General features: G+C 41.6%; 2 protein-coding genes and 1 pseudogene across 4 annotated transcripts; 2 read left to right on the top strand and 1 right to left on the bottom strand.

The window, feature by feature from the left end:
- Nucleotides 1-4,160: 4,160 nt before the first annotated feature.
- On the bottom strand, nucleotides 4,161-27,564 carry PLEK (pleckstrin). Its single transcript, XM_079792465.1, has 9 exons — nucleotides 27,474-27,564; nucleotides 17,382-17,537; nucleotides 16,943-17,124; nucleotides 15,269-15,360; nucleotides 14,500-14,684; nucleotides 12,711-12,815; nucleotides 8,198-8,281; nucleotides 7,301-7,370; nucleotides 4,161-5,936 (listed from the first exon to the last, which is right to left on the bottom strand). The coding sequence occupies exons 1-9, from the start codon at nucleotides 27,513-27,515 to the stop codon at nucleotides 5,800-5,802; spliced, it is 1,053 nt and encodes a 350-aa protein (XP_079648591.1). The 5' UTR covers nucleotides 27,516-27,564; the 3' UTR covers nucleotides 4,161-5,799.
- Nucleotides 27,565-40,500: 12,936 nt separating this feature from the next.
- On the top strand, nucleotides 40,501-45,433 carry LOC307111642 (RNA-binding motif protein, X chromosome-like; annotated as a pseudogene). The gene is made up of 2 exons: nucleotides 40,501-40,517; nucleotides 44,782-45,433. The product of its transcript is annotated as an RNA-binding motif protein, X chromosome-like (transcript).
- An 11,938-nt stretch (nucleotides 45,434-57,371) lies between these two features.
- Nucleotides 57,372-69,303, top strand: CNRIP1 (cannabinoid receptor interacting protein 1). 2 transcript variants are annotated; one of them, XM_079792819.1, is made up of 3 exons: nucleotides 57,372-59,005; nucleotides 61,310-61,460; nucleotides 68,326-69,303. In XM_079792819.1, exons 1-3 carry the CDS (start codon nucleotides 58,914-58,916, stop codon nucleotides 68,488-68,490), a joined length of 408 nt encoding a protein of 135 aa, XP_079648945.1. In that variant the 5' UTR covers nucleotides 57,372-58,913; the 3' UTR covers nucleotides 68,491-69,303. The 2 variants fall into 2 exon arrangements, with proteins under 2 accessions (XP_079648945.1, XP_079648944.1); XM_079792818.1 differs by having other exon boundaries at nucleotides 57,373-59,037.
- The last annotated feature ends 2,786 nt before the right edge of the window (nucleotides 69,304-72,089 follow it).

Here is a 72,089-nt window from a genome sequence, read left to right as displayed (position 1 = left end):
ATAAATACATACACAAGTACACGTGTGTATATATAGGCACGCGCGCACACACACACACACACACACACACACACACACACACTCATGAGCTCAGGAAAATGCTTTGGAACATATAGTGTTAGAGAATAAAATCGTCAGGAGCCTCCAAACCAATATCAGCAGGGCAGAGCTGTTTGCATAGATGTATCTCACAATGCAGGTTTCCCTTTAAACAAAGGAAAACCTAGAGCCCTGTGACCTAACAGGAAATGTTGCTGCCGCTGATAGTGCATGAATAGAGGGTGCAGTAAGCAGGGCGTTCCCACAGCAACGAGACACATAACCAGAAGGTGGTAAAACCCAAATGTATCCAGGGCAGAGCCGAGCACTTAAGCATGTGGCTTCAGAAGCCAGTCAGACCTGGGTTTGAAGTTCCTTGGGCTACTGGCTCAGGGCTCTTGGGTAATCTTATTAACCTCATTTTCTTCATTTGCAAAATGGGGGTGAAGCTGCCTCATATGATTGTGATAAAAATTAAGTGAAAAATCTATGTGGTGTGTAACAAAGTTCTTGGCATCTATGATCAGCACATTAAATTCATCTCTTATTATGAAGGGAAAGTGGGGGTTATGAGCCTGAACTCTGGGACTCTAGGGCCAGCCAGACTGGGCTAGAACCCCCAACTCTGACAATTCCTAGCTGTGTGACTTGGACAAGTTACTTCACCTCTCTGTGCCAAAATTTCCTCATCCATAAAATGGGAATAATATAATATGAATCTCCTAAGGTTGCTATAAACATTAACTAAGCTTATATCTGCCAAATACTTAGGATGGCGGCAGCAGACAGAAGTGTTTGCTCTTACAGCTGCAGGGCTCTCCCTAAGCTCATGTCAGTGTATAAAGAGCTTCCTACTTGTGACTATAATTCCTTGGCTCACATTACTCAATCAATAGCTATTTATAGAGCATCTACTATGCACAAGCACTGAACTAGGTGCCAGAAGGGATTGGAGATATTGTAAAAGACACAAATTTTCCTGATCCCAAAGAACACAAACCCTAAAACAGGAAGCATGGTTCATAAGGTCAACCAACAGAGTATGTAACTATTGCTATGTACTCTTCCTAGTATAAATAGATGACAGAGAAATTCAGAGACATAAGATCTGCCATGGAAGTAGAGGGAATGACAAAGAGGGTCGGAGAGCTATGGAATTAAGAATGAGAGAGCCAGCCTGGCCTGTGTGGCTCAGTTGGTTGAGTGTTGTCCTGTGCACCAAAAGGTCACTGGTTGGATTCCTGGTCAGGGCACATGCCTAGGTTGCAGGCTCGATCCCTGGTTGGGGTGCATACAGGAGGCAACCGATTGATGTTTCTCATATCCATGTTTCTCTCTCTCTCCTTCTTCCTTCCTCTCTCTAAAATAAATAAAAACATATTGAGAGAGAGACAGAGAGAGGGAGAGAGAGACAGAGAGAGAGAGAGTTCTAGGCCTTGGGGTGCACAAGCAAGAGAAGGTTCCAGAAGCCTGACGGTCTTCCCAAGGACAAGTGAGATGGATGTATGTCTGGAGTGGATTGTGGGCAAAGGGGAAATCAGTTAGGAAAGGGAGGTGGGGGCCAGTTGGCAAAGAGCCTTAAATGCTAGGCTATTCTTCAATGTCTAAACTGTAGGCAGTGGGGATTCAAGCAGTTTGCTGGTAGTTTTTACCTTTAATGTTGATAAAAAATTACATATATATATATATATATATATATATATATATTAAAGTAGAAGTGCAAACAGAATGGCCCCACTGCACCCTTATGAAATCAGAATTCCTAAAGCAGAGGCTCAGGCATATGTTTAGTGAAAGAATTCCGCAAACCATTCCTTCAGAGACCAAAAGTTGAAACCCACTGACATGGAGCCTGTGGAGATTATGTTCTCATTATGTTCAGTAATTTATAATTGAGTAAATTAATACCTATGGAAAAAAATAACCATACACACACACACACACACACACACACACACACACACACTAATAAAAGAGAAAGATGCAAATAGACGGTATCTTCGTGACACCCACCAGCCAATCAGGAGTGAGTATGCAAATTAACCCAAAATATGGCGGGTTAATTTGCATACACAGGTGCAAGTGCCTGGGGGTGGGATGCTTGCATCATCGTCATGGCGACAACACAGGCATTCCACACTGCCCCAGCCCCTCCCAGTTGGTCCGGGCCTCTGGGCAGCATGAGAAGGTGGAAAGGCAGCTCCAGGCCGGAGCAAAGGCGGTGCCAGCAGCCAGGGGAAGGAAGGCCCATTCTTGCATGAATCTTCGTGCATCGGGCCTCTAGTATATATATAATTTCATTTGCAAAGTATATACATACATATACTTTGCAAATGAAAAAATAATAGTATACAGTTCATTGCTGGCACATAGTAAATGTTCAACAAATATTTGTTAAATTTAGAAAAAGTAAATCTGGATTAACATGAATGGCTTCTTGACAGAGAAGTCAGAAGAAAGAGAACTAGGATCTGTCTGGTGCCCACCCATGCCAGGTAACTTACAGGTAGTATTTCATTTAGTCCTAAGAAGAGCCCTATGAGGGGGCATTATTATTCTCATTTTAGGGGTAAAGAAGTCGATACTCTTAGATGGTGCAAATGCAGTAAGTCACAGACTGGGCATCCAAACACAGGTTCCAGGCTTTAAACCAGGGCATTTCCCACTGCATCAAACAACCTTCCCATAAACACTGTTCCCTTGAATCTTAACTAGGTAGCAAATATTGTATCATAAATACTCTCTACTCATTCTCCTTTTTCTCCTCCGCTAGGGTCTGAATTTTACCTTCCCTCTGCCCTGAAACTGAGCCAAAATCACTGAGAACTATCATTTCAAGTTGTTGGGTGTTTGTTTGTTTGTTTAAGCAAGCTTCTCCTTTCGTTCTCTTTGTCCCACCCTTTCCCCCTCTGATGACTCCTAATCAACTATACTCAGCTGTGAAACTCCTTATTCAGAGAACACAAAATGCAACCTGAAATCTTAAGGAATTCCTTTGGTGGTTTTCTTTGTACCCAAAGGCTGATGTGGGGTGGCAGCAGAAAGGGGCTCATTTATAATAAGCTCCCCCCAAATGCAAAGGAAATGATGCTGGTACTCTGTTTATCACTGGGAAACAGTTCGTCATTTTAATCTAAGCAAGTTCCTCGTCCTGCTTTTGAAAGTCATCCTCTGCTGGAAGACTTTAGTCGCTGTCCGTGTGTATGTGTCTGTGTGTGTCTACAAGAGACACTGAACATCTCTCCTTAAATCAGCACTGTCTTCTCCCTCTGTGTGTAAGATTCTCACCTCCCAATGCCCCTTCTATTTTTCCCCCACAGAGGTGTTAGATTTTTCGGATCGAATGCTTTATTTTTCTGTTAATCACATGATGCACTTTCTTAATAATTATTCTACATTTGATTATATTACAATTTATCCCACTCCCATCTAAGTTGGAATCCTGGGTAAATGCCAAGCAGCCTTTCTTTTTTGGTTTTGAATGTCCTTCAAATGAAAGTGACAGTTTGTATATTCCTTCATCCACATTACTGAGGGAAATGTCTGTCACTCTGGGGCTAGGACCCATGTGGATTTACCTATTATTAGCCTGAAGGCCTGGGCAGACTTCTTAGCCAAAAAGGTTCAGATATAACATCTATACCTAGACTCTAAATATCGACTTTGAAAAGTGACCCCTTCTTTCCACCAGGAAGAATTGCTGTGTGAGGAAGCCATGATAACAATCTGCATTCTCTATAGACCACTGTATCCAAATATGCAGATTGTGTAATGAAAATCCTAGGGCGCCAGTCACCTAGACTCCAGTCTGAATAGTGCCTTCTGGGGTTGAGCAGCTCAACCACACACAGCAGCCCTCCAATAGGAAACTTATTTTTCCCTGATATAAATAGTTTCTGCATCCTTAATAGCTAATGGCCATTTGTGGACTCTTGTTTGCCTGAACATTACAATCAAGGTCTCATAAATTAAAAATTAGTGAGTCAGGCTTATGGTTTATCTTTATTGCCCCCTATTTTTATTATTCCTAGAACAGACTGACTTTGTTTAAAATCATAGAGTCATCGAGATAACTTGAGTGATTATAAATGGTGTTGTCTTCAGTAAATGGAAGTGGGTTGTAGAAAGGAAAGTCGTTAATGGGAGGCAAAACATCAGAATTATCACATTCAAAAGACACTAAACACAGTCATATTTATTTGAAAACATAAAGTGGATTTCATATTAATAAATACTTTTAACACTGAATGTAGAAAAACTACTGTGCTTGTTCTAAGAAAACAGTTTACTACAGAATCAGAGGATAGGTAGACTTTTGCCCGTAGGCCATTGCTAAAACAATCTGGGACCAGGAATAGCCTCATGGATATTGTGTGAAATTGGGGGAGGGAAGAGAGTTGATACAATTAGGAAGAATTTTTTACTCTCCTTTCTTCACTGGGGCCTTAGAATTAAAAATCTGAAATTGGGAAATACATCTTCGCACACATCCCCGGTTTATCTCTCAGTTTTGGATTAGAATCACCAGTTAGTGGACACGAACAAAACTTGGAAACTGGTCCCCGATTTGAATCGAGGTCAGATTAGTCTGGTTGAAAGAGGGTCCTTGAGGCCCCTCGGAGGCCCAGCAGGAGCTGCTACAGCTTATGCTTAAAGCTCAGGCACAACCACAGTGTCATTCACCGGAGAACTGAAAGCACCAAACCATGTTGACGGCCACCTCCACCAGCTCTGTCCCTTCAGTGCTGTCTTTATATAAACCCATCACCCCGTCTGCCTGCCTGTGGTCCAGCCCCTGCACCCTGGAGCTGGGGTTGGGTTGGGGGCACACATTACCAGGTTGCTGTCCAGGCCTTGCACCCATGGAGAGAAACCGTTTAGGGAACCCATATGGTCACTTTTCTTCCTGCAAACACTCAAATGAAACAACCTCAAAGATTTGGAGTTCCCCATCCTAATGGTAATAAATGATAGAGAAATGCTCCCGAAAGGGACAAAGGTAGGCCCTCTCAGATCAGCCTGGAGTGGGAGTGGGAAACGCCTGCTCTGAGCGGCTGTAAGGCACGGAAAAGACCTCGGCTACTCCGAGCCTCCTTGGGTCTTTTTCACAGAAGACATAATAACCTTCTAGGCTCTAGTACGTGAACAAAGGCTTCACCCTGAAAGCCACCGCTGCACTGCTGGCTCTCAGGACGTTTCTGGGTAGAGGGAGGGAGGAAGAAAAGAGATCTTCTTCATTTTGATATATAATCTTGTGGCCAAGGGCAAGGGAAGGAAGTGGAAAAGAACAAATGCGGTTTATGCCTAGTCCTCTTAGTACAGATTGTTGGATTATAAAGGGAGAGTTGTTTCAGGTTCTGAAGGCCAAGACTTAGTCAAGAAGGGACAGCAGCTGGATGCCGGTGGGTATTAGAATCATGGGGCTTTGGGGTTTTAAGCTAGGGGGGACCTCAAGGCTTTCACTTCATTTTCCAGAAGAGGAACCAGGGGCCTGAGAGAGTAAGCTGTGTGCCAACTCCACATAGCTTGCTATACTGCTTGGGGGACACGAAGAGTAGCAGAGACTGCGGTGAGCCATCTGGTGGGGTGCAGGTGGACATTGCCTGGCATGTGGCTAGTTGCATGTAGAACCCCCGCAGATAAAAAGTTCCCATCCCTGGGCCCTTTCTTGTTGCTGTGTCTCCAGAAGTGAAGAGATCCTGGACCGAGCTTATTTGGGGGGTTCCCTCTGGAGGGTGATGAGGAGCTGCAGGTGTGTCCTCACTTCCCAGTCCGGGAGGCCACCTGGATGGCTTTGATCCACTCGGTGCGCTCCTTGGGGGTGGCCGCTTGCAAGAAATAATGAACTTCATCGGCTGTGATGATCTCAAAGAGATTCTCTTCTTCACTTTTCTTGGCTGGTGAAAGAAAACATGAATGACAGTGCCCATGGGCATCAGAAAGGCCACCTAGTTCACCCTCCTTCTGCAAGGAAGGAAATTCCAGTTTTCTGAGTGTTCTAAGAAAATCAAATATGTGGTTTTCAAGCTTACCATCATTGTATGATCATATATATTTATTGTATAACTATATATAGTATTTCTATAGACAGGTACATAGTATGATTGTGTGTGTGTATGTGTGTGTGTATGTGTGTGTGTGTGTGTGTGTGTGTGTGTGTGTTTAAGAAATAAGTTGAAACACTCAAGGAGAAACATTTTCTTTTACAAACTAAATTTCTCACTTTTGCATACAAGTAGTGAGTAACCTCTAACAGTGTCTAATGAATATTTCCTCTACTCATAATATAAATCAAGGGCTGACTCTAATACTTTTTAAAATTTATAAGTAATTAAGTAAGTAAATAAAGAAATAGATAGATTGCCAGGCCCACCACCAGTACCACGAAACTAGCCTGAACTTGTTTTTGTCAAGGGCTAAGTTAGAGTCTTTGCTGAAAGATTGGAGGCAGTAAACTGGCCAATTCTGTGATAAGGCTTAAAATCTCCACCTCAAAACTAAAGCAGAATTCTATGGGATGAAGGGACTAAGCAGGGGTAGTAAAAAAAAAAAAAAATCTAGGCTTTTGCAACTGTAGTGTTTTTCTGTCTATAACATCATAAACCCCAAAACAACCAGATAAAATCAAGGTTTGGATGTCTAAACCACACCTCCACAGTGATACCACCCATCCCCACACCTGAAAAGTCAATCTACACCAACATGCTTATTCCATGCGCCAAATCATAGACTTGTGATCTGGGCCCCCAAGGTCATCTGGTGCAAACCCCTCATTCTCAGAGGAAGAACTAAGACCCAGGTTAGTTAGGTGATTCACCCAAGGCCATGCTGCTAACCGGCTAGCACAGACCTAACTATAACCCAAGTACACCTTCCACACACTGCAAATGTTCTTTGGGTTGTGGGAGATTTCCTGGTGGGTAAAAGGCTCCCATTAAGCAATGTCATGGCTCAGTTACATGCATCAGGAGGTAACAAGTTTCTCCACTTAAGCCAGTTCTAATGTGAAGAATTTTTTCTCAGCATTGCTCAGAGATTTACCCAAGGCATCCACAAAATCTCTCCAACTCCCCAAGACCCACAGAGCCAGGGCAGCAGTTGGGAAAGAATAGCTCTTGGTTTCTGCCAGGTTTTTAAACAGAAATTCATTCATGCGTATGCCTGATTAATTGAATGATTGATAATTGTTGGCTCAGGATGCCCATGAGTGGAAAGGGAACCTAAGTAGATACACCGCTGTCAAACAAAAATTCATTCTTACCATCTGGGTTGCTCTCCACTGAGGTCACCACACAGCCTCGCAAATGAATTGCTCCCAGGGGATCTTCCCCCTAGAGGAGAGAGGAGTCCTTTGTTACGTTTCCAAAATACAGGGTATGGATATACCTTATCCTGTCGGTGCAAAGCCACACACTCATTCTCGTATAGATCAGGGCCCCACAAAATAGATAAGAGCAGAAGAAAATGAAAAGAAACCCCTCCCAAGTCCCCCACCCATCACCTCACCCAGGGAGGCGGGGTGAGGAGATACAAGTCAATCTTAGCTTCATATCTGGAGAAAGTGGGAGGGGAGGTGGAAAGGCTGAATCATCATGTCCCACAAGAGAACTGCATGTTTCCGGAGCTCTTTGGCCTCATGCAACTAACCCTCATGGGAGGGAATCGAAGAGGCTGGGGACCCAACCCAGATGGAGTTGTCTTTACACTTCAGAGTTGGCTCATTTCATTGAGGAAAAGCCCCCTTCTGAATACTCAACAGTCTAAGTGCCTACATTTAAACAATGCTTTCATCCACGTTGGCCTGGAAGAGAAACTAACACTTGTTTGCATATTAAACCAGGAACAAAGTGTTGAACTGGTTGAATCCCTCTGAAAATATTAAATTAGGGAAAATAAAACAAATTCTGTTGAGTTGACTAATAAATGACAATTTAGATATTTTCTTCCATCCCTGAGCTTATGCCTCAAAGCCTAAGATCTCAAATCTTTGCAAATAAGAGGAGGTAGAAAACCGCAGAGACAGGTGGCAGAAAAATACAAGTGGGAGGGCGAAGAGGGGAAGGGGATATCAGCAGAGCAGAAATGGGAGTGGAAAGCCCCCTGAGCAGATGCAGTGGAGGCTTCCAGTCGAACGGGTTTATTGGCCACAGAATCTCACCCCAGCTGGGTCATAGTAGTGCAGATATGCAGGGTCTTCTCTCAGAATGAACTTCCTCACTTTCCAGTTCTTCCTCCGATGCCCCTATATCCAGGATCAACATAAGAAAAGGAATGATGAGTTGTTGGCATCACTCTGTATATATAGCACCTGCAAAATAAATCTTGGCTGAATTGGAAAAAAAAAAAAAAGATGAAATACTAATTCTAGGAGAACCAGGCCCCAACCCAGATCTTTGTCAGAGAGTTAGCACGGTGGCCCATGAACAATTTGGATGTCATTAAACTATAGATTAAATTATTTCTAAGATTGCCTTCCAACTTGATATTATACAAAACAGTACTCTGTATGTGCAATGTACTATGTTAGGTAATGTGGGGGCTATAAAGAGATTTAATTTAAGACATGTCCCTTCTCTTCATAGAGTTTATAGTCCATGTGGGAAAATAAAATATCAAGTATCCAAATCAAATAGTTGGTATAGATAATGGATTTGAAAAAATTAAATGAGAGATGTGTAATTTGGGGTTTGGATGTCAAAGAAAGTCGTATGCCTATCCACGTGGCTGAGAAAAAGATAGGTGAGAAGACAATAGACAACAAAACAGCAGTAAGAGCAGTCAGACTAGAAGGCAAGGGTCATGAGGAACAATCAAGTCAAGGTTGGAAAAGTGGAAAGAGAATTAGTAAAAATAAAAGGTGGGGTTGTTGCTGAGTCAGAAGTAAAAAGATTACAATCACATTTTAGGAAGATCCATGTGGTGACAACATACAGGATGGACTAGCTGGTTAGATTAGAGATAAACCAGGGCAAGATAAGATAATAAGGTAAAAAGAAAGTCATTAAGAAATGATTACAATAATTCAGGCATAAAATTATCAGGGACTAACTAACATCAGGTAGCAGCAAAGGAAATGGGAAGGAATAGCTGCTGTGCCAGACGTGATGAGAAGGAAGAAGAGAACTTGGCCTTTTCCAATAGAATTAAACACTGACACTGTTTGAACTGTGGGTTTTGAGGGCAGAATTTGTGTCTTGTTTGTCTTTGGTCCTCCAATGCCCAGCACTGTGCCTAGCACAGGGGAGTGCTTCATGTCTATTGCCTTGAATTCCCAGTTATTTCAATTAACTTATAGCAGTTTATTAAAATGTCATGGTAAAACTGATTGCATGCTTTCCCACAGAAATTCAAATGACTTAAATAAATCAGAAGCCAAAAAAATATTAGATTAAAAGATATGGAGTTTCTATCTTGCCAATACGAAGAATGTTGTTCTCTAACACTCCACACATTGACAGGCACATAAATGAATTTTCCAATATTTTTTCATTGTATGCATATAGAAAGCAATGAAACATTTACAATTTTAGCAAACAGTGCCTCCTTTATAATTCCAGGTCAGAGGGGCTTAAAGGGGGCTTTCAAGAATGGGTCTAAGTTATTTGGCCAATTATTTGGTCAAGGAGCTCATTTCAAAAGAGTCTTTTACTTGCATGAAGGTTGAAGCCAGGAACTCTCTGAAGTCATATGGGAGAATACAGAATATTTCTATCTGCTACTTCACATTCAGAATGGCTTTTGCAAAGCATCAACTTCTAAAGTTCTTATGAATTTCAGCTCTTTGCCTTAATAGATGTTGCCCATAAGATGTGGACACTAAAGTTTCGGCCCACACCATTTTATCCTGATCTGTGTATGTGGCATATCCTCCTATGAAATAACTGGGTGAATACCAACTTCTCATGAGTCAATAGAAGAGGAAGGTAACAGGAAGATGTGAAATCAGCCAACCCTGGCCACCACCATAATCCCTTTAAGCCCTCACTGGCATCACAATGTGACAAGTTGAAGAGTTTGATGTTCTGTCTGAACATCTTTCATCTAATGAGCATTTCCTGAGGGATTTTAAGGAATGCAATGGGTGCCTAGGGCTTCCAAGAATTGTTGCTGATCTGTCAAAGTAATCTACTTATATTTTATTTAATTCATCCTACAAGTGTTTTTTGCCTATTATAGACCAAGAAGATACAAGAAAAACATACACGTATAACACATTATCCTTCCTCATCAAAGAATCTACATTGGTTGAGAAACCAGATATTTTATCCATTGTCACAACAGAATGAGTTATATTTTAAAATATTATATTGGATATAATCCAATTTCATTTGTCCTCAAATTTGTTACATTCCCCCAAGTAGAATTACTAGTATTTCCTCTGGGATGGGAGAAGTGGGGAGGAGAAGATGGGGAGGAAGGGGCCTGTCCTCCAGTTGGACACTGCTTCTTCACCATTTAAGGTGTGGAGCGCAGGTGTCCTTTTTCAAGATAAGTATTCTATGCAGCTAAATGGTGGCTAACTCCTAGCAGTAGACACAGGGTGGGTTAGTTTTTGTGCCACTTAAAAAGGACATTTTGAAAATTCCCTCAGATGACTCTGATATAAACCAGGGTTATAAACCACTGAACTAAGAGGTTGGAAACATTAAAGGGGGCTGTCAATTCAAATAGAAGAGGTTTTTGTTCTTTTCTCCACCTGCCTCCCAAAAATGAGAAGAAAGAATATTGTAAAAGAACAGAATTCCTGAATGCACATAGATTTCTGTTTTGTTTGTGTTTAAAGGAGGTTTATAAGGATGGTTATTTAAATAGTAGTGTTCTGATAATAGGATAAATTAGCTTTTGGGTAAAAGGCTAGCTCTGTGGTTTTCAGCCTGGCCACACACCAATGGGAGCTATAAAATCCAGAGACTCTAATCTAATTGGCCTGGCATGCAAGCTTAACAGGTCCCTGGAGGATTAGAGTGTGCATCAACTGGGCTGGCTAAGGCTAACCGGTAGCTATCAAAGGCCGAGTAAAGGAAGGCGAAGGAAAACATGGAACACGCCTACTCTGGTCCCCACTGTCTTCAACAGGCACTCAGGCACCCATTTCCGTCAGCCACTTTTTGACCATCCAGGGCCTGCATTGGGGTACTTATGCAGTCCAGCTCAGACTTCGTTCAGCCCTTTTCAATCCTCACGTTCAGTTTTCTCAGGGCTCCTCTCTAGACTAAGGCTTCTCAGGTCAACTAATTCAAGAACAGTCATTAGTGGCCGATAACAATACAGAATTATAGAAGGAATCAACAACATAAGAAAATAATGAAATCCCCTCCTAAGGAACTTTTGTCTTAATGGCCACCTCCCAGCACCTGTAATCAAAGAGCGAGGATTAAACTAAAGAGGAAGCCAGCAATGGGCAAACTGTCCATCTTCCCTACGTAAGGCTGGCTTTGCTCCTATGATTTTCCTTTAATTTAGTCACTGGCCACCCTGTCATAAAAGTCATTACAAGAGTCTGTGAAATCTTTCTAAATCCTTGCTGTACTATTTCTTAGGACCCTGATGTTAAGGTGGTTTACCACACTAATGCCCCACTCCCCCTAGTGAAACTCAGAATCCACATCTATACCTAATTTCAACTAGCTCAAATCCCTTCTTTGTAAAAGTAAATATATACTCAACATTGGTTCTCCCTTCTTTGCCCTGAAAGTTCAGGGTCCCATTGTGAGGTAAGTCAAATCGCTCAGTCCCACAGGGCCTATAGACGGTGCACAAAAATCTCCTTACGGCAACCAGATTCTCCCTGTTACACGCTGAGCAGTGCCTGTAAGACAGCTTACAGCACAACCAGAAGGGCAAAGCCTTGGCTTCATAAACCTTTTGCTTCTGTGACACCATGTGCTGGTATCAGTTGATTTCATCCTGATATTCCCATGTCTTCCTGTTGCTTCTGCCTCTACCAGGTGTTGGCCCTGGTTTTCTCACTTGACCCAGCCCTTAACCCTTGGCATCTCATGCCTTGGCACCTGGTAACTAACTACAGCTCTTCAGCTCACCTAGCCCTTGCCTCCCAGTCTAATGCTAGCCTATACCTGCGGACACTTGGGAACTGCACATGACTTCCCCCCAGGACTGAGTCCATGCCCTCTTGCTGGATTTGACCTTCGTCTGCTGCAGGATTGGCCTCAGGCATGCCCTGGATTTGGTTTCACTATGTCCTACCCACAGGCTGGAATGGCACTTACTTGCTCTCAAGCATATATGATGTTCCTCTCTGGGTGTGGCTTATTCCTGTTTCCTGGTTACTTTGGGGGGAAGTGGGGGAGGAGGGATAAGCAAATGGAAGTATTTTTAATATGAAATATCTGTCTTTTCCATGCCATCTCATAGCCAACTGATTTCTTCCAGCTAATTAAAAGATCAATCATTTTCTTGAAACATCTCTTTTTCCCATGATATTGATAAAAGAGTTTCCTTTTTGTGAGGTGCATCTTCTGCCCTGCCTGCTTCGGTCCTCCTGTCCTAATGCCTCTTTGATCATTTACCAAGCTATTTGTCCATCTCTCAGTCTGCTGGTTTCATTTACTGGTTGACTATCAGCCAAATGAAATAACGTTTGGTGGTTTAGAAAAGAAAAGAACCTGAGAAGAGGGAAAGGCTAAAAGGGAATAGTAGTGGCCACTCACCTGCTTCAGTAAACATCCTTGCTTGATAATGACCCCTCTGAATTCTTCTTTCAGAATTACATCATCATCACTGGAATTCTCTTCACAGAAGAACCCACTGTCTGGCTATTGGGAAAGGAAATAACAAGTTTATTTTACCAGTCTTAGGCATATTGCTATGTGTACCATCTTTATACACACACACACACACACACACACACACACACACTTCACTACTTCCAGCCACTGGGATAGACTCCTTCTCCTCCAGTGGTTCATATACCAACCTGAACTTTAAAGGCTGTCCTAGGATCTCAGAGGGAAGGCGACAGGGCGGGGGGGGGGGGGGGGGGGGGGCGGGGGGGAATCAACCAAAGACCTTGTATGCATATATGCATAACCCATGGACACAGACAATCGAGTGGTCAAGGCCTGGGGCAGAGGGCGGGGACAGGCTGGAGGAAGTCAATGGGGGGGGGGGGGGCGGAAAAGAGGACATATGTAATATTTTCAACAATAAAGATTTATTTTTAAAAATATATAAATAAATAAAATAAACAATAAAAAAATAAAGGCTGTCCTTGGTTATCTCATTTCCCCTCCCCCTTAACCTTGTTTCTAGATGCTCTTCCTCTCTTTCCACTCCTGCAATCTTGCTGATATCCTTTCATTTCCTTGGGTTCCCCATGCTATACATATTTTAAGTCTAGCTCAGCACATTTCTTCCTTCAAGGCCTTCCTTCTCTTCGGACCTCAAAGCCACATCCTAAAAAGCAGAGTTGGCTACTTTATAAGACATTGCACAACAAGATCTCCATTATGATCTCTGCCACTCAGCCCTCTTCTACTTTGAGAAGACCAAGAGCAGGGGCCCAGCCTCAGCCTCTGAAGCCAGCAGGGAACTGGGACTTGCTCAGCCATAAGCAAGCAATGAATCATACAGAGAAAGAGGAGCCACTTTTTAAACCTTCAATGGGGAGGACTTAAGAAGTTCTAGCCCAATACCCTGGACTCAGTAACACATTAAACAGGAAATAAGGCTGGCCTGGACTTTGTGGCTGGATATTTTTAGAATACCACATTTAAATGGCTATAAGCAGCCAAATTAGAGGTCTTAAAAATATGTATACTGACAGCGGAACTTCCCCCAAAGTGAAATGAAACTCTCTCTGGGACATTCCCATCATTTTTGTAAAAGGCTCTTAAGTAGCTTCCTAACTTCTGGGCTCTGACCCCAAATAGAAACAAAACTGCCAAAACTCCCCTAGAAATTCACTGTTGCAGGATTTCTCACGTGGCCCAGGTTTAGGTCCACATTGTGTAATATCATGTGTTTCCTCATCTGTGGTAAGCAAGCCATGGGAACACAAGATGATTGGGGGAGGGAATGCAATACATACATTTTGCATGAAATTGAATATTTTCATGTATATTTGGGAAAAAATACAATCAGCATTATGTGATTTTATAGATCTCCTCTTGAAAGGCAGCTCCATGCAGGCTGCAATTTTTTTTAATTGCTATACCTTCTTTGTTTTTATAAATGAATTATTACTTAGAATAAGAATGGATGTAAAGCTTTAAAAGTCCTTTTAAAGAAAACTGCTCAAGTAAACAATATTTTCCTTTAAACTGATTCACTTGGATGTGGCAGGCATTGAGCTGCAAGACAGCTGTCAAGTCAAAAACAGCTAACAACTCTGGGTAGAGGGCTGGGCCTCTCTTTCACATATGTGGGTGGCCCAGCCTCGAATCTGCCCAGAGCAGTCTCCATTACAGAAAGAGTAGTTAAGTAGCTTCTCTCACTTACAAAGTAGTAGAAGGCATCAGGGTTGTCCAGGAAAGGGTTTTCAGCAGTCCCATCCACTGCATTCTTGGACAGGTCTCCAGCAGGCTGCAGGTACCCTTCGTTGAGCAGTGAGGAGGCGATCATGAGGCCTTCCTGGCGATTCCGAACAGACTTGTTGGAAAGCAGCCAGTCAATGACACAGTTACCTGGATGGGACCATCAGAGGGAAGGTTAACTCTCCTAATCAAAGAACAAACCACTGACCGTCACCTCTGGAAAGCCCCAGAGCACCCACGTGTCTGACTTGTCTCATCTTGCCGGTTATTCCAGGAAGGAAAAACAATATCAGTGGGATAGATACCCGGAAACAAAAGGAACTATGTGAAGGGTTTTGTTTTGTTTTTCTTTTCTTAAATCTACAAGTTCTTTAAGAAGCAATGTATCATTAAAGAAATAGTTCTTTACCCACTCGCACTTAAGTCTTATATATCTTGATTCCTGTCTATTCTTTTATTCAACTCTGAGTCTATTTTAACATAATGCCATTTATTAGGAGAAAAATGACTCTTTGATTGATATAGCTGGCATTTCCAAAACAATATCTTGGACAACAAAGTTCTTTTCTACCCTTCATTTTATGTCCATGCTGGAGAAGTTCAATTCTCATGTTCACCAGTCATCCTCCTATGACCCCAGCCTGCTACACACGCCCCACCCACACATAAGGCTGAGCGGGAACTCCATATTGCCTTCTCCAGCTGCCCCATTTCAGACTTGCAAGACCTTTTACCTGTGAAGCAGTGATTAAAAATCTTCTTGTCTTTCTCCAGGTTCAGCTCTTTTATTCCTTTTTCCGCATCTTTCATGGACAAATACAGAGCCCTGCACAGAGATGAAAACAGACTGATGAGTGGGGAGCATTTCAGAATGGCAAGTTCTCACAGGGACTTTGAGGGGATGGCCAAGAGCACAAGCTTCTCCCCTCCCAGGTGGCCCCTGTGCCTAATCTCCCCACCAGAACACAAATAGTTAAAGGACAGAGCTGATATTTGCATAATTCTGTGTCTGGCATGGCATTCAACAGAATGCAGTAGGGAGGTAATTATTAGTTCTTAAATTCATTAAGCTCTTTGTTGATTTAAGTCCCAATGCCTGAGAGAGAAAGTTAGGTGGCAAGGATTAAGGTTCTCAGGGCCAGTTTTCCAGAAACACGCATCTTCAAGGTCCCTTGATTTTCACATCCCAGTCCTTCAAGTGTCGTTAAGAGACCATCTAGTCTAGACATTGCCTCCAAGAAAGCGAATGTTTTAGCCAAGCTTATCTCTTATTCTAAAATTATGAGACAAGGCAAAATAGTAAGTTCTCATTTTTGTCCTTAAAGTAATAAACTCAAGATAGCCTTATAAGAGAAACTGCCAGCAAGTAACCAGAAAGCCTTTCATGTATCATGTGGTTCCATATAGCAGAAACACCATTCCCACTTAGCTCTGACAGCCATGGCCAGAAATGTCACTTGATGCCCCCAGCCAGCAGCTGCACTAGACCAGGAGCCTGCTCTTGGGTCTTTACCCAAAAGCTTTGCTGGTGAGAGAAGATTCTAAGTCTCCTCAAGCTCATTGTACAAACTTAATTAAACTCCTGTGACATGCCAAGTCCTGTGTTAGGCTGCTGAAACAGTTTGTCTTTGGTCCCTCTCAGGGACAACCACATTGTGTAAACAGAACCCTTCTTAAACATTTTTAGCAGCCAACATGGAATTCTTTCTGGCTTAGCTCCTGTTTCAGGTTATACTCGACATAAATGCAAAACTATCAGGAAGCAATGATTCTTCTAGAAAATAAAGGCTCATGTGATAGCGGGAGATAGGAAACATGCAGGAAGGAAGGAGCCCTGTTCTTGTCAGGGGCTTAATTTTCCTGTGAGCCTCTAACAACCTTTAGATAACAACTATCTCCTGCAATTCCAAGCCAGCCAACGTCATAGGACATTAAACCAGGCCAGGGTTTCTGCCCAGGCTGGGTGTTCACCTTAGCTGGTCCTTGCTGACAGTATGAATGTATACACTTGAACTCAAGACCTTGCATACTTGGATGCAGACCCCCTGCCTTTTCCTCCCTACCTAGAGATCCTGGAGCATTCTTTAAAGACTAGCTTATTATGGCTACTTCATAAATGCAATAAGTTCTCTCTCTGTGTCTCTCTTTATCTCTTTGGATCTCTTTCTCTGCCAAGGTTTTCCAAAATGAGGGAATGTATATTCCAGTAGCTTCCTCTCCTCAGCTGCTAGGCCTTGCAGAAGCCATGATCACTCCTTCAGATCCAGGTAAACATCTTAGTACACCTAGAGCCAGTATCGATGTGAAAGGGTGAGTACAGCCTTCAGAGGTGACCAAAGCAAGCCCTGGAACATCTCCTCAAAGGGGAAAAAAACAAGGGGTAGAAGGAAGCAAACACAGAAAATCACCCTAAGTCAACGGTTTCCGGCAGTCGAATAGATCTCCTGGTGGATTTCCTCGCAAACTTCTGGCCTCCTTCAATGCACTTAATGGCCTTCTTGATGTCTCGAACCCAGCCATCTCTCTCTTCCAGGAAGGCTGCCTGGAAGAAGTTGTCCTGCTGTTTGGTTGTAGTGATCTTAAACACAAACTAAAAATAAAAATACATGCCATAAGGAATCATTCTTTTCGAGGGGCTGAGGTCCCTTAATGAAGCACAGCAGTTGAGCCAACCCTGTCCTGGAAGTACTTGGCCAAGAGAGACCCAAACGCCCAGGGTGGATAGTGGAATGCAGGTGGTGGTGAGGGAGCTAGTCCAGGGGGGAACCAATCATACTGTAGGCTATGCACAGACTCAAAGGTCAGTGTCTGACCAACCATTCATTGCGGCTATTCATGTCAACTCACCATCCTTTTGCCGAAGTCCTGACAGGGACTAGTCAGAGTGCTTCCTTTCAGGGGAATCATTCCTTTGGGACTGTTGTCACTTTTCTTCTTATAGAATTCAATTCCATCTTCTAACAATACAACCCACATGGGTTTCCAGGTGTTGAACATACTCCCCTGTAATGACAACAAAAAGTCATGTAACAATATTTCTTGAAATTGTTCTATAGATGAGGTAGGACTTGGTAAATAGCCTACTGTTGACCAGTGTGGACTCAGGTGACCCACATTGGTGTGACCAGGGTGCTAGGCAAGCAGCCTTCAAGGGAGAAGGGACTGCCATTCTTCTGGAACTTTAAAAAAATATTTTTAAGATAAACTGTATGCATGTCTATAGTCAGCCATAAGCCTCTCATGGGTCATTACCAAGGGTATATGGGATGGATCTCTACTCTTCTTGTGCATTTCAGGCTGGCTTTCTGCTCCCACCCCTGCTCATTGTGTTCAGTTCAACTCAGAGATGGCAAATAGATTCTATCTCAAGTGCCAAGGCAGACTGAATAGTAGCCGATGCCTGAGTCTGGACTCATGGGGAAAGTGACATGACCCAACAGCTGTGTGTTTCTCAGGTGTGGAGGCCATGAAGGTGGCGTGCTAGCTGCAGTTTCTTCCATCCTGTGGTCTAAGATTTTATCTGAATGTGGATGTCAAGAAGAAACTCATACAGCAGCCTTGCATTCAGGATGGCTAAGTTGTATGAAAATCCCTTGCAAAAATGGTCTGTAATGCCAGAGTGTTACTGTCCATGCTTTTAGGAAAATCCTTATTGGAAAAGTTTTCAGTTTGGGCTAATGTCAACTGTCCCTGTAGCAGTACATTAACTGTTCTGACTAAATCAAAGAAGTCTCTCTTTCTTGTCTATATTTTGGGAGAGTTTGGGAAAATAAGGTTCTTTGCCTCTCACCATTGGACCCATGAGGTCACCCTGTCATGACTTCCACAAAATAGAATTATCATCCAGTTCCCAGAAGACCCTGCGGCTTATCTTAAAATGCAAAGAGCCTCTATATCAAGGTCAGTTGCCCAAAAGGAAGTCTATTTATGCAAAAAGGTTAAGTACTTGTGGGACTATCATTTTGCTTGTCCAAGTGTTTCCTTTATTTAGTTACTAAAAAAACTTTTAAAATTAGAACCCACTATCTCTTTGTTGCACAGGCAGAATGACTATCCATACTAACACTAGACTGTTTTTCTTTCTTAAAAAATGGGCAAGGTCAGACACTGCAAACACAGGAAGTAATTTCAGTTAAATGCCTTCCTATTTTGCATCTATCTGAGAGAAACTTATATCCAGAATATAAAGAGTTCCTGCAAACCAATAAGAAAAATAAAATCTACTTTTTAAATGGGAAAAAGACTGGAAGAGGCATTTCACTAAAGAATTTATCCCACCCAGCTCAGTGGTTGAGTGTCAGCCTATGAACCAGGAGATCATGGTTCAATTCCTGGGGAGGGCATTTGCCCGGGTTGCAGGCTTGATCCCTAGTAGGGGGCATGCAGGAGGCATCATTGATGTCTTTATCTCTCTTTCTCTACATCCCCCCCCCCCTTCATCTCTGAAATCAATAATATATATATATATTTTTTTAAAAGAGGTTATCTGGTGGGGGAGGCAATGGGGGAGTAAGGGCACATATGTAATACCTTAATCAATAAAGAAAAAAAATTAAAATATAAATTAAATTTTAAAAAAGAGGTTATCAAAAAAGTATCTGAAAGGTTGTTTAACATCATTATTCACCAGGAAAATGCAGATTAAAAGCACAGTGAGATACCTCTACACACCATTAGAATATCTAACATTTACAAAAATTAAGAAGAGCAAGACTTGGCAAGGATGGTAACTGTAATCCCCATATGTGGTGGGCAGGAGTGCAAAATGGCACATCAAACTGGAAAAGAATGTCCTAATTCTTAGGAGATATATGTTGAAATACTGAGGAGTGAAGTAGCATGATGTCCGAAGCTTATTCTCATGAAATCTGTGTGCATACTTATATAGAAATACAGAGATATGAGAGAGAAAGCAAGTGCGGACATGTGTTAACAATTGATAAATCAAGGTAAATAGTATACAGGTAGTCGTACTCATTTTCTCATTTCTCTGTGGGTTTGACATTTTTCAAAATAATTGGGGAAAAATAATAAATAAATGAACAACACAGGACACTACTATATATTAAAATCTAGGCTATACTTTCAGGGAAACATAGAAACAGGTCTATAAAATACTGAAAATAATAAAAGCGATACAGAGCTAAGAGCAAAATGTTGGACTAAATGACTATGAATACCTTTCAAGTCTAAAATTGTGTATTCTACCTCAGGCCCCTCAAAGATGAGTAACTGCCACAATCACTCAGCAGTTTTGACCTTAGTATTGGGACAAATTGGGAGAGGTCAGCCCGCACTGCATTCCTCCTGTAGGCAATTAAGGTAAAGCTACTCCTAATTCAAATGTAGCCTTAGGGGTCTGTCAGCTCTCAGAGCAGGATGTGTCATTTGGGATTCAGGGCCATTATGCACATTGAGAAGGCTGATCCTCTGTAAAACAAGAGAAACGAGGCCAGCCCCGCAGAGTGGAAACTTTCTTCCAGGCTTGGTATGGGTTAGCTGGGTTAGGATGATGGAATTACGGGGGATCTCTCTTCTAGCCATTGCTACAGCCACCAGCTTCTCACTGCAGTAAACTGACAGCACCTCCTCCCCACTACAACTGTACTTACCCCTTCCTGTTCCCAACCCTCTTGGCACTCACCCAAGAGCAAACCTGGAAGTGTGATCCTGGAATGTCCAGGGCACATTACACCTGGCCAGTACATGTGGAACTGGAACTAGAATCCAGGTCTCTTCATTCTCAATTTTATGCTCTTTCTACTTCCCCTCAGATGCCATCTTTATTTTGGTTCCTATGTACCTTTGAGTAATTCTGAAATCTAAATCAATTTTTTCAGGCTGCTTAGCTAGTTATACATATGATCTCATAAAATCATGATTATAGTTTTATATAATCATAAAATATAATACATTTTAATAATAATAATATATATATAGCATATGTCTGAAGTATTGAGGGGTGAGGTATTGTTTGTATTTTTCTGTAATGCCTTTTTTCATTATAGAAGAAAACCTATTCAATGTACAATGGGTGGGTTTTAGATGCCGAATCAGGTTTATTAAAGTTTCCCAGTGAACAGCTGTTGATCATCATGGGACTGGTATAATTTAGTGCTCAAGAGTCTGCTATTGCATAACGCCAAAAGAAGAAATCTCAAAGGACGAGATATTTGACTGTATATTTTTTAAAAAATGAACTTCTGTACATTAAAAATGCAGCAAAATAAAATATGGATATTTGTAATATATCATATAATTAAAAGTTAACATATGTTTTTAAGAATTCCTTAGAATCATTAAAAATGTATAGAAGCACTCCTTAAATGAGAAAACAATGTAAATAGACCATTCTCAAGAGAAGAAATACTCAGGCTCAATAGACATAAAAATGTACTGCTTCAATAGTATTCAAAGAGACAAAAATAAGATATAATTCTGTTCATTGATAAGATTTTTTTAAAGATTTATAAAATATATTGGTAAAGATTTGGGGAACTGGGCATGAAAAGACAAAAAGGAGCATTATGAGCAGCAGTTTGATGTGGACTATTTTTTTAAAAGCCTAAAAAAATAATAATATTAAATTTTAAAAAGCCTAAAGTGCCCTGGCTGGTTTGGCTCAGTGGATAGAGTATCGGCCTGCGGACTGAAGGATCCCGAGTTCAATTCCACCCAAGGGCACATGCCCAGGTCGTGGGCTCGATCCCCAGTGTGGGGTGTGCAGGAGGAAGCTGATCAATGATTCTCTCTCATCATTGATGTTTCTATCTCTCTTTCCCTCCCCTTTCCTCTCTGAAATCAATAAAGATATATATATAAAGCCTGAAGTCATTGTAGGCCATATAGAAGCATAAGATCTAAAGTGAGGACAGTAATATTCTGACTTTAAGTGGCGCATAACCAGTAGGTGACCACGGCTCTGGAGCTGGGTGGTCCAGGCTCAAATCCCAGTTCTGCCACTGGGTTCTTGAGCAAGTTCTTATACCTCATTTTCTATATCTGGCAAAGGGGGACAATGTTACTATCTATTTTTCAGCCTTATTGGGAGATTAAATAAAACAATTCATGTAGATTGCCAATGGCAGTATCTAGAACATAGTAAGCACTCAATAAGTAGTACCTATGTCCTAGGACTCTGTGCTTATCAGGTGCACCTGGAGAATGACCTTGCGTTTAGGAAACCTCAAGGCTGCAGGTAAACCAGAGCCTGTTCAAAAGAGAGTGACAGGATGGCATCTCTTTTGGGAAATTGTTGAAGAAACTGGGTAGGTTTTAGCCCAAAAAGGAACAAGCAGAACTGACGAGGACTGACTTCAAAGGTGTCAAACATTGTCATAGATCATGGAGGTTTCAGAAAAAAAAACAGTTTACGCATAACTTAAGAGAGAAAGTTAAATTAGTGAGTTCTCTGACACAAGAGGCATTCAAGCATGCTTGGTAACAGAATGGTAAAAGAAATGCGGCCTCATGTGGAAAATTCAGTTAAAAGTTACTTTAATACTTAATACTCCTTTCAACCCTCACATTCTACACATCTATTCCAAACAGGCTGTTATCCTTACTATCCCTGTGGATATTCTCAATTTCAAGATATCCCTTTGGGTCTCTCCTACAGGCCAAAAATAAATAAAGTTTTAAAACATATTTAACATGATCGTCTAAAAATGAATGCCCCATTGGAAAATTTTTCATAAAAGTTACTGTAATATGGACCCCTGATTCCTTGGTTTCTATGATTTAGACAAGTTTCTTTCTCTAAGACATGTTCATTCAACAAATAATGATAGAGCAACTCCTGTGCTTAGACACTGGCCTGGGTGTTGGGGTGGAAAAATGAGTAAGACACAGTCTCTGCTCTTAAATGACTCACCATCTAACAGTGGGGGAGAATGACCTTGAATGACACCTCCAGTTCAATGTGAAGGATGCAGAGTATGAGCAGCGTCACTGAAAAAAGCCACGACTCACTGCTGTGGGTTGGGGCAACTTTATTATGTTGTTTAGAACCCCTCCCAAGTCACTTCCCACGAAGTGAGGACACCTCCTTTGACTTCTCCTTTCCCTCAAACTTCTCTTTTCATATGTTGACGTATAGCTGGAATTCAAGGAAAATTACCTTATGCTCAAAACTACGTGTGTAACTAAAGCAGAACTGTGAGTTGGCATGACCTATTCTCCCACACTCGTGGGCGTGTTGCTTTAAGTTGGTGTTGCATCAAATTACATCCTTATTTCTGCTGCATTGTAAATTGTATCTTCTGGTTTTCCAACCTGATCCATGAAATCACTTGTATAAAATCCCAGATAAATGGTTGTTTTGTGCCTATTTAAATTATCTGAAGGCAAGGAAACCAATCTATTCCACAATATGTTTTTTTAATATATTTTACTAAATTTTTTACAGAGATAAAGGGAGAGGGATAGAGAGTTAGAAGCATCGATGAGAGAGAAACATCGATCAGCTGCCTCCTGCACACCCCCTACTGGGTATGTGCCCACAACCAAGGTACATGCCCTTGACCAGAATCGAACCTGGGACCCTTGAGTCCGCAGGCCAACGCTCTATCCACTGAGCCAAACCAGTTAGGGCCCTAATATGTTTTTTACATTAATAAAATCTTCCAGGTTGGACAATTTCTCAATAAAATCATACTGGGTAAGCAATAGAGAAATGGTACCGAGTGCTTAACAGCATGATTTCTGTCTTAGGAATTTGAGTTCAAATTTGAAGACAGTCCTCATAGGCAAGTTACTTAATATTTCCAAACATTAGTCTCCTCACCTGTAAAATAAAAGTAATATTGTACTACTCCCCACTGTTGTAAAGATTAAATGGGGTGTACTTAAAGGGCTTGGTACTGTGGCTATCTTGTAGCAGGTGCTCAAAAGTGGTTAGCAGATAGGCAAATAGGATTACACAGTTTTGTAGGCAATTCTGTGAAATCATTCTGGCATAAGGTTATCCTGGGTACCAGCCATCACGACAACAGCGCTTTGAAATCTAAACCACTGCAATCCAAGCCCAAGAGGGCTGCCTGTAACACGATTAGGCACAGCTCTCTGTGACCCTGAGGCCACACTGCTGGGTTCCAGTCCAGCTATGCCACTTAATAGCTGTGTGACCTTGGGCAAGCCTCTTTGCTTCTCTGTGCCTTAGTTTCATCGTCTGTCAAGAAGACTAACAGTTGTAGCCACTTTGTAAGGTTGTTATAACTATTAAGTGCATTGATGCTTTAAATCTGTCCCTGCTGCAAGGTAAGCACCACTTCTATTAGTTATTAAGATGATGGGAATCAATGGGTACAAATCACTGGAAACTATTTCATGGTATTGTGTCCAGAAGACAACGTAGCTGTGAGAAAAAAAGTCCTAGACCAACACCCCTGACTCCTATTCTCTCTTTTACCCCCGGCTTTCCTCCTTCAACCACACCTCTCGCAGGGCCTTTTCTTTCCTGTCCAACCCACTTGTCCTTGGGAACCCCAACTCCTGTGCTTTCTCCCAGCCTAAAAGGCCACCCAAGTCTCTAAGCTTACAATCTGGATCAGTTCTGCTACATGCAGTGCCCGTTGGATTGATTGTCAAACAATCAACAACAGTTTGCTCCATAAACGCCTAGGAATGAGGTTGGTTTGGGATGTGACTTGGTAGAGCCCAATTCGTAACCTGCTCCTTTCTCTTTTTTAAAGCTGTGCTTATGCACATGAGCATAACCTGCTCCACATGCCCCACCCCACACATAAGGCGGAGCGGGAATTCTATATCGCTTTCCCCAGCTGCCCCATTTCAGACTTGCAAGGCCTTTTACCTGTGAAGCTTCAGTTTTCTCATCTGTAAGTTGCGGGTAAGGACACTATTGTATAGGGTGGTTAGGATTGAATGAGATCTTGTTCATAGAACAACTGACTGCTACATGGTAGTGAAGGGGATCAAAGTTTTGCCACCCTGAAGCTGCCTTTTTGGGATATTGATTTTGAGATGGTTATTGAGAAATAAAAGACTCAGAAAGAAAGTCAAGCCCTCCCTACTATCCTTTCCAAGAGGTTCAGCTAGAAAAACCTACTCCAGGAAGGGAATCTTAGGATACTGCCTTAACCAAATTTGAATTAAGTATGGTAAATAGGAAGGCTTCAGGCTGGTACCCCTTAGCTTAGATACCCAGTGTCCCATTGTTCGCCTGCCACGTATATTGTGCTCTTCCTCAAGTACCTGTGAATTGCCAATCTCACTTCTGAAATCTAAGACCAGATCTCCCACTCCTTTTCTGCTTTGTCAAAAATGTCATATATACCCAACGTCCACTCACTATCTAAGGAATTTTCATGCTTATGTGAATTCCCATGCACATGCATTAAAATTTGATTTTCTCCTGTTAATCTGTCTCTGTTGATTTGGTTATTAACTTAAAGAGTAAGAGGAAAAAGTATTCATTGTTTTTAGGCCCCATAGTAGCTTCTAAGTATTTTTGTGTTTGTTTGTTTGGTTTTCAGTGACAAGATTCTGAGGTAAGGAAATCCAGGTCTTATATAGAATGAAAAAGTTGCAAAATGACAGAATTATGTATTTTCCTTCCTTTACGTAACCACCATCTCTATTTAAAGATCTTAGCTGACGCAAAGGAGGAAACCTGAATTGTGAAATGTGGCAAGTTTCCTTGCACAAAAGAAAAGCAGAAACATTCTATTGATTACCGATCCCAAGATTTCTGACTTGACAAAATCCTTGCACCAGTTTTCCTAGTGTTGTAGCTTTTTACCCCAAACATCTCTATCTCCAATAAAGTTATTTCATAAAAGAAGAATAAGGAGAAAGATATTTTTATTACCACCTAGGAATCTGAAACTGCATGAGTAAAAAAAAAAAAGTGCCTGGAGGGAGTTTCATACATTATTGCCTGTCATGCTTTAATGTGAAAAACTATAGTCAAGGATTTGCACAGCCTTGCCAGAGAAAGATTTTCTTGGCCCTTGCTTCACTATTAACTTGGCAAACAAGCCAGAAATCAGTACATATCCCATGATATATAATATATATATCAGCACCTTCCCAGGAAATTCTGGCTTCAGCTGTAGTTCTGCAGCCAACAAGAGAATATTTCTGAAGCAAGCATTTCTTAAAAATGACAAATTAGGGAATCTTAATACATTACAACACAGAGTCTTCAAAAGGTCCCAGAGAAAAATGCAAAAATTACTGAAGATGTAAATATCGATATGAAATTTCACTATTTTTCTTTCTTGTTACATTTTCTAGATTGCCTTTTACAGGCCATGATCTGAAAAAATTAAAAATTATGTACTTATTAACTTAAGTCCATAACCCTAACTCTATCATTCCCATTTTCTAATTTAGCAAACTCACTTACTAAATATTTAGTCTTCTTTTTTTTGTAATTTATAGAGTTTAAAATATGAAAATACACACTCAAAACAGTTTTTATTACAAGATGTTTAAGTTATTTTTGAACAAAAAAAAACTGTGCAGAAAATGTTTCCATTTACCCGCTCATCTCAGGATACTAACCAAAGCAATCATGAAAGAAGTAAGTCAACATTAATTATTTTTGGTTCTCACAAAGAGTATTGGTGCCTATTGCAAAGAATCTACATACACCTTTGTGTACATATGTGTGTCTTTTCCAAAGGATGTTTCAAAATATGGCCAGCTAGAGAAAATACAAACTGAGCATTTATGTAGTCTCCCTCATCCACTCATACCTCTCACTACCATAGATGCATTACAAATCCTAGCTTAGATTAAGTTTACTTTAAGAAAATCCTTGTGTACTGGACTGAGCTCAGGGCCACAAATCAGAATCTCAGGTCTCAAAAGAGTGGGTTTCTGGCCCCAACTCTGTCACAGCCATGTGACCTTGGGCAGTCACCAGCTTCCGGGTCTCAATTTCCTCTTCTGTTAATGAGGGAATGAGGCCCGATTATCTAGGGTTCCTTCCAGCTTTAAATTAAAAGAGAATCAGGCAGCAATGTGTCCTGTTTAACCTCCTTGTAAGTAGAACCTTTTGGCTAAAATGTTAAACCAACAAACAACATTCCATTAAAAAGCTGGGCATCTGAAGGAACGTATTGAATTCAGCTCATTTCCGACAGGCTTAGCTCACTTGGAACAGTGTGAGTGTACTTATTTATATGGGTATTGCCCACAGGATGCTAATAAGCCCTGAGTGTGAACTCAACATCCTGGAGAGTGTCACAGTGACATGGCATACGCTCACCAGCAGAAGAAAAACCAACAGTACTAACAAAATTCAAGTTCCTGATGCCACACCAGGGAGACTAAGCATTGTTGAGTGCACTTGTGTCCTTACTTTCCAATCTTTAAAACGGTGCTCTACCTACCACTTTAATGGCACGTTATATACATTCACTAAGAATTGTGAATGATGTCAGGCCAATAAAAAAAGATAGAGTTTTAATGTACCAATTCTAAGAAGAAAGCCCAAGTAATAAACTACAACTGGAGTATTATTATATCAGCTCATCTTTAACCATTTTCTGTTCTCTCTCCTCAAAAAAAAATAAAATAAAAAGGAGGGGAATTGGAATTTAAATAACAACTGAATAGTGTCTCCAAATAACCTCTACAGCAAAAGAGTTTGAGTCATAACAGGCATATGTGGCTCTTGAAAAGAGCCTCAGACCTTTGCCTTCCAGACCCTGGAGCCTGGAGTTCTCAGTCCCACGAGATCAAGCTCTGCTCACACTGGTGCTGGCTAAGTTCACCTTTAAGGACCAGAACGAAGTGGAACCTGTACTGGTTTCCTCCTGAACATTTACCTGCTGCGATGCTCTCCTAGTTCAACCCAATAGGTTCAGCATTCAACATTTCTAAAATGAGTGCACAGAGAGTGCAGACTGGACCCTAGTCCTCCCAACCCTCTCTCCAGTGACACCCTGGTAGGTGGCACTTCTTGCTTACCTTTTTCACCAGGTAGCCCTCCCTGATCCGCTTTGGTTCCATGCTGGATGGACAGACGGCTGGGTCCACTCTCAGACAAGTCCTCTCAGACGCTCAACCTCCTCTGAGAGCGGAGGCACTTGTGGGCTGCTTTTCTATAGTGAGGTCCCTTTCACAATTTCCCGTTGGCTGGCGATCGCATGATCACATCCTCTTCCCCTCACTGGGGTGGAAGATCAGAATAAGGAACTGCAGAGAGAAACAACCCCTTCTGTGCTAATGCTGGAGACTGTTAAACGTACAGCTGTAAATTTGTACTACCATAAGGAAAACCATTCTCCTAAATAGAAGAAAAATGGTCCAAAGAAGAGGAAAAATGAACAAGAAAACCTTCTTAGTAGAAATAGTCCTGGCTTTGAAATGATTCTTGAGATCCTAGAAATGCTTAATAAAAACTCCAAGAAATGTACAACCAACAGGTTAGCATAACAAAGGTAGCTACTATTAAATGAATGCCCACTTCTATGCCAAGTACTCTACCAGCTATTTTTCAGCCAGCCTCATTTATTGTGGTCCTTACAAGAAATCCACAGGGGGAAGATTACTATTGTCTCTATCTGAGACATCAATAAACTCATGCTCAGAAAAGTAAGCGGTTGTCTCAAGGTGACAGAGCAGGAAAGAGATAGAACCAGAAAAGAAGGCAGAGATCTTACCAGGGTACTGCTGCCTCCCATCAGCCTGAGGACCATTTGACACACAGAATGCTAACCCTACAGTGGGCTGGTAAAAAAGCAATCCATATTCAACATGTTTGAGAAATTGTACATTACAGCCTCAGCTTAGTGACTCACCTTTATTTTTTTTTCAATAGATCTTTATTTATTTATATATTTATATACAATTATTTTTTTTTTTGCTTTTTTTCAATTTTTTAAATTAAGGTATTATATGTGTACATATCTTACCATTGCCCCCCCCCACCCCACTCCCATATATGCCCTCACTCCCCAGAGTTTTGCATCCATTGGTTATGTTTATATGCATGCATATAAGTCCTTTGGTTGATCTCTTATCTTCCCCACCTCTCCTTAACCTTCCTGCTGTAATTTGACAGACTGTTTGATGCTTTACTGCCTCTATATCTATCTTTTTGTTCAAGTTTATAATGTTCTTTATTATCCATAAATGAGTGAGATCATGTGGTATTTTTCTTTCATTGACTGGCTTATTTCACTCAGCATAATGTTCTCCAATTCCATTCAGGTTGCTGCAAATGATAAGAATTCCTTCTTTTTTATGGCAGCATAATACTCCATTGTGTAGATGTACCATAGTTTTCTGATCCAGTCATCTGCTGATGGGCACCTAGGCTGTTTCCAGATCTTAGCTATTGTAAATTGTGCTGCCATGAACATAGGGGTGCATATATCCTTTCTGATTGGTGTTCCCAGTTTCTTAGGATATATTCCTAGGAGTGGGATTACTGGGTCAAATGGGAGTTCCATTTTCAGTTTTTTGAGGAAACTTCATACTGTTCTCCACAGTGTGACTCTCCTTTAGATGAACAAATTCAAGTACTACAGCAGACAGTCTTATTGTAGTGGTGTTTAACCTTGTGTTTCCCAAATTTATTTGACCACGGAATTCTTTCTGAGCAATGTCTATTAACATTCTTGTTATAGGTTGAATTGTATCCTCCCTCCAAAGAAGTCCTAACCCCCACTACCTTAGAACGTGATCTTATTTGGAAATAGGATTTGGGGGGATGAAGTTAGTTTAGCTAAAATAAGGTCATACTGGAGGAGGTGAGCCCTTACTCCAACATAGCTAATGATCCTATATAATAAAGAGGGAATATGCAAATTGACCATCACTCCATCACAAAGATGGCTGCACCCACAGCTGAGGCCAAGTTCCCTTAAGGAGCCTTAACGAGCAATCAGCAGGGACCTGAGGCTATGCCCCCTGCCCAGCAGGGTTTGACAAGGGTGGGACTGGCTGGGTCTGGATCTAGCCCAATGGGGGAGGGGCCGGCTGGGTCTGGGTCTCATGTGATTTTGAGGTGCATGTGGGTGGGCGGGGACTTGACTCTGGGTCCCGTGGTGTGCTCCAGACTCTGACAGGAGGAAGGTTTTCATAAACATTTTACTAATTTTCTTTCATCTCTGACATTTCTATTATAGAGAAAGGGCAAATAGCAATATTAAATTATTTCCTCTAATTAATCCCCTTTTAATGTGCATGAATTTCGTGTACCAGGTCACTAGTCTTATTAGAAGAGGAGTGGAACACACAGAGAGTAGACAGCCACAAGACACGAGAGGCAGCAATTAGAGTGATACATCTGCAAGCCCAGGAATGCCGAGGATTACCTACAAGCACCAGAAGCTAGAAGCAAGCAAGCAAGAGTCTCCCCTAGAACAGTCATAGAGAACATGGCCCTGCCAACACCTGGATTTCAGACTTCTAACCCCCAGAACTGTAAGACAATAAACTTCTGCTGCTTTAAGCTACCCAGTTGGTGGTACTCTGTTACAGAAGCCACAGGAAACAAATAGAATTCTGTAAAACTAGTATTCTATGCAACTTTGAGAATGTTTATCTGGCCATGTGAAACTGGGCAGGTTCTTTAATCCTTCTGTGCCTCAGTTTTCTCATTTGTAAGATGGGGATAACCTCTATTCAATGGGGTCATTCTGAAGTTTAAATAAGGTTATATTTGTAAATGTTTAGAAAAGTGTCTGGGACATTTAGTAAGTGGCTGTAAATGTTAGTGATTTCTCATTTTCAAAGAGTCTCCATTATTCTAGGGTTGATCCATTTTTTAAGATATATATACTAGTATATTTTTTATTTCAGAGAGGAAGGAAGAGGGAAAGAGAGATAGAAACATCAAAGATGAGAGAGAATCATTAATTGGCTGCCTCCTTCATGCCCCCTACTGGGGATCAAGCCCACAACCCAGGCATGTGTCCTTGACCAGAATCGAACTGTGACCTGTTTCATAGGTTGACGATCAACCCCTTAGCCACATTTTTATAAAACATGAAAAGAATTACTTAAAGCAGAGATGCACCGAAACATACATTTTCACATATATATTTTAGCTTTAAGGTACCAAACATCAGTTCATAGGATATTTACAAACTAAGGTAATCATCAAACAAATTGACAGGGAAATTATCTTTGCATAAATTGTGGGGCTGATTCTTTTCAATGATAAGTTCAACAAAGATTATAGAAGTAATCATAGGACTAGATTTTTGACTAGTTCCCGCTCCTCATTATATTAGCAGTTTTTGGCTGCAATCAATAGGAACCAACTCTGACTAAAATAGGCAAATAGGAATTTATTTTTTAGAATAAAAAAGAGTGTGGAGTGACTAACTTATTCAAAGAAAAAATACTCAGGTCTTTGTGTGTGTGTTTTAATCTTTATGTTGAAAGTATTACATATGTCCCCTTCTCCCCGCCCCCCCCCCCATAACCCCCTCCAGCCCGCCCCTGCCCATGCCCCAGGCCTTCACCACCCTATTGTCTGTATCCATGGGGTGTGCACATAGGCATACAAAGAAGACTCGGGTCTTTGAAAGGACAGAAATCAGGGCAGCTGTGGGGTTCCAGGAAGAAAGAACTAGTACGTGGTGTCTTTGAGACACAAACTAAAAGAATTTCAGTGGTTTCCAGGCTCTGCAATAATTTCCAGGGACCCCACCTTTAATGGGACTAGACTGCCTCAGTGCTTCCCTCTCAGCCACCTGGACAGTGCCTGATGGAGGTGGGCTCATCCCCCAAAGTAAAATCAGGGCACGTTTAATAGTAGACGAGTGAAAAGCCCCTGCATAGGCAAAACCCCAGAAAATTCAGGGACAGGAAAGTCTGTTCTTGAGGTTTTCTAACAGCCTCCTGACTCACTCTCCTCCTTTCTTCCAACTCTGTATCTAACCAGCAGTCACTGCCCCTCTGTTTTTCACTTTTCATTTTAGGCTCATGTAGATTACGTAAAACTATAGATGGCTCGCCGTCCACTTCTCGTTGCACCAAAATTAGTTGGAAATTATTAGAAAGCTTGGGGGCCTAGGAGTGGAAAAAATAAAAATTAGATGGCGCCTGAGCAAAACAGAAACCAAATAAAAGGATGGTTACCCTGTCTTCATTGAAACAAGTATTTTGCATTGTCTGTATTTTTACAGGCAATGGAAACAGTTCATAGATTTACCAAGTCTCGTTTCATGGCTAAATTTACCTCGTTTTGTTTCGTTAGCCAAGTGACTTCCAAACTGTAACGTATTCTCTTTGCCCAATTATGACCAAAATATCACATTTCTAGGATGCCGACAGTATAAAAGCACCCCCCTGTGTTGTGAACAATTTATTTCAAGAAATATGTTTTGAATGCTTACTATGTGCCAGGCTCTGGACTAGGTAAAATGTCTTGCCACCAAGTAGCTTCTTGTGTTCATCAGCTGAACATTAGCAGGGATGGATTAGAGGCGACACTCCTGCTTCTCCTCAAGCCACAGGTCATCATGCCTGCTTAGCATCACCTAGTGGTCAGTAGAGGGAACTGTCTGAATGAGTGACGTATTTAGGACTTTCACAAGAGTTGAAGCAAATGCTCTTCCCCTCTGTCAGATCCCGTCTCCAGATCAGATAATTAGAACCTCTTTGAATATCTGTGTTTTTTTTTTATTTATGTGTGTCTAGGCTTACTTTTTAAAATCTCTTTCTGTCCTACTTCTAATCCTCCACATTAGATCAGTACTTTGGAAACATTCTTATAGTACATTTTATTGGTATAAGGTAAGACTTTAGAATAAGCAAAAAAGGATTACTGCATGTCGCCAATGGAAAATTATGCTTCATTTACAGCACACATTTACAGGTTATTTGATTCTATGGCATTTGTGTTTTTCCTTATATTTGAATTATTTTACAGCTCCGTAAATTCTGTCTGACGGAGGTTCAACAGACTCTAGTTCACTCTATTCCACCCTATTCCACGCCCCCCCCCAACAGAAAAAAAAAAGGTTTTGCCTATTTGTAAATTGATTTTAACATTCTTTCACTCCATATAAACTTATCTTTGACTTCTCCTTCTCCATTGTATTATATGTGAGTTGTGATTTTATTTTTAGAATATAATAAAAAGCATTCGATAGAAATAAGTGGAAAAAGCAGGACACAAACCAGTTGGAGACTTTATGTGCTAATTTTTAAACAGCACACACAGATCTTTGATTAGGCTGAAAAGGTGTCGAGTCCTGTGATGATCTAGGGAAGTGATGGCGAACCTATGACACGCGTGTCAGCACTGACACGCGTAGCCATTTCTGATGACACGCGGCCGCTGAGGCGGCCGCATGCCGTGGATGAAACATTTGCTGCTCCTGAGGATGAAACATTTGCAAAATAATGTTTTTTCCTCAAAGTGACACACTACCCAAGTTACGCTCAGTTTTTTGGCGAAGTTTGACACACCAAGCTCAAAAGGTTGCCCATCACTGAATTTCTAGGTGTTGTGAACTTGTCAAGTTTTTAGTAAGATCGTGTTTAATAATGGTCCACGAATATTTCACTAGTAACAGGTATAGAGGGCTGGAGATTTTATGCTATCACTTCGGTGTCTAATTAACAGATAAATGGCATTTACGAATGCCAAAGTGTCCCCTGCTTTGGTGTAGCTTTAGCACACCGAAGGCTCCAGAAGACTAAGCACAGCTTTTCAGGGTCCTGTCCCATCAGCACTCGTGCTGGGAGCAGCACCTTCCCGTGGGCTCTGCAACAAGGCACGGCTCCCAGTGCAGACATCAGCGCTCTAGGAGTCAGGCATCCACAGCCTGGATGCCGCCGACCTCAGGAGGCATCACCTGCGATGGTGGCCACATGGGCTGCAGGAGAGAATCATAAGGAGGGCCCACAGGAGAAATCCACAGGAACTGATAGGACCGTGTCCATGAGTCCACGGAGTCATCTCCTGCAGAATCAGCAAAATACAAAGGGAACCAGAAACGGGGGCCAGAGCCCCCACCACAGAAGGCATGTGCAGAGCTCAAGAAACAGCATGTGCAACTGCTGTAGGGAGGCAAGATTTCTCCCCAGACTTGCAGGGCGGGGCCCACACAGGTTCCATATCTACATCGTGGTCACTGGATACCAAGGGTATCTTCACTCTTCAACTTGCTCAGTCCAGTTCTTTCCTAAAACGGGCCTCTGAAGATACAGCTGCTTGGAGTTCCAGTTGTCACCCATCCTTCTTACATTTCCTGCCCACGTCTAGATGAGCTAAGTGCCATCACGTGTAGCTGAGGTCACTGCAGAGAGTTTTAAATAAGCTGTTTGAAAAGCTACTGATATCATCAGCTCAGAGCTGTTATTTCTAAATCAGCACAACGTATTCTCTGCAGCAGCAAACGTCCTTGCTGATTCCCGCCTGACTGCTCAGGACACAGTGGGGGACCAGAGCTGGGGCGGGGCCAGAGCTGGGGGCGGGGCCAGAGCTGGGGGAGGTACCAGGAGCGCGGCGAGATCACAGGCCCTCTAGCAGCCAACCTACCAGAAAAGGTGAAAGGAATTGTTTCCCAAACAGAATTTAAACCAAATGAAATATCAGATCGTAATTTGTTCTGAAAATACTTAAACACTTTAGTGTTTAGAAACATGTGTATATTTCATTCTGATTCAAACAGACTTCTCATTTATTTAAAAGACACCTTAGTCTCATTTACAGGGGAAAAAGTTAAATTTGGGGTTTATTTTAATATTTACCAAATAACTCTTTGAGGGGAAACTGGGCCAGATAACACCTTTCCAACACCTCCATTCTGCAATTCTACGAAATGAATAGGATTCAGTCACATTTGGTTTGTTTGCTTTTTTTAAATAGTTGGGTCTTTTTCAAGGCCTTAGTTTCCAGGATATTAAGAGCAATAACAGCCTTAGCGGGTTTGGCTCAGAGAATGGAGCGTCGGTCTGTGGAACAAAGGGTCCCAGGTTTGATTCTGGTCAAGGGTTCAGGTCAAGGGCAGGTACCTTGGTTGCCAGCTCCTTCCCTGCCCCTCCCTGGTCAGGCACTTGTGAGAGGCAACCAATTGATGTGTTTCTCTCACATGGATATTTCTCTCTGTCTTTCCCTCTCTCTCCCACTCTCTCTGAAAATCAATAGAAAAATATCTTAGGATGAGGATTTAAAAACAACAACAACAACTCTGTCTTAATGCAGAAATAAAACATGGAAAAAATACACATGGATATTTAAAATTCTCAGATGAATATCCTTTAAGCAGTCCTCCATGTAAATCATCTTTTTTTCTTTTCTCTTTATTGATTAAGGTATTACAAATGTACCCTTATCCCCCCCATTGTTCCCCCATTCCCCCCCACTCATGCCCTCACCCTCACCCCATTGTCTGCATCCATCGTTTATGCTTATATGCATGCATACAAGTCCTTTGGTTGATCTCTCCCCCTTACCTCCACCCTCCCCTACCTTCCCTCTGAGGTTTGAGCATCTGATCGATGCTTCTCTGCGTAAATCATCTTTTATCACAGTTGTGAAAGATGAGACAGAGGCCGAAAACCAGGACTACAGGCTTTATTAGAGGAGAAGGACCCTGTCAGGCTGCCTTTCAAAGGAAGAGAGCACACGTGCAGGGGTGAAGACGCCTTTTGAGGGGAGGAATGGGAAGGGATGGGGCTTAAGGTACTCGGCACTCACTGATTGATGGTTTCAAATAAGGCACATGATTAGGCACTTAGGTACTTAGGAATCGGGGGCTTAGGGTATTTGGCAGGTGCTGATTGGTGGTTCAATGTACAGTCCATATAAGGTGCCTTGTTAGGTGCTCAGGAATGTCTATGCTGCAGGTACAGGTTACATCATACTCGGTCCATCAGTTGGGGGAAGGGAGGATCTATCAAGTTGAGCAACACAAAGTTTGAGGTTGTAGTCTTTAGCAAAAACCAAAAGTGTGTATATTCTAGGTTACCAATTAAATCAGGTAGGTAAGTTCTGAAATATTATCAAGTTGTTATTCAATAAATCATGGTGGTGTAATGGATAGCATATGGAAAAAAACAAATTTTAGATTCTATATCTCACACTTTGTATAGAAATTAATTTCAGATGGATAATAAATTTAAATATTAAAAATGATATCAGGAAAGTCCTATCAGAAAAATATTTAAATAATGAGATAAAATTATTTTTATAATTCCAGAATGGAGACGTCATAAAAAAACTAATCGATTAAATTCCATAAAAGTAAAAAATAGTGTATTAGAAAAACACCACAAAGCAAAAAGCTAAATTTCAAATTGAAATAAAATATTTATTACATATTTCAGGCAAAAGGCTTATTTTTAATGCAATAAGAATTTATACAAGAAAATAGAATCACAATAAAAGAAAATGGGTAAAGGACAAGAATTAATAGTTCTCCGGAAAAGGTTTAAATGATTCTTACAGTTATGAAAAAAATGTGTAAACCCATTCATAATAAAGGGAATCATAAAGGAATGATGATATTCTATTCTTTACATATCAGATGGCTCAGACTCCAAACTTATGCACCCTATGTTGACCAAGGTGTAGGTAGGAAATAGGCACATCATTGGTGGGGAGTATAAAGTTAAGCAAACTCTACAGAAAGAAATTTGATTATATTTATCAAAATTACAAAAAGCACATGTTCTTTGATGCAGTGAATCTGCTCCTGAGCAAGAATCCTATGGATAGCCGAAACCGGTTTGGCTCTGTGGATAGAGTGTCGGCCTGCGGACTGAAAGGTCCCAGGTTCGATTCCGATCAAGGGCATGTATCTTGGTTGCGGGCACATCCCCAGTGGGGGGTGTGCAAGAGGCAGCTGGTCGATGTTTCTCTCTCATCGATGTTTCTAACTCTCTATCCCTCTCCCTTTCTGTAAAAAATCAATAAAATATTTTTTAAAAAAATATGGATATACTTACCTGTGTACAAATGGATATACTTACCTGTGTACAAATGATACATATACAAGGACTCCCCTCGCTGTGGTATAAAGGAGCATCTTCGGTCATCTCTAGTTTTTTCTCCTTTATTGGTCATCATAGCAGTTACCAATACTGTCCTTAGGACATACTTACCGTTTTGTCTGTCTCCCCTCAAGAGAGTGCATGTATGTGAGTAAAGGGAGAACAGCAGTTCCACTTGGGGAGATAGACCTGGGTTTGCCTTCTCACAGCACCACTTCCTTGCATAAATGTGGACGACTGCATACCACAAATTGGTTACATGTCTTGCTTACTGGGAGAGCAATGAATTGGCATGCACACCTTGGGTCTACATAACTAGAATCATATAAAGTGACAGATAGAGAACTAGGACAGTACATTCTCTGTTTCAAGATGAATCCCGTATACCTTGACCTCATTCATGAAAACTATGTTTGCACTCCCTGTGTGAAGTTGCTGGATCACCAATAAGAACAAAGATGTTTTGCATGCTGTTTTCCTCAACCTGTTTCTGTCTACAGAGTAAACTTAGTGCAAGACTCAGTCCCATTGGGTCCTACTAATTGGATTTTCAGTCTGAACCTGTAACTACTGCTGATGTCAGGCCAATGCACCCAAAGGACAGGCTGCATCCCCAGCATCTAGATTGGGCCTGGCATTTAGTAGGCTCTCTACAAATAATATTAAATGATAAATGAACGGATGAATGTATATTGTTAAGTGAAAAAGAGCAAGGTGCACAATGGTAGCACTGCATGTTACCATTTGTGTAAAATAATATTGCTTCTATTTGCACAGGCTAACTCTGATAGAATGCACAAGTAATTCGCACCTCAATAGATGAATATATCATTTCTGTATTGGTGGTTATAGAATTTATTTTTAAAGCTAGAACACAGATCTTTCTCGGAAAACCATTATGGGCTGCTCTATTATATATGTAAATACATAAATGATTAATCAAGGTTGAATATAATAATGAGATTTTTTATATCATAATCATGATTTTGAACAGGAAAATTATTAAAGCAAGCATTAATGGGATATCTTCATTATCTATTTGCTTCCAGAAGTACAGTGTTCTAGGTGCTCTAAGGGGCATGCCACACACACACACACACACACACACACACACACACACACAAAGGCCCTGAATAGGAGCAGAAGCTGGGCGTGGTGTGCAGTAGATAATCAGGTGTCAAACAACATAGAATCTCACTGATCCCACCAGAATGGAGAGGTTGGAAAACAATATAGCCTAAAGTGCTTATTCCAGTCCTCTCAGGTCTCACAGTTCTATATTGCCTGAGTTTCACTGTTTGAAAATAGTTGTTATGTACCCTTTGTTCATTTCGCTAGTTGTTTATCACAAAGTGGAAATTCTTGTTGCTGTTAAGCTTTCATGCAAGGAAAAAGTAGAAGTCAATTTTATTCTTCATAACTTATCAAAGAGAAATAGAATATATCCAAGGTCAATTAAAATGGTACTGTGGTCATTTTAAACACACACAAACAACAACAATTCTTACCTTTTAGAGGTTCTGTTAAAATCTTTATGCCCATGGACACAGACAACAATGTAGTGAGGGCGGGGGTGGGGTGGGCGGGAATGAGTGAAGGTTGAAAATGGGGGATATCTATAATAGTGTCAACAATAAAAAATATTTAAGGATCCAGTGACATAATTTCTGGGATGTGTGGCAAAAAAACACAGGTGAGGATGAAATATATGTACATTTTGATGTATATACAAAGATATCTACATATATATAAAAGGCTAATATGCAAAGTGTCCCCTCGGGAGTTCAACTGGGATACCAGGAGTTCAATGGGTCGCTATGACATGTGCTGACCACCAGGGAGTGGCGCAGAACTAAGGAAGGCCCCGGCCAGCAACCAGCAGCGGGAAGGAAGGCCCTGATCGCCGCCAGGGGGACCCTACCTGGGTACGAATTTCACGCACCAGCCCTCTAGTATGTGAATATATATATGCCATGAATTCATAATTATTGAAGTTGGGTGATGAGTACTAAAAAAATTTCTACTAAATTTTTTACTAAATTAAAAAAATAATTTACTAAATTTAATATAATAAAAAATTTTTTATAGTAAAAAATTTTCTGAAATCAATTCTAAGAATCTGTTTTAATGCCCACTTCTGCCGTGTCAACTCAAATGATCTGAGAGCAGATGTTTGAAGGCAGAAAGGGCAGAACATGGAGGCATGTGGCACAGAAAAGACACTGAAGGGAAGGGAAACTGAAAAGCCAACGGCAATCTTCAACTGCTGCATCTTATCAGTTCAGATGACTGCCTCCCCCATCACCCAGATACCAGGACCTGGCGCCACGCCAGGCTGACCTTGGGTTCTGCACTTACCATGTGGCTGAGAGAAACTCTGCCCAACACGTGTAACTGCTGCCGTGACTGCTTGGTCCTTATTTTAGAGAGTGAGATTTCACAAAATCGCAAAAACAATCTGTCATATCACTAACGCCTGCTAAATAGAACCTGGATCACCATGGTAACAGCAAAGGCAGGCAGTGGGGGAGAGATATGTTCTTTGCCAGAGCAATAAAAAAAGCAGGTGAAAAGGAAAAGTCAGAGAAAGCATCCCATCCATCCTTCAGGATCCAGCTCAGACTCTGTCTCCTCTCAATCCCCAGGGCCTCCTCTATCTAGCTATGTTTATAAAAAACCTAGTCTATGCATCCAAGGCAGGAAAAATTCTCTCCATTTTGTAGAAGGGAAAAGTGAGGCTCAGAGAGACTAAGAAACTCTCTAAAATCTAGTAAGTGCCAAAGCTAAGAGTGAAACCCAGGTCCACCTAGTGTCAAGGCCCACGTTCTCTTACCTCTGATCCTGCATTTAGCATTTGCAAGTGCTCATTCAGACATTACCCATGTAAGCCTGCATGTCATCACTTATAAACACATGGACTACATAATACAGGCAAAAGTAAACATAAAAATAATTTTTAAGCATGTAAAGGTCCAGAGTGCTTTTGAGAATGCATATTTCATTCCCCTCTTCCAAATTTCAACCAAATAAGAGCATAAATATCTTTCTGTTATGGAAACCTGAGAAGAGACACATAAGCAAAGAGCTGCTTTAGGGATGGACCAAACAAGCAATATTCTAGGACATCAATCTCTGTATCTAAATATAATTAGGATAAATAAAAATTATACTGTTCAGTTGAGGTGTCTTCATACAACTCTTCAAACAAGCAGTGAAATGTAAATCAACCTTATTCTTGCACAATGGCTATAATAAATCCTGTATTTAAACATTTTAAAATGTGGTAAAGAAAAGGATATGTATTATCTCATATTTGTTTCTAAGTAAAGTGTAGGGGGGTTGTTGTTGGTAATGTTATTTTGGGATATTGTTTATTTAGGAATTTTTATGTTTTGTTGAACACAAATACAACTTCATCTTCAATGCAGCTGCCTTGTCATACTCAAAGACAGAAATGAAGGGGGCTCTGGTCAAGAGGTTGCTGTTGAAATAGAACATCCACCAGTAACTACCACTGCAGCTAATGAATTCTAGCTATATTTTAGTCTTTGCATCATAATTCATTCAAGAATTAAAATCCTAAAAGGACCCATGCCTCTAATGTTATACAAAAATTAACTCAATAGCTCTAAATGTACAAACAAACCTAGAAAAACTTGCAGAAGAAATATAGGGAAAAAGCTCATTGAAACCCTAGGTTAGGCAAAGTTTTTTAGATACAACAGCAAATTCGTAATGCATAAGAAAAACAAATTGATGAGTTGGAATTCTTTAAAATTAACAACTCCTGCTCCTCCAAAGGTATCACTAAGAAAATGAAAGGACAGATTGGAAGAAAATATTTGCAGAACAGATTTCTGTACTGAACTGGAATATATGAAGAACTCTCAAAATTCAGTAATAAAAAACAAACAACCCAATACAAAAATTGTAAAAAAAACACACAAAAAAAAAAAACACTAACAAACAAAAACACTTGCTGGTTGGCTGGACGAGGGCCTCCCAAAGATGCCCACATCCGAATCCCTAGAATATGTGTGAATATATTAGGTAAGGTATCACATGGCAAAAGAGACTTTGCAAATATAATGAAATTAAGGATTTTGAGATGAGGAGATTATCCTGGATTATTCAGTTGGGCCCTATGTAATCACAATGGTTTTCAGAAAAGGGAGACAAGGTCAGAATCAGGAAAAGGTGATGTGATGACAAAAGCAGAGAGAAAGATTGGAAGATGCTGTGCTGCTGGTTTTGAAGGTGGAGCCTTCTTCAAAAGGCACCACACTAAGAGCCAAGAATGCAGGTGGTCTTTAGAACCTAGAAAAGACAAGGAAAGGTTTTTTCCCAAAGCTGTCCAAAGAAATGCCATCCTGCCAATGCCTTATTTTAGAACTTTTGACCTCCAAACTGCAAGATAATGTGTGTGGTAATTTGTTATATATATATATATATTCCCTTCATAATTTTCTTTAAACTGTTTTATGTAATTTAACTGTTATATATATGCATAAAACATAAAGAGTTTAAAGAAAAATTATAAATTGAATATGTGCAACCACCACCCAAGTCAAGAAATAGAACATTTCCAACATTCTATAAAACCTATGTGTCCTTCCCTGTCGTATATTTCTCCTTCCTCCCAGAAATCACCACTATCTGGACTGCATGATAATCACTTTCTGTTTTCCTTTGTAATTTAAATGCACACATAGAAGTGTATCTCTAACCAGTATAGTCATTTTGCTCATTCCTCACATCTTTTTAACTGTGGAAAAGACATGTAACATACAAATTTCCATCTTGATTATTTTTAAGTGTACAGCTCAATAGTATTAAATACATTCACAGCGTTGTGCAACAGCGCTCCAGAACTTTTCATCTTGCAAACTGAAACTTTACACCCATTAAACAACTCCCATATCCCCCTTCACATCCCTTGGTACCCATCATACTTTCTGTTTCTACAAGTAAGTGAAATCATATAGTATTTGTCTTTTTGTGACTAGATTATTTCTCACAGACCATAATGTCCTCAAGTTTTATCTATGTTGTCAAATGTATCAGAATTTTCTCCCTTTTTAAGGCCAAATAATATCCCTTTTAATGAATATACCACATGTTATTTGTCTGTTTGTCAATGAACATTTGGGTTCCTTCCACCTTTTGGCTATTGTGAATAATGCTGTCATGAACATTATTGTATAATTATCTCTTCAAGATGCTGCTTTCAGTTCTTTTATATATATATATATATATATATATATATATATATATATATATATATATATATTCATAAGTAATATTGCCGGACCATATGGTAATTCTATTTTTTTAGGAAGCACCATGCTGTTTTCCATAGTGAGTGCACCATTGTACATTCCCACCAACAGTACACAAGAGTTCCAATTTTTTCACATCCTCACCAACACTTGTTATTTTCTGTGTTGTTGTTTTTCATACCAAACATCATATTGGATGTGAGGTGATGCCTCATTATGATTTGGATTTGCATTTTCCTAATGATTAGTAATATTGAGCATCTTTTCATGTGCTTGTTGGTCATTTATATATTTTCTCTGGAGAAATGTTTATTTGAGTCCTTTGTCAGTTTTTTAATAGTTATTTGGCTTTTTGTTGTTGCGTTGTAGAAATTAGTTATGTATTTTGGATATTAACCCTTACTAGATATAGGATTTACAAACAGTTTCTCCCATTCCATAGGTTGTCTTTTTATACTATTGACTGTGCCCTTTGATGCAGAGAAGTTTTTTATTTTGATGAGTCCAATTTATCTATTTTTACTTTTATAGCCTGTGCTTTTGGTATTACATCCAAGAAATCATTGCCAAACCCAGTGTCATAAAGCTTCCCCCCTATGTTTTCTTCTAAGACTTGTATACGTTTAGGCTTTTCATTTAGGCCTTTGATCCATTTTCAGTTTTTATTGTTGTTGTTGTTGCTGTTTTGCATGTGGATACCAGTATTTATAACACTACTTGTTGCAAAGACTGTCCTTTCCCCCACTGAAGGGTCTTTGCATCTTTGTTGAAATCATTTGACCATCTATGCAAGCGTTTATTTTGGGGCTCTATTCTATTTCATTTGTCTATATGTCTGCCTTTATGCCAACACCAAACGGTTTTGATTATTGTAGCTTAATTTTACTTGTTTTAGAATTATATGAAATTCTATTATTCATATTTTTTTAATCCTCACCTGAAGATAGTTTCCCATTGATTTTCAGAGAGTGGAAGAGAGAGGGAAAGACAGAGAGAAATATCCATGTGAGAGAAACACACCGATTGGTTGCCTTCTGCACACGCCCGGACCAAGGCCCAGGCAGGGAGGAGCCCACAACCAAGGTACATGCCCTTGACCAGAATTGTACATGCTCTGTCCACTGAGCCAAATTGGCCAGGGCTTATTTGTGTTCTTTTTTTAATGTGACTTAAAAACTGGTGTGTGTTTTTTTTTTAACTGATTTCAGAGAGGAAGAGAGAGGGAGAGAGAGAAACATCAATGATGGGAGAGAATCATTGGTTGCCTTCTGCACAACCCCAGTGTGTGCCCTTGACCCTTCAGTCCACAGGCCGACACTCTATCCACTGAGCCAAGCCAGCTAGGGCTATTACTTGTATTCTTGAGGACCTTATTTCTTTTGTTTAGTATTGAGAGATGCATTTATATTATTTCATATAGCTCTAAATAGTTCATTTTCGTTAAAATAGTATTCTGTTGTCTAAAATGTATCCATTCACTTCTTGCACAATAATTCCAGCAGTTCTCTCTTGTCTTCGGAGCCAGCGGCCCTCCCATGTGCTGAGCCGCTAGGAAGGCCTGTTCGTGAGATCTTAGAAGCTTGAAACTGTGGTCACCCCTCGGACTCTCACCAGGGGGAAATCATTGAAGCTGATCGCCCAAGAAAGCTCTTCATTGGTGGCCTCGATACAGAAACAAATGAGAAAACCCTTGAAGCAGTATTTGGCAAATATAGGCAAAGAGTAGAAAAACTCTTGAATAAAGATCGTGAAACCAATAAATTGAGAGGATTTTCTTTTGTCACCTTTGAAAGCAGCCAGAGTCATGAATGGAAAAGTCCTCAGATGGAAACCATGAAGGTAGAACAAGACACTAATCCATCATTTGAAAGTAGTAGAAGTGGGCTACCGCCCCCTTCAAGAAGCAGAGGCCCTCCAAGAGGCCTTAGAGGAGGCAGAGGAGGAAGTGGAGGGACCAGGAGACCTCACTCACGTGGAGGGCACATGGATGATAGTGGCTATTCCCTGAATTTTAATGTGAGTTCTTCCAGGGTACCACTTCCAGTAAAAAGAGGACCACCACAGAGAAGTGGGGGTCCTCCTCCAAAAAGATCTGCTCCTTACCCAAGCTGGTTTAGCTCAATGGATAGAGCATTGACCTGTGGAATAAAGGATCCCAGGTTCGATTCCAGGTCAGGGCACATGCCTGGTTTTGGGCTTGATCCCTGCTGGGGGCTAATTCCAGCAGGTCATAAATGCAAGAAATTCATCAAAAGGTTGGTGAACCTTGAGGCTTCAGCAGGGGTGAAGATACATATTATTGCCTGCTGCCAGACAGCTGAGGGCATTTCCCCAAACCTGAAAAGATACATGTTATTACCTGCTGCTGGCCAAATAGCTGAACAGCCGAAGGCAGTTCCCCTAACCTGATACTTTACTGCTTTCCAAACTTTACCTTTGATATGTATATCTGCTTTGCTCTAGGGCAGTAGTCGGCAAACTCATTAGTCAACAGAGCCAAATATCAACAGTACAACGATTGAAATTTCTTTTGAGAGCCAAATTTTTTAAACTTAAACTTCTTCTAACGCCACTTCTTCAAAATAGACTTGCCCAGGCCGTGGTATTTTGTGGAAGGGCCACACTCAAGGGGCCAAAGAGCCGCATGTGGCTCACGAGCCACAGTTTGCTAACCATGGCTCTAGGGCAAAAATGTGTGAATAAAAAGCCCTGGGTCCAGAGATTCAGGAAGAACTTAGTTACTAAAGCTAAGCTCCATCTGGCTCCCCCATGTCTTCCAAATTTGTATTTCATGTCTAGTCTCTTTATTAATTTACTCACAACCCTTCTCCAGATTCCTGAACCCTTCTAGATGCAGGATAACACTCCGGCAGATTCCCTCAGTGTGGGGCATGCAGGAGGCAGCTGATCCATGATTCTATCTTATCATTGATGTTTCTCTCTCTCCTCTCCCTTCTCTGAAATCAAGAAAAAATATATATATTAAAATAAAAGTAATTTCACGTAAAAAAAAAAAAAAAAGTCTGCTCCATCAGGACCAGATCCCAGCAACAGTGGAATGGGAGCTCCCCATCACGTGGAAGAGATAGTAATGAAAGCCCACCTCGAAGGCAACACCTGCCTTCTGGTACAGATGTTTATTTGTTCCCAAGAGATGATAGATAGTCTTCTAAAGACAGCTATTCACACAGAGATTATCCAAATTCTCATGATACAAGAGATTATGCACCACCACTGAGCAATTATACTTATCGTGATTATGGTCATTCCAGTTCATGTGATGACTATCCATCAAGAGGCTATAGCGATAGAGATGGCTACAGTTTGTGATCATGACTATTCAGATCATTCAAGTGGTGGTTCCTACAGGGATCCATATTACAGTTATGGTAACTCACATAGTGCTCCACCTACAGGAGCGCCCCATCATTTTATGGTGGAAAGCAGTCGCTGTGATGACTACAGCAGTTATGGTGAAGTTGAGACAGTTACTTAAGCAGCCAAAATGATCTCTACTCACATGATCATGATCGGGTTGGCAGACAAGACAGAGGGCTTCCCCCTTCAATGGGAAGGGGGGACCCTTCTCCACCTGATTCCTACAGCATTTCAAGCTACCAAGCACCAAATGATGGTGGCCCTGCAGGAAGCCGATCTGACAGAGGGGGAGGCAGAAGCAGATATTAAAAACAAAACTTTGCAGCAAAATCCCTGTTCAACGAAACAAACAAAAAGCGGAACCTATCTGTCATAACCACCCTAGGGCTACTAAAAGAAAAAATTTGTTACCTTTTAAAAATTTCCTGTTAAGTTCCCCTTCCATAATTTTTATGTCCTTGTGAGGAAAAAAGTAAAACATGTTTAATCTTATGACATTGCTTTCAACAAGCAAATATTAAATGTGTTAAGGCTTGACTTGTGTACTAGTGTTGTAATTTTCCAAGTAAAAGTGTCTCTAAAGGCAAGCATTCTAAGATCTACAAACATCAAGCCACCTAAAATGGAGAGATGAATCCCTCTGCCTATACAAACAAGCTAGCTATTAGAGGGTGGTTGGGGTATGCTACTCATAGGACCTCAGGCAGTCTTCAAACTGAAATCTCAAATGTTCTCAGTATGAAAAACCTGAGATCAGATGCTTATGTAAAGAAAGTGCTATTTGGTCGGCCTGTGGACCCAAGGGTCTTGGGTTCAATTCCGGTCAACGGCATGTACCTCGGTTGTGGGCTCCTCCCTGCCTGGTCCCTGGTCGTGGTGTGTGCAAGAGGCAACCAATCAATGTCTTTCTCTCACATCAATATTTCTCTCTGTCTTTCCCTCTCTCTTCTACTCTCCCTAAAAATCAATGGGAAAATATCCTCGGGTGGGATATTTTTTTAACAACAAGAAAGAAAGAAAGAAAGTGCTATTCACACAGTAAACCCAAAACAAATGGATAGCACTGGCTAGATTTTGCCTTTTTGACATTTCCCTCAGAGTCTACAAGAACCTCCCCTCCTGCCCCGCTTTCCCAATAAGACCATTTAAGTGTGTGTTAAGCAGCTACAAAATACTAAACAAAAAGTTTAGACAAAATCAAATAAATAATTAATATTTGTTCTACTGCTGGTAAATATTTTATTCTTTTCCCACATCTACCAGTATAATACTTTTTTGGAAATGGATTGCTGCTATTTGATCTCATTAGGCTTTTCATTCTTTTTCATATTATGAGGGGCAGAAATAGAATATTGGAATCTAATTATAAATATAAGAAATATTAATCATGCTCTGTTAACCATGATGGTTCTGTTCTGATTAGAAAGCACATTTTCACCTGGCTGGGGGTTGTAGGCCCTGGGACATGGGGGCTAACATCAGAACGCAGTCCAGCCTCCTGTCCCGAGAACTGCCAATTATTATGGAAAGATTTACAGCCTCGTGGCTGAGACAATCTAGTCCTGGAAGCACCTGCTCCTTACAACCCCAGCCCCTATTACCTGTAATCTGATCCTGGGGCACTCACCTTCTGTGATCCCCCTCCCCCCAGCCCACAAGATTTGTAATCTATAATGATTATCCCGATCCCACTTTCCCTTGAATGTAATTCCTACTTTTCCACATAATCTTTGCCCTTCTACCCAATATAAGCAGCTGGCTTATAGTGAGATGCAGAGCAGATTTTTGTGGCTGACCTGCTGCTCTCCCATACTGCAGGCACTAATGGAATAAACGTTCATATATGATTCAACCATGTCTCTGCTGAGTTGGCTCAAGTAGTGACAAGCAGCCCGGACCCCTTGGTTGTCCAGTTACAACCTGAGAATATTTTATAGTCTCTTTTGACATACTTCATCTTTATGATTTCATTGTTAGGGTTGCCAAAGGAAGAATGGATGAGGCCAAAACGGGTAAAGAATTATACATTTATTAGGTCATCTGGAAAACCAGATGGGCTGAGCCCCAAAATGGCACCAGCACCCAGAGACAGGGAGTCAGAGATTCTAGGCAGGCTTTTTCTGGATGGAGAATTCTCTGGGAGGATCTGGAGGGGAAAGATAATGGTCTTATCAAGAGGAATGTGAGCCCTAGCTGGTTTGGCCCAGTGGATACAGTGTCAGCCTGTGGACTGAAGGGTCCCAGGTTCAATTTTGTTCAAGGGCACATGCCCTGGTTTCGGATTCAATCCCCAGTGTGGGGTAGCTTATCAATGATTCTCTCTCATCATTGATGTTTCTATCTTTTTCTCCCTCTCTCTCCCTCTCTGAAATCAACAAAAATATATTTAAAAAGTAAAAAAAGAAAAAAAAGAGGAATGTGGTCTTAGCAAATGGAAACAAGCGAAAGGGAATGTCAGTTGAGAAGTGGTCTAAAGGTCAGTTCCCTGGGGAGGGGGGTATCAATTCAATTATTTGATCATAATTAACATTCCAGCCTTTGTGTTTTATGGAATAGGAACAGAGGTCATACATATCTTCCGTAGTTACTTCCGGGGGAGAGGACATGGAGATCATAGGGGGATGGACTTTGTAGTCAGCTGGAACACTGTATAGATTCCTCATGGTTGGAGCGAGGGGTCACAGCACCATGATGTCCCCAAGAGACTAGCTGGTAAAGGCTCAAAAGCAGTCCTGTTGAGGGACTTAGGAGGTAAAAGCTGGTCCAGAGGCTGCCACAGTGTCACTTATCTGGTTTTGCTGCTTTTCTGGGCCTGGAGCTGAAATACACTAAGACCTAGATGTTAGCTTTAGGAAGGAAAAGATCAGGGGTCCAAGCTGCCTGACTAGTGGTATGAAATGGGGAGGATAGGTTACCCTGGGGGTGAGGTTCTTGTTTTCCCAGTTCGCCCCTTGCTAGGCATCTGGAGCTTTCTGTCCCAGTGAGTTTCTATACCTGTACCTGGCCCATCGTTCTTGCTCTGGGGGGTCTCAAGGTCTTCATCCCTCCCTCAAGGATTTTTGGCACTGAATCCTTTCAGAGAAAAGGGGGCACAGGGTCTCTTAGCTGCTTCCTGCTGAAAGGGGACAATGTTTTCCTTCAGAGCCCAAATCCTTGCTCTCTGTCAGAGGGACAATGAGGCCTGGGCACAAAAGGAGGTTGTGATGGTGTCTAGGGATGGTATTTCCTGAATATAAGTAGGGTTTGTTTTCAGCACCAAATGTCAGGGTGACCTAAGGAGGAATGCACAAAGCCAAAAGGGGTAAAGAATTGTAAATGTATTAGGTCATCTGGAAAACCAGATGGGTTGAGACCCAAAATGGCGTCAACACCCAGGGAAAGGAAGTTAGAGATTTTAAAAGACTCTAAGTGGGCTTTTTCTGGGCGGAGAATTCTCTGAGAGGGTCCAGATCCTGGGAAGGTCTGGAGAGGAAGGATAATGGTCTTAGCAAGAGGAATGTGGTCTTAGCAGGTGGACTGTGGTCTAAGCAAAAGGTAATGTTGGTTGTGAAGTGCTCTAAAGGTCAGTCCCAGGGAAGGGGTATTCATTCAATTATTTGATCAGACCTAACATTCACCTTTTGTTTCTTTAAACATTTCATCCATAGCTACTTTACATTTCCTATCTGCTATTCTAATATCTAAAGTTCTTGGTGGTCTAAGTTGTAGTTTATTAATTATATGGACTCTCATTCTCTTTTTATCTACATGGTTTTAGACTGCAATTTCATTTGCTTCCTGTTCAATTCTGCCTTCTCAGAGGCGCTCAAGGTTCTTTGGGATTTTTATTTTTTCCTTTGGAAGGTTCTCTATTTGCTGTGATATATAAGCAATCTAATAAAAATTGTGTTTTATGTAGGTTCTAGTTGTTTTGTAAGAGGAGACTATGTGGTCTACTGTCATGCCAAAAGCAGAAGTCATTTTTCAGTAGGTTGGTAAGGCATTATGGTCTTGCTTGAGAACAATAATGGAAATTACTCCACTAACCAAACCAGGCTTTTTTTTTTTTTTTTTTTTTTTTTTTTTTTTTTTTTTTTTGGTGGTGGTGGTGGTTGGTTGTTTTTTTAAATAAGATAGACAAGAGCTAGGTTATCCTCAGTTGAGGACAAAAGCTAAACCTGGACCACAAAGAGGATTTGTAGCAATTTGGAAAGAGAAATAGGTAACTGGAAAGAGGAACAAACTCCACTGGATGAGTTTGATTAAGTTTCTGCTGTTTGGTGAGAAATGTGAATAACAAACTGACCATAAATATGTCTGTCCAGTGTAAAAAAAAAAAAAAAAGTGAATTTGGATCTACTTTGGAAGATCAGGGTCCAATCTGCCTGACTAGTGATATGAAATGGGAGGATAGGTTACCCTGGGGGCAAAGTTCTTGTTTTCCCAGTTTGCCCCTTGCTAGGCATCTGGATCTTTCTGTCCCAGTGAGTTTCTATACCTGTACCTGGCCCATCATTCTTGCTCTGGGGGTCTCAAGGTCTTCATCCCTCCCTCAAGGATTTTTGGCACTGAATCCTTTCAGGATGAAATTCTGAATATGGCTCTGAGGTAGGTGAGAGTGAGAGCTAGGATCTATTACCTATATTAGATAATATCTGGAGAATGGAATTTACATGATATTATTTTGGTCTCTTACAGAAATCTTCACTTGGTTAAGATGGAATGTCTCTTAGTTTTTACAGTATACTAATATAAAAATTCATTTGAAGAACAATATGTCTTTTGCAAAACCACATTTTAAGATATTTATTAAATTACTTCGTGTACCTTGAACAAAAACCCACACACACAAAATTTCTCCTTAAATTCAGTGCCAGAAAAAAACTTTGTCTCTTTAGAAAAATATGTTTGCTTATTTTTTATCAGACTAAATAATCCATATATTTCCTGTCTCAACTTTTTTCCCTTCACTCCCCCCAAAAGTCAGATCTAAACTGAGTAAGCTCAGTTGTAACCAGTGCATCCGGGGTGCCTGGTCTCATTTCTGTCTCTGATCCTGTTTATAAAAATAGCTTGATTATCCTTTCATTTCATAGCCTAAAAGTAATACATATTCATTATTCATTCTAGGAAATATAAACAAGAAAAACAAAGGGGAAAAAGGCAAATGTTATTTTTAACCTTTTGCATTCGGATGTCGAGTGTGACTCGACACGGTTAGCATTAGAATAAAGGAATCGAGAAAAAAGCAAGCGAGTGCAAAGGGTTAAAACCATAGTGTACATTCTCTGATTATACCACTCCCACCCCACACCAACTTTATTAGTAGTATTTAGTTGCCAAAGCGCTCTGATTCTGACTTGTGTAAGGGAAGGCATTTTTTCTTTTTCTTATAGGCATTTTAGATTCATTGCCTTATGCCAATGTGGCATATTTGGAGGTGGCAAATTCTGTTACCCTTCACTTACTTAAATAATAAAAGGTAGTGGTTAGAAGGGTAATGGTGAGCTCCTATAATGTAAACAGAATGCTCAGTCCTCAGGATGCACAGGAACCTTGGTGGCCCTCAGCCCCAGCAAAGGAATTGTTAGGGGCAGAAATAGAATATTGGAAACTAATTATAAATTATAAGAAATATTAATCATGCTCTATTAACCATGATGGTTCTGTTCTGATTAGAAAGCACATTTTCACCTGGCTGGGAGTTGTAGGCCCTGGGACATGGGAGCTAACATCAGAATGCAGTCCATCCTCCTGTCCCGAGAACTGCCTATCATTATGGAAAGATTTACAACCTGAGGCCGAAACAATCTAGTCCTGGAGGCACCTGTCCCTATTGCTTGTAATCTGGTCCCAGGGTGCCTGGAGGTGCCCACCCTCCTGCAACCCGCCAGCCCACATGGCATAACCTGTAATGATTATCCCGTGCCTACTTTCTCATGCCTGTAATTCCTACTTCCCCACATAATCTTTGCCCTTCTACCCAATATAAGCAGCTGGCTTATGATGGGATGGGTGCAGAGCAGATTTTTGTGGGTGACCTGCTGCTCTCCCATACTGCCAGCATTATTGGAATAATATATGATTCAACCCTGTCTCCACTGAATTGGCCCAAGCAGTGACAGGTAGCCTGGACCCATTGTTTGTCCGGTTTCATTATTTCATTACATAAATATTAATTTATATTTACACAAATATTAATCCTTATGACATACTCTATTATCAATAAAAAATTATTCATATCCTCTTATAATTTATAAATTACAAGGATATTATTTTAAATTTATTTAAAATGTCCTTTTAAGTCAGGGGTTGGCAAACTTTTTAAGTAAAGATCCAAATAATAAATATTTTAGATTGTAGGCCATACAGTCTCTGTTGCAATTTCTCAACTCTGCTGTTTTACTACAAGAGCAGCCCTAGGCAATATCTCAACAAATGAATATAGCTGTGTTCCAATAAAACTTTATCTATCGACACTGAAATATGAATGATGTAATTTTCACCTGTCATTAAATATAATTATTCTTCCTATGTTTCCAATCATTTAAAAATACAAAACCATTCTTAGTTCATGAAACATACAAAAAATAGGCAGAATCAAATTAGGCCCAAGGGCTATATTTTGTTGACCCAGTTTTAAATATTTGTGGTGCAGTGACCACTAAAAAAAATTCTATTTATTCAAACAAAAACATATCTATGCTTTGGGGCTTCCTTACATGGAAGATTTCTGATCGACCTGACATTTCCTAGGGAGAACCATCCTACCTAATAATAGACAAATGTGCAAATTGAGTGTACCTTCGCTATGCCCGTGATTGGCCAGGAGGTGTGGGGGGGGCGGGACTCGGGGTGGCCGGGGTGGCCGATTGGGCCGGCGGGACGCTGAGCTCCCATCGCCAGCGGCGGCTCGAGCTCAGCATCTGCACCATGGCTGTGCTGCGGCACAGAAGGGGCCTCTGGGACAGCGAACTCACCGCGGACCATCAAAAGCGGGGGAGCTGGGTGCCTGTCCGCTCAGGCACCAGGCCTTTCAGAAGCCTTCGCCACACCGGAGGCTTCTGAAAGGCCTGGTGCACCAGCGGACAGGCACCCAGCTCCCCCGCAATCGAAAGCAAAAGTGTGGGAGCTGGGTGCCTGTCCACTCAGGCACCAGGCCTTTCAGAAGCCTTCGCCACACCGGAGGCTTCTGAAAGGCCTGGTGCACCAGCGGACAGGCACCCAGCTCCCACCGCGATCGAAAGCAAAAGCGTGGGAGCTGGGTGCCTGTCCACTCAGGCACCAGGCCTTTCAGAAGCCTCCGCCACGTTGGAGGCTTCTGAAAGGCCTGGTGCACCAGCAATCAAAAGCAAAAGCGTGGGAGCTGGGTGCCTGTCTGCTCAGGCACCAGGCCTTTCAGAAGCCTCCGCCATGCCGGAGGCTTCTGAAAGGCCTGGTGCACCAGCGGACAGGCACCCAGCTCCCCCGTGACTGAAAGCGAAAGCGTGTAGGGGACCCTACACGTGCATGATTCAATCATGCACTGGGCCTCTAGTCTTATTAATAAATGCTTTTGTACCTGAGGTACCTAGCCTCCAAGTTGGCCCCCAGTGATATCCACCTCCTGTAGTCACCCCTGGTGAAATTCCCTCCCTTATCACAATAGCATATGGTAATGGTGATGGTATGTCACTTCCAAGATCCTATATAATAAAAGCCCAGCAACCAAACGGCGTAATGACCAGAATGACCATTTGACTGGTCACTATGATGCGCACTGACCACCAGGGGGCAGACGCTCAACGCAGGAGCTGCCCCCTAGTGGTCAGCATGCTCCCAAAGTGGGAGTGCCACGGCTGACTGGGATGAATGCCACTCCCACAGTGGGAGCAGCTGCTCAGAGGACAGGTCCACAGCCACTCAGCTAACCGGGATGAGCAGCTGTGCAGCCGCTTGGCTGACTGGGATGAGCGGTGCTCCCACAGCAGGCCGATCCCCGCAGGCCACATCCCCCACCAGTGCACGCATTCCGCGCACCGGGCCTCTAGTAAGGTTATAAAGACTGCAGTTTCTGTCCTGAATCTCTGCCATGTTTTGTGGTGAGGCCTAAAGGGTGAGGAACTGAAGCCTCCAGCCCACAATCAGAAAGGAACGGAGGCTTCCTGGCAACACCCATGTGAGTGAGCTTGGAAGCAGACCCTCCACTCCCATCAAATCTTCAGGACACTGTATCCTTGGCTAACAGCTTGAATGGTTGAAACTTTGCACCAAAATCATCCAACTAAACTCTCCTGAGCTCCTGACTCCCCAGAAATTGTAAGGTAATACATGCACATTGTTTTCAGCTGCTAAGTTATAATTTTTTATGCATCCATAGATAAGGAATACAGCACCCATGTTAGACTGAGTTCCTCACACCAGCCACTCTACATATATTGCAGCTCTCAAGACCCCTCTTCTTTGACTCAAACCCAGTCCTTTGTCTAAGTGCCCCGTCCATGAACCCTGCTGTACTCAGACACAACTCCAGCGTTCGGAATGTCTATGTGTCATTCATGGAACTAGTAAAAAAAAAAAATGAGGGGGGAAATTCCCTGCACATTATTTTCCATAAAACACTGGTCAGATTTTCAGAATCTAGAGCCTTAATAGCATCTTTCCATCTCAAGAAAATAAATAAATAAAAGCCTATTTACTGCTTCCTACCCTGTTAACTCCCCACCTCTCCTCTTGTACAATTTTTAGCATGTTTTCGGACAGTGTGTTGTGCTTTAAGTGACAGTTTCATCCTTGAGAACTGTGCTTTGATTTTCAATCAGTCACTTCATTTCCTTTATAATGCACAATCTATTCCGCTGTTTATGGCTTCTTACTCATCAGTATTACAGGTCCTGTGGTTACTTAAGATGACATTTTGTAAAGCATAAGGCAGGAGGAGAAAGAAAATAATGGAGCCAATTTCATGATCCTGACAAGCTTGGAGCCAGACCAGTTGTCATTAGCAGGAAATTGTCTCATTGTATTTTGTGATTTCAGAGCCTGAGAATTTCATAATGTCCACCAATACTTTAAATACATTTAGAGAAGGATTGAGACTGTATATTCTGTTTCAGTTTGAGGATATTTGAGGCATCTGAGCATGCGGGCACATATGTGCATGATGGATGGAAAGAGAGGTGGGAGTCAGGATGTGAGAAACACCCAGGTGCTCTATCTTCCTTTACTCAATTTGTTTCTTACTTGATTGAAGAACTCTAAATGTAAAATAAACTTCAAGAGATCATTAAAAATTCCTATCCAAAAGTGTACTCCTAGGGGACAGAAGGAATGAAAAAGAGAGTAAAATGTGCTGGGTTTGGATTTTACATATACAAGGGTGGGCAAAAGTGGGTTTACAGTTGTGAATACACAAGAATTTACTCTCATATTATTATTTATTTATTAATTATAGTATTATTTATTTGTATTATTTTCTATCCTTACTTATGATTTATCTTTTAGGTAATAATGGCTAGTCTTTAACTTACTTTTGCCCACTCCTGTATGTATACACACACACACACACACACACACACACACACAAAATGTCCCATATCATAATACTGATAACTTTTTAAAGTCTATAATATGAATTTACCATAGAGACTGGAATAGTGAACATAGAATGTTATTAGCCTAATTCCCAATTTCCAAAAGAATGGTAATAATGGTTGCCTGCTGACAGACAGTGTTTAAGGCCATCAATTTGAGGTAAAAACACTAGACACCTTAAAAAATATAGTAAGTATACTTTCAAGTGAACAGAAATAGCTACAACATATTGAGCTTATATGTGACTACTACTCTTGTGTGTTTTATGTTATCTCATTTGGTTCTATGAGCATTATATATGTTCACATCATCATTGTACTAATGAAAACACTGGATCCTGGAGAGACTACGTAGCTTGTTTTGCTCAAGGTCACCTAGCTTGTACTCAGCAGAACTGGGATATAAATGCAGGTCCGTTAGACTCCATAGCCAGATTTGTTGCATATTTGTATCAATGATGAGAAATTGTCCAGTTACTTTTACATTTATTAATTTCACTTTAAGAAGTTGCATTTTATGGTTCTGAATATGTTTTTAATAATGCATGTTGCCTAGCATTAGTAACACCTCATATTTGAAAAGCAATTTTTTAAAACATTTTTCATTTCTTCATTTAATTCTCATTACATTGAGAAGGAAGCATTTTAATTCCCATTCTACAACAATAAAAATTGAAATACAAACATTTTAAGTGCTTTGCATAAAGAAAACAATTAATACCTGAGCCAGAATTCAAACTGAAGTCATCTCACTCCACGTCCAAAACTTTCATCAATACACAGGTAGAAGTTGGTTTGAGACTGTAGGACTGCTGATCAAAAAGTGAGAAAAAAAGTAAAATTTCCAAAAAAAACTAAAGTAATTCTGAAAAACTAAAGTAATTCTCCTTCCATCCCCATTCACCAGAATAACCATTGTTTGCTGTGTACGTCTAATGCTTTTTCAAATTAATAAAAATATGTACAAATTAATATGGTTTTAAATTTTTAAGTGTTTTAAAATACCATCATACTATAGATACTATTTACAATTAGATTTTTCTCTTTACATTATTCCAGATAAATCATATAGATCTAACTAATTACTTTTCAAGATATGAAGAATTTCCATATGAACATATTTACAACAAGGATAGGAATTCAATTTTGCCGCAACCTGCATGGCTAGGGTTCAGGATCTGAAGAAGGGGCCGACGCACAAATGAAAATGCTATACAAGAAATATGAATTTAGAAGGCATGGGGGCCAGGGGTGTCTCTTTTGTGAAGAGTACACACCGAGATTTTGGCCAGTCTGCTTTTTATTCAGTTTTAGATACACATCTTGCCCTCAGTAAAGCACGGCAAACAGGTAGCAGACAGACCGTCTCAAAGGTCAATAAAGATCAGTAAACATTTACTTTGAGGCTATCAGGTCAGGTAATTGCTTCAAGCCACCACTATCTCAACACAGCCCTGCTAAGTCCAAGGTCCATCGGCCTTCTGCATTCCTTGGTGCACTCTTATGACAGTATTGGGAAAGCGGTGGCTTCCCACACAATTTAACAAATATTTATGGAGCACTACCATGGCATGGACTGGGGACATGGCAATGAACAAAACAGACAAAAATGCTTGCCCTTGGACTTTCACAGTTTACCACAGTGTAGTAACAGTTGTCAATAACAGTTTTAGCATACATGTTTGCCAATATAACATATAACTTATTATTTTAAGAAGTTACATAAATTCTATAGTATGGGCATATGAAAACTTATTCAGCCATTTATTTTTGACATTCAGTTTATTTTTTTTGTTTTGATTTTTGTAATCAATGTTGCAATAAATAACCATATTACACATATCCAGGGTGATGATGCCTTTATTTCTTCTGAAGGATATGTTTTAAAAAGTAGGATTGTTGACTCAAGGGATATATATGTGTAATTTTAAACTTTCAGTAAATTCCTCAGATTACTTCTAATAAAAGGTTATAGCAGTTATACTTTTCTCCAATGTATAACAGTACTGATTTCGCTACATCTTGCCAACACTGAAGTTTAAGTATTTGCAATGTTTGCCCACTCTGTGTTTCCTCCCAGACCTCACCCTATGTGTGTCTTCATTTGGCTGGTCCTCCTAATTGGAATCCTTTATAATAAAACTAATTACAAATATAGTGAAAAAAACTGCCAAGCTGATAGGCCAAAATAGTTTTGATATTACTTGTTTAATTTGCATTCTTCCGGCTCTTCTCCTAGGAATGGCTGAGCATCCTTACCTATGTCTACTGCTCTTTGGGTTTCACATGAATAATGAGTGCTAATATTAGAGCCGGGTACTGAAATGTGCGTCTCTCGTTTGTTCTTTATCACAACTCTATCAGAGAGATAGCATCTGCTTCCCTGGCCCACTTTACAGATGTGAAAACTGCTTCCCAGAAATTATGAAGCCCCAGGTCACACAACAGGTGAAGTGGTGGAGTGTGGGTTTTTAACAAGTCTGACTGTAGTGCTTCTGGGTGGAACAACTACACAAACTGCTGCCGCTGCCAGGGACACTTTCAACCCATTCCATCCAGTCTGACTCCCTCCCTTCAAGTGGGAACAAGCTGATTAAATTAGCAGATACTTGAAGGTTCCCCGTGCAGAAGACACTATGATAGACATTATTTGGTGATCTGAAGAGGCAAAGTCTTATTGAGAAACCAAAAAACATTACATAAGCAACTATGGTGTGATCGGCAAATCTATCCAGTGCCAGGGAAGCAATCATACAAAACTCTGCAGCTCTACACAGTATAATACTATTCAGAAGAGTGTAGGGAATATTGCAAGCAACTCCGGAAGGAGAGTTAAAACTGATCTATTTTTGTAGAATAATGTAGGAAAGAAATCACTTTCGAGATGACGCTACTTCTAAAGAAAAGTGGTACCAGCCAGGGGGGAACAAATACTACCAAACAGACCCGTTCCTACCCACTAGTCCTCACTAGCCGCTTCTCCATCACCCAGGTGTGCTCACCGGCGCTGGTACTATCCACCTGGGTGGTGCTGAAGCGAAGCTCGCTCTCCGCTCTCTGAACCCATTCTCAATCGAGCCCTCACACCCCAGGTCTCTGCTTGCTTCCAAATTCAGGATCTGTCAACGGACTCCTGCCTTGAAGTCTCTGTAATCATACTTAATATGCAAATGTGCCCGGCCAAGTGCTCTGCCAATAATCTTTGATGGAGGATCCCTCCTGGACATAGTCCACCAACGATGCCTTCCAGATATGCCAGTTGCCTTTTACGGGGTTAATAGCTCACCCATCAAGAACTATAAATATATGTGCGTGATTCATTACCGTGTCATTCTTGAGACAAGGATATGCCTAATTAAAGCATACACCGCCAGAAGGTGTACCTCCTTAAGTATTGCTTTTTTTCTTTCTCTCCGTCTTTCCCCTTTTCTCGCGCACCTTCCGAATCCAGTGTAGCTTGCAGTCCGCAGGAGAAGGAACTGCGCCTTTCCTCGGCCATTTCCCCTACGCTTCGGAAAGACTCCTGTTTCCTGACATTTAAATCACTGGCTAGCGGTTCCCTGCCCTGCTCGCTTCCAGTCTCCCTGTCGCCTCTCAGCCTCCCCCTGCCTGCCTGGGACCCTATCCGCGAGCAATGGTGTCCACATCCCTCTGCTGACCGAGGAGGCATCCACCTTCGGAGGTCTCGCTTCTGGATGTCGTGTCGCTGAACCCCTTCCTCCCAATCCTCTCCGTCGACCAAACCGCGCCGCTCTAGGAGGAGCCTAAACATCCTCCTCTCCCCTGGCTGCAGGGGATTGTGGTGCGTAAACAGGATTAACTCTCTCGCCCCCGGCCACGCCGATCTACCCGGAGCCTGCAGGCTGGAGCGAGCCCACGGGTGCCCGGAGGGCGCAGCACGGGGAGCGGGGGGAATGGGGAGGCCCGGGGCCTCGCAGCGGTCCCTGCGGTGCGCTTCCCCGCCTAGTGGGGCGGGAGGCCACAGCCTCAGGAGCTGCTCCGGAGCCCGTGCGGACTGCAGCGACGGCGTGAGCTACTAACGGCAGCCTTCCCTCCGCCTCCTCCTCCCCTGCTCGCGCTTCCTCTCCGCCCACCGCTCTCCAGCCGCTGGGTCACAGCCCGCGCTCTCCTCCGCCCCCCGCCCCGGAGCCGCCGCGCCCGCCCTGCCGACCTGTGCCCAGCCATGGGGGACCTGCCCGGCCTGGTGCGCCTCTCCATCGCGCTGCGCATCCAGCCCAATGACGGCCCGGTCTTCTTCAAGGTGGACGGGCAGCGCTTCGGCCAGAACCGCACCATCAAGCTGCTCACCGGCTCCTCCTACAAGGTGGAGGTGAAGATTAAGCCCAGCACGCTGCAGGTCGAGTGAGTGCGGGAGCGCGCCAAGGATGCCCGGCCCCCTCGGGGTACGCGCGGAGGACAGAGGCCCCGGGACGCCTGCCTGAGCCTCCCGGGCCCCTCCTGGCTCGCGCCGCACCCAGGGGGACCCGGAGGTGGGGGGCAGAAGTCCTTGTTCCCTTGGTCCCCTCCTCTGCCTTATTCTGGCTTCCCTCCACCCATCGCGGGGTGGGATGTTTAAAACAGCGACAGGAAGCCAGGGGTTCAGGGTTGGTTTTGTTCGTTTGTTTGTTTGTTTACCTGCAAAATTCTCATCCCTTCTGTCCAGCCTCCGCGCGGACCCCGGGGCGGCCGGGGCGGTGCCGATGGGTGCAGTTCGCCGCGGAGTTCACCTTCCGCAATCCCGGTCCTCCTCTCCCGGGTCCTGGCGTCCCGCCCCGGCCTGCCCACGAGCTATAGGCGGAGGAATGGAGCGTAAAGGCGGCGGGAGGGTGGTTATTGTAGCTCCCAGAGGACGCTCCCCACTCCTCCATCTGCCCTTCCGCGGCTGTGGACGCCGGGCTGGAGGAGCAGCCACAGTCAGAGCGCAGCCTCCCCTGCTTGGCCTAATGTGCCGGTTTCCCGTGCCGGGTGTTTTTCTTTTTCTCCTGAGTTTTCTGTTCAGCCTGGTGATGGCGCCTGGGATTAACAACAAAAAAATGTGGGGTTTTTGTGGGGTTTTTTTTTTTTCATTTACTCGTGGCAGGATTATCTCTTCCCTGCTACCCCAGCTGATGCACCTAGTAGACCCCTGGCTGGGAAGTCAGTGTGGGAGGGTTCATAGATTATGGGGAAGCATCCAGGGGTGGGGTCCTTTACCTTTCAGCCTCCACCTAAACCTGATGTGAAGTCTAGTGGGGAAGGAGGAAATAGCCAGCATTTATATCATCTACCATATACTGAGTTGGAGGGGGGGGGGTGTATGTGCTAGAATCCACCAGAGACCTTTTCAGCGTAAGTGTGCATCTGCAGTCATTAATTCACTGAACTTGTATTGGCCTTCAGGTGGCAGGCCCTAATTCAAGGACCTAAGACCTTGGTTTTTTCCGGTGCTCCTGGTCCACCTATTTGTCAGCAGCTCTCCCCCCCCCCCCCCCCCAAAAAAAAAAAATAGCTTCATGGATCCATTGTCCTCACATTTCCTAGTGTGATCAGTGCATCTCCATGAGATCCAGACATTTTCTTTCCCCTCTTTCCAAGGAACCTCTTCTCTCAAGTTATCTGTTCTCTACGCCATTTTCTTGAGGGTAGTTCTCTACTTTTCAAGCTAATCTACAAGTGAATCTGTGTTAATGACAAAACGATTTTTTTCTAGATAAAACTTAATTTTATCAAGGGGATTTCGATGTCCTAACCCAGGGGTTCTTGAACTTGAGTGTACATCAGAATCACCTAGAGGTCTTGTTAAAACACAGAAGGCTGAGTCCCACCCTAGAGTGGGGCTTAAGAATTTGCTTTTTAATAGGTTGTCAAGGGATCTGGTATTGGTAGTTCAGGACTATTTGAGGGCCATTACCCTAACAAAGGAATGGTGCCAGTGAGAATGTCTGGTGTTGTAGCTGGCTTGAGGAAGAGTACCCCAACTCATGGGATCCTTGATTGGTGGAAGAGAAAAATCATGAGAGAACTAGTTTAGTGGTTCTCAACCTTACCTACACATTAGAACCACCTAGTGAGTCGTAAAATAAATTTACCAGTGCCCAAACCAGACCAATTGAATTCTTCTCTGGGCTTTGGGATGGGGCTGGGTATAGGTAGGCTTTTAATAGCTCCACAAAAGAGACACTAAGGAGGAGGACTACTGCTCAAGTCTAACTTGGCCTTGTACAAGTATTCTAGATGAGAATACTGTCCATCCAGGGAATTATGTAGTTGGTCTAAGACAGGGGTCCTCAAACTTTTTAAACTGGGGGCCAGTTCACTGTCCCTCAGACCGTTGGAGGGCCGGACTATAGTTTAAAAAAAAACTATGAACAAATTCCTATGCACACTGCACATATCTTATTTTGAAGTAAAAAAACAAAACGGCAAAAACACCCGCATGTGGCCCGCGGGCCGTAGTTTGAGGACGCCTGGTCTAAGATTACGTGACTGGTGAGTTGGAGAACTCAAGCCTCTTGAATTTTCAGAACTTTCTACCACACCGTAATGTCTTCTTCAGCCACACCCTGTAGGTTTCCTGCCTAGGGTTGTGGTCAAGACCAAGAAAGGGCACCTAAGCTAATGCCTACCACATGTGCTCAACTCAAGTCCATTGCAGGACCATTTCCATTGGTGGTGTGGTTGTCCCACTGGAGCTGAAGTCGAAGGAGCCTGATGGGGACAGAATTGTTTATATGGGCACATATGATACAGAAGGTGTGGCCCCAACCAAGAGTGGAGAACGACAACCCATCCAAATCACCATGCCGGTAAGGGTGTAGGGGGTGGTGTTTGGGCAACTAGCAGGTACAGAAAAGAAAACAATCACTATCTCCCTTTAAGAAAAGGTATAAAATGAAATATTTAAACTCATGGTTTCATATTAGAATCTATTTGCCCTTAATGTCCCAATATAATTAATTAAATAATCCATACTTCTCCAAAGGTCAGTTTCATAGTCATTTTTTTATATGGGAATAATTTTAAGGCCCTTTTTACACTTTCTAATCTATTCCATTGACCTGTCTATTCTTATGCCAGTCCTGCATTGTTTTAAATATATTGCTTTTATAATATGTGTTCATGTATTTTGTAACTGGCCACCTTACTAAATTTGCATACTAAACATTTTCAGTTAATGATCTTGTGTTTTTCAGCTAGAAAATCATAATCTACATATAAGTGCATCATTTTCTGATTTTTTTTTCCTCTACCTTATTGCATTGGCTAATGTTTCTAGAATAAATTTGCATGCCAGTGTTGCATGTAATTCTGGAGACAAGAATTACATTGTTAGGTATAATGTTAGTTTCAAGTATCTATTATGTTAAAGCATCCTTTTTCTAGTTCACTAAGAGGTATTTTTAAAATTGGGAGGTATGTGAATTTTCATCTAATTTCTTTTCTTGTCTATGGAGATAACATCTCCTTTGATATATTAATGTAATCCTATCTAATAATAGAGTAACATGTAAATTACCATCACTCCACTACTCCCACGATTGGGCGGCGGGAGGCTGGGGGGCGGAACTCGGAGTGGCCTATCCGGCCATTGAGAGGCACGGATCCGCTGCCACTGAGGGGGGCTACCCTGCTGTTGAGAGGCCGCTGAGGGGGCCTGCTGCGGACACCCAGCTGCGCCTCTCAACGGCAGGGTAGCCAGGTGTCCGCGGCAGCCCCCCTCAGCGGCCGTTGAGAGGCGCAGGGGGCGGAAGTCTCACCCCCTGCGCTTCTCAACAGCAGGGTAGCCCCCCTCAGCGGCCGCGGACCATCAAAAGTGGGGGAGCTGGGTGCCTGACTGCTCCGGCACCAGGCCTTTCAGAAGCCTCCGGCTCGGTGGAGGCTTCTGAAAGGCCTGGTGCACCAGCAGACAGGCACCCAGCTCCACCGCGAAAAGCGAAAGCATGTAGGGGACCCTACACGTGCATGATTCAATCATGCACTGGGCCTCTAGTAATTATATAATATACTTTCAAGTGCTAAAATACCTTTATTTTCTAAAATAAGTCCTACTTAAACATCATGTATGGTTCTTAATATATTGCTAAATTCAATATGCTCATACTTTATTTCTAGTTTTTAGATTTTTATTTTATTAATTTTTTTTAATTTTCTTGGTTTGTCAACAAATAAATATATGAGGATTTCCTATATGTTAAGCACTGGGAGAATAGTGGTAAACAAAATAGACATTCCTCATTTTACAGAGTTTCTAATCTAGAGGAGCAAAACATAATTATACATGATTATCAATAATAGAGCAAATTATTATTATTATTATTATTATTATTATTATTATATAAAGTGTAGTGAAAAAATAATGGTGCCTGTGAAGCACATACCAGGGGTCTTATCCTAGTTTAAGGTATCAAGGATGGCTTTCTTTTTTTAAATATATTTTTTATTGATTTCAGAGAGGAAGGGAAAGGGAGAGAGAGATAGAAGCATCAGTGAGGAGAGAGAAACATCTATCGGCTGCCTCCTGCATGCCCCCTCCTGGGGATCAAGACCACAACCCGGGCATGTCCCTTGACGGAATCAAACCCAGGACCCTTCAGTCCTCAGGCTCTATCCACTGAGCCAAACCAGCTAGGGTGAGGATGGCTTTCTTAAAGGAAGAACTAAAGAATGAATAAGAGTTTGAGGAAGAGGGAGCATGTGAGGAAAGAAGAGGGGCTTGGAATCCGGTAGGAATTAATAGATCACACTACACTAAAAGTCACAGATGCTTTTTATACTGAATTTACTTGGTAATGAAGTAACATCGTATTTTTATCAATATAATAAGCTTGTTCTGTGCTCCCAAGTCAATGGATTTCTGAATGATCTTATTAATAACTTGGTGAATTTCACCTATCTCCACTGGAGGAGGGTGGCATAGGGAATGCACAGAAAGTCTCTGGGGATTCTAGACCAACTGTGGTAAGACCACAGAAATTATTTAAAACAAGCTCTTCAGATTACTCATTTATTACTGGGGACAACAAATGCATCTTCTCTCCTTGGAATCTGATGGGTTCTCTTTCACATTAGTTATGAAATTAAAATGTACCAAGGCTTGCAACTTTTAAGGACACTACAGCAAATATCCAGGTATATAGTAGAATGTAAATTGTAGAATACAATAGACTGGGTGGCTTAAACAACAAATATTTATTTCTCACAGATCTGGAGGCTGGAAGTCTAAGATCAAGGTGCTAACAGATCTGGCATCCAGTGAGAGCACTCTTCCAGGTTCATAGAAGGCTGCTTTCATGGTGTGTCGTCACATGAAGGAAGAGAGAGAGAGAGAGAGAGAGAGAGAGAGAGATCCTATTCATGAGAGCTCCACCCCCAGGACCTCCAAAAGGCCTTACCTCCAAATATATTGAGAATTTAGGCTTGAATATTGGATAAATTCAAACATTCAGTCCATATCAGTGTTAAAGTTTTCAACAGGTAACAATTTGTCTATGTTCTCACTGAAGGAGAAAAAAGAAACCACTGATGATCAACTTGCAGCTCTTTTACTTATATGAACAGCTTAGTACAGTGATGATAGTTCCTAGATAGGAATTAGGAAACCTAGGTAACGCCAGTGGTCTTGATCCAGCATCTAGAAGGGTTCAGCAATCTGGAGAAGGGGCTGTGCATAAATTAAATAAGAGTCCAGAGACAAAACATAATTTTGAAAGGCATATTGGGGAGCAGGAGAAAGACTTAGCTAAAGGAACTAAGTTCTCCTTGTCGCAGGACCCCTTGCTTTTTATTAACACAATTTGTCCTAAGGCAAGGTGGAGATATACACATCAAAGGGTAGGGTTAGGTACAGAACAATGGGTTTAGTTGACAGAATCCATTGTCAGATTGGAAGAGTTACCTCCGGCTGTTCAGGTGTTTGGCCAGGAGGAGGCAATAACATGTAGATTAAGATGCCCTGAGCTGTCTGGCAGCAAGCAATCATCCTTTTCAGATTTGGGGAAATGCCTTTCAGCCAACCCAGATGATTCAGCCCTTGCTGACATGCTGGAATTGGCTTCCGGCACCTAGGTTCTTGGCCTGCTCCTATCATTAGCTGGCTGCCTAGTCTAAACCAAGAGAAAGTCACTTCACCTCTCTGAATCTTAGTTCTTACATTCATAACATGGAGATGTTAAAAATCCATCACAAGACCAATGTGGAATGACATGTGTGAAAGTGTTGCATAAAATAAAGACTACTATCCAAATGCACAGAATTATACCTGTGTGTAAACTGCATCACCCAGGGAGCCCATCTGGGTAAATTTTCCTTGGAAGGCACAGATGGGTTGAGAGGGAGTAGAGAGCCTATGTAATTTCTTCTGTTCTTCCAGAAGATTGTCAGCTTTTAAAATTCCATCTGTTCTTAGCCAAAGGAGAAGAGATTCTGAGCTAGGTAGTGAAATGCCCAGAAAATAGAACTCCAGAAGAAAGAATAGGAAGGAAGAAGGCTAATGGGAAGTTAAAACAACTAAGGCATGGTAAGCACCAGTTAAGTTTACTACAACATGCCTGTGGGTGCAACATCAATAAAGGAGAAACAAAAGCGACTATGAAGCACCTCATGTGCCATTTATTTAGCTATGACTATTGCTGTTAGCAGACTTCTATTTTGCTCTCTTGTGTTACTGAGACTTTCTTAGTTTTAAGGTTATTCAGACATAAGTCTTTTCTTACCTGTTGTTATAATCAGTTTGTTTTTTAAAAAACAACTTTTGTGTTTATTTTTTTTTTAAACGGCCTCAGCATTGTTTCTTCCACTCACCCAGCATGGTTTCAGGCTTCTTCTCTCAAAAGATCAGCTAGTGTTTGTAAAATATCTTTATAATTTAACTTAACTCAATTGCACTTAAAATGTGTAATGCCCTGTGCTGGTCAATAATAATAAGTAATACTAAACCCTCTTCAAATGAGTTGGTGATTTATAAAACAAAATTTCACTTTATTATTGTTGCTAATAGCCTATCGTACATAAACTTTTAATATTTTCGTTAGCATATATGTATCCTTAATAGAATTTATAAAATTCCTAGGATTTGAGAAATAGATGTTAATTTTTCAAGGATGATAAATCCATTTCACCATTTAAAATATTCTTTCTGATTATGAAAGTAATATATATTGCAAAAAATCTGAGTAGGAAAGATAGAAAAACCACTCAATTTTTTTAACTTAGAATTCTATTATTAATATGTTTTCATTTTCCCCCATATATCTTATTTTATGGATTTGAGCTCATACTGTGTATAAACTGTTTTTATCCATCTTTTTCCTGTTGGCATTGTTCTAATCACTTTCTGACATCATTTATAACCCTTTTTCATGGTTATACAGAGGGGGTAAAAGTAGGTTTACAGTTGTTTGTATAAAAATAATACAAAAATAAACTGTTTTGCATGCTCACAACTGTAAACCTACTTTTGCCCCACCCTGTATAAATCCATCATATGGCTATTCCACCATTTTCATAATATTTTCCTATTATTAGATGCTTAGCTTCTGGTATTTAGAAATGTTTGCTAAGCTGATAGGTCAATAATATCTTTGTAAAAGTACATTGCTTAAATTAGTAAGTATATTTGATTATCTTCAGATATTAGACATCTTTTCTTTTTAATGACCTGTGTTCCAGTTTTCTCCAAATGTTCATATTTTTAGTACTTTAAACATTATGATAGTCTTATGAAAAATTATAGGTCGAATTGCTGAACCCAAGTATACTCAGAACCTTTAACTTGGTACAAATTACCTTTCCAAAGGCTATATAACTCAGTTCCCATTGGCAGTATTTAGAATAGCTGTTTCCTTGTAGCACACTAAAAAGCCGTATTTCTATTTCTAATCAACTTTGAGGTATAGTTTACATATAATAAATATGACTATCTTAAGCACACTGATTAGTAAGCTTTGACAAACATATACATATACTTCTATAACCACAACCACAATCAAACATTTTCATCATCCCAAAAAGTTCCCTCTTGCACATTTTCATCAATCATCATCCCTTCCTCACACCCCAGCCCCTGGGTAACCACAGATGTTCCCTGTCAACTTACATTATATCCTGTCACTATAGATTATATATATATATAGTTTTATATAAATAGAATCATACAGTATGTATTCTTTGGGGTCTGGATTCTTTTGATTAGCAAGTCTTTGAGGTCCAGATCCAGTCTGGTCACTGCCTGAATCAGTATGCTCCCTTTGTTGTTGAGTAAATGCCATTTGATAGATATGCCAAATATTGTCTGTCATCAGGTGAATGATCCCAGTCTGGGGCTATTATGGATAAAGCTGTTGTAGACTTGCATAGGTCTTTAAGCCATTACTCTCTAGAGAGAGATACTTTATTTTTCTTACCTGGGAGTAGATTTATGGATCCTAGGTATATCCTCCACTCTTTCAAGTCAAGCAAACTGCACAAAGGAAAGCCAGATCTTGTTTGGGGAATCAAATTAGCAGGATGAGGCCATAGTGCAGGATATAATTTTGAGAGCATCTTGGAAAGCTATCTGGGAAGCACCTGATCACCCTCCTCCTGTCGCAGCCACAAGCATAAGGCTCCTAGCTCTCACTGCCCTCCCCCTTTCTGTCTTCTGGCTCCTGACAAGTCTAAGAATCCTGCCAAGTCAGTCCCCGTCCCCTCCCATGACAAGGGAGGGTCAGAGGATAAAATAACGACAGGCATGGCGCTGTTTAATGCCAGATCCCCTAAATAGCTCCAGGAGGTGGTAGCTGGGTCAGGCTACCCCACAGGCCACTTGAGCACCTGCCCAGTGGCCTCTGGGGTGTTCTGTGCCCTCTTCTCAGCGACATGAGAATCATGGGCTTATGGTTCAGGGGAATTCTGTGCACTTGCAGGGCCTACCTTCTAAAAGTAGAATGCAAACTTCTTTTTTTTTAATTTAAATTATTTATTGTTTAAAGTATTACATATAGAATGCAAACTTCTTGAGAGTAAGAATAATGCCTTATACAAATTTTTATATGTGCAAAGCACCTAGTAGGTACTCAAATATGATTTTGATAAGGTATAATCAAAGCCTGAGGCATGGTCGTGGATCTTGACTTATAAACACTAGGTAGTAATATTTGAAAGTTAAAGTAGGGTCTTTAACAATCAAATGCTTGCAATAACATCGTTTTTCTTGGAATTAAAATTGATGATGGAAGGGCAGTTGTATCTTATGTTGTGCTTGTGTTATTTTGGACAGCTGTCTTTTGAAATAGAAACCAAAAAACAACCATTAGACATTATTCCCTGTTCTCTTCCCAATCCCCCTTTCTGTGGCAAATTCTAAAATCCTCAGATTCTAAGAGCGGTTCCCAGAAATTAAATTTGGAAAACAGATACATTTTGTGGAGGTATTTTTGTTAAAGACAATATGATAGCGCATGCCACCCACACGATGGAATAAGATTTCATGGAGGGGAAAAATGGTTTACAGACAGTTTTTCAGAACAATATCTCCCGTAATAAAGGAAGATAGTTCATTAAAGGTCTAAGCTTTGCTGACCCAAAGAGCCTTGGTTGATTATCCTGGATGATGGAAGAGCTTACTAACGTTAGCTCTTGCCTAGTGCTCAGGGAAGAATGGGGTTTTTATGGGGCGTGTTTCTCTTCCCTCAGTTCACCGACATTGGGACCTTCGAGACGGTGTGGCAAGTCAAGTTCTACAATTACCACAAGCGAGATCACTGCCAGTGGGGCAGCCCCTTCTCGGTCATTGAGTATGAGTGCAAGCCCAACGAGACACGCAGCCTCATGTGGGTGAACAAGGAGTCCTTCCTCTGAAGATGGCTCTTTCTGATGTTTCTGGACGATCGCTTCCGAAATCTATTCCTAGATAACCCAGCACAAGCCTTCACCAAGGCACACCACACCGTTGCTGTTTCCCGTCGGTGCCAATGACCTACTAGCCCCGATTATTCTGAAAGTGTAATTCCCCTCTGATGCAATGTCCCTGACAAAAGAACGTGATGTACCATCCCGAGAAGATCCCTTTCTGTGTTCTGTGCTGGTTCCCTGCATCCAATTGTTCTCGGTCCTGCCGTTGGCCGCTTGCGAGGACCTCCATGGAATTGGCAGGCGAGTCCCATATTTCACGGTTCCACCGAGTGACTGTGGTGTTTTGTTTCTAAGTTGAGTGATTCCCCTTTTCTGTTAGCCTTTACATAAAAAATAACAACGTGTGTGGGTTCTTTCCCAAGTGTAATATGCTAACGTGTAACTTGCAATGTTGTGCAACTCTCAAAGCAGGCTTTGTGAGAATGTAATGCAAACAGCAGGGAATGGGACTCAAGTGGGCTTCCTGTAAACAGCTCAGCTTTTTCAGGGAAGGAAGATGACAAAATAAAAGGAGAAACATTGAACAAGTATTCACAATGCATTTAAACAGTTTCGAGTATCTTCATTGTGCTGTGACCTAGTGGCAATGGGGAAAGGCATGGTGTGGACACGGGAGTTACAGGGTTACCTCCTTGGCAAGCTGCCCTACTGTTCACACGTGCATATTGGTGACCTCCCCACACTCCCCTTCACTTGAACTTTGTAAAACTGTGTATGGACCTGTAATCAACTTTTGATATTTCTTAATAAAGGTGTTGAAAATCATACTCCGACTTACCTTCTTACTTTGGGCAATACCTATTCATCAGGTGGACCTCAGCTCCAGGCCAGCGCCACCCCAGGTCTCCATCTGCACTGCAGGGGGAGAGAGGTAGACCTGGACTAGAAGGAGCATACTTACTCCAAAACCAGCTCTGACCATTTAACCGGCATGCTCCAGCCAGCTCTAACTGGGCTAATGTGGGCTCGGGCACTTGGGCAACCAAAAAGTGCTTGTCCCTGTCCGTTCTCCATTCTGCCTTCCGTGGTGAGCGCTCCGTCATCAGCAGGCTCCGTAGCTGAGCAGCTTGAGGGTGTGGGGCTGTAATAGTATGTGCCCACCAGGGTGGACACCTCCTTGCCTGCTCCCAGGGCACTACAAGTTACCTGGCACAAAGCCCACCCTGCACCAAGCCTGAGGATGAATCCCTCAGAAGGAAAAAAATAAATATTCTTTTGAAAAGTAACCGACTGCCCTGGCCGGTGTTGCTCACTGGTCAGAGCATCAGCCTACACACCTAAGGGTCTGGGGTTCAATTCCCGGTCAAGGGCATGTATCCGGGTTGCAGGTTTGATCTCCATCCCATCAGGTTGCCTTCGGGAAAGCAACCAATCAATGTGGGCTTTTTTACATAAATGTTTCTCTCTCTCCCCCATCTCCCTCCCTCCCACTCTCTAAAAATCAATGGAAAAAATATCCTTGGGTGAGGATTTAAAAAAAGAAACGTATCATACTACTTTGCAACAGTATTCACCTGGGAAGCACAAATCCTATTGTGTTAGAAAAAGTTGGTTGGGGGTTTGGTTTTTTGCTCCCTGTAAACCCTCCGTGTAAGAATATGCAGGGTTAATAGGAGTATTGCGAAGAGTCAGTTTATTGTAGAACTGAATTTGGAGGGCTGGCACCAAAACCCTTCCCACCTTTGTCACCTACCTGCAATGAGGCTGTTCTGCCAGCAGGGCACAGCACTGCCTTGGATTTGGGCTAGTCTTGACCGGGTTTAGGAGAGCAGTACGTTTCTCAATCCGCTTGTTTTTCGAAAATAATAGTGTCTATTACAACTGCTGATAAATATAAGCATTAGTCCATTCCTAATTACTGTGATTTTTTTATTGATTTCAGAGAGGCAGAGAGATAGAAACATTGATGAGTGAGAAACATTGATCGGCTGCCTCCTGCACACCCATAACTGGGGATTGAGTCTACAATCCAGGCATGTGCCCTGACCAGGAATAGAACCGGTGACCTCTTGGTGCATGGGTCGACGCTCAACTATTGAACAACACTGCCCGATCTAATTACTGTGATTGTAAAAGCCAACACTCGATTATTTACACAGACACTGAGATATTTAAAATGATGTATTTACTACAGACAGTAGCTTAAGTTTTCTTCTAGAATATCCAATAGAAGTGCAATTATTAGAAGGTATGAAAATATAAAAACCACATATTTTAATCTAATGAAGTATGTGACTAGTAAATATTTTCATTTGTGAAACAGGTTTCAAGCTAGTGATCCATCAGAGCTTTAGTATTTATTTTGAGGGATGGAAGCAATATGGCTTTTGCAATACTTCCATGGCCTTTAAAAAAAAAAAAAAAAAAACTACAGGTGCCCTAGCCGGTTTGTCTCAGTGGATAGAGCATTGGCCTTCGGACTGAAGGGTTCCAGGGTTAGGATCCCCTCAAGGGCACGTATCTCAGTTGCAGGCTCCCCCCTGGCCCGGGCCCTGGTCGGACTCATGCAGGAGGCAACCAATCCATGTGTTTCTCTCACACAGATGTTTCTCTCTGTCTTTCCCTCTCTCTCCCACTCTCCCCAAAAAGCAATGGAAAAATATCCTTGGGCGAGGATTAACAAAACAAACAACAGCAATAAAAAATAAAAAAACTAGAGGTTTTGATTTTTTTAATTTATTGATTGATTTTAGAGAGAGAGGAAGGGAGAAAGAGAGAAACATCAATTTGCTGTTCTACCTATTTATGCATTCCTGGTCAATTCCTGTATGTGCAACCTCAGCACACAGGGATTTTGGGATTTGGAATGATTTGAGGCAGAGCAGGAGGAAATGTGGCCCGTTGTAACTGCACACACTGTCCCCCAGAGGAGCCGGAAGGTGAGCCCTGGACGGGAAGCTGGAGCAACCGAGTCCCACAAACACGCTGGCTGAGCCTAAGGGCTCATTTCACCTTTCTGTGTCTGTTTGCTTATCTCCAACACAAGGACTTAGGCTATGAAAATTCTAAAGCCCTCTAAGATTTAGAGTTTTTACCTCTATTTCATACTCCTTTTTTAAAAAAGTGTGTGTGTGTGTGTGTGTGTGTGTGTGTGTGTGTGTGTGTATGTTCCCTTGCGGCCAAGAGATAAGGCTGAATCAGGTAGATGGGGAGGAGAGGGAGATGAAGTAAACAGGAAATCTTAACAGCTAATCTGCCACATTAAGTGATCTCTCCTGGCATATACTGTTCCACTTATGATTGGACTCCAGCCCAGTGTCTCTGGCTACTTCTCGCACAGCTCTCCTCCTGCTCCCAAACTTGAGTGCTCAGCTATATCAAGCTGCTGAGTTGTAACTTTGCCCCTCAGCCATCTGGAAGGGCTATTTTTACACAAGTTGTAGCCACGTCTCTCTACTTCGAAGCATCAGATGGCTACCCAGAAGCTTGAGGAACAAGGCCATCCTTCTAATTATGTTGATGACTAAACCCCTTTGAACAGGTGGGAGAGTAGAAATGCCTTGAATTTGTATTTTGTCACTCCTGGCTTACTGAGAAGTCACTTA

This window comes from Cnephaeus nilssonii (genome assembly GCF_951640355.1).
Source record: "Cnephaeus nilssonii genome assembly, chromosome: 15".
Classification (NCBI taxonomy): Eukaryota; Metazoa; Chordata; class Mammalia; order Chiroptera; family Vespertilionidae; genus Cnephaeus; species Cnephaeus nilssonii.
The sequence above is the reverse complement of the archived record's forward strand: the minus strand, read 5'-3'. Positions and strand labels throughout refer to the sequence as shown.

Coding starts and splice junctions, on each gene's coding strand:
- PLEK (XM_079792465.1), bottom strand. CDS start 27,515: ATGGAACCAAAGCGGATCAGGGAGGGCTACCTGGTGAAAAAG. Junction 14,685..15,268: donor TTTTAATCACTGCTTCACAG/GTAAAAGGTCTT, acceptor GGTCCCATCCAG/GTAACTGTGTCATTGACTGG. Junction 8,282..12,710: donor AAGGATGTTTACTGAAGCAG/GTGAGTGGCCAC, acceptor TCCTGGATATAG/GGGCATCGGAGGAAGAACTG.
- CNRIP1 (XM_079792818.1), top strand. CDS start 58,859: ATGGGGGACCTGCCCGGCCTGGTGCGCCTCTCCATCGCGCTGCGCATC. Junction 59,038..61,309: donor CCCAGCACGCTGCAGGTCGA/GTGAGTGCGGGA, acceptor AGTCCATTGCAG/GACCATTTCCATTGGTGGTG. Junction 61,461..68,325: donor CCATCCAAATCACCATGCCG/GTAAGGGTGTAG, acceptor CTCTTCCCTCAG/TTCACCGACATTGGGACCTT.